General features: G+C 50.1%; 1 pseudogene; it reads right to left on the bottom strand.

The window, feature by feature from the left end:
* Positions 1-14143: 14143 nt before the first annotated feature.
* LOC147710090 (uncharacterized) lies at positions 14144-52114 on the bottom strand (annotated as a pseudogene).
* Between the last annotated feature and the right edge of the window lie 19975 nt (positions 52115-72089).

Raw genomic sequence — 72089 nt, 5'->3', positions numbered from 1 at the left:
GCAGACATTCTTTCCGCCTGCATCCGCTCTATGTTCTCCATAATCCTCCGTATGTGTCCCAACTCTCGAGTGACATCGCTGGAGCCACTCTGACTAGACAGTTGTTCTTGTCTCAGAGTCAAGACTCCAGCGATGTCAGCCATGGCTTGTTCGAGAGCATGGAGTGGACTGTGGGTGTCTGTTAGGGACTGTAAGTGGTCCCTGATGGGACTTAGACACCCACGTATGGCATCTGGTTTGGCTGCCATGAGGTCGAAGCCCACCCGCACCTTATCAGCCATGTCATTCCGGCCCTCTAACACACAGCGTTGGAATGCCATGTGTTGGCCGTGGGGGTCCTTTGAAACTGCTGTGGTGGTGGGTGCTTCCTGCTGTGTGGTCCATGCAGGGGGTGGGGTCTCCTCGATGCAGCTGGGATGCCCTGATCCTGGGGGTGGGGTGCGGAGGGTGTCCATGAGCTGTTGGAGGGCATCAGGGTCGATGGCGTGGAGGTCCTCTTCATCATCAATGAAGAGATGTACGGTGTGCTCTGCAGGAGGTGTTGATTCTCCCTCTGCAATGTAAAGGGGAGATGCAGTTTAACAGTCTGTTCCATGTATGTTCACGCATTGGACAAGTTTGCGAACAGACTGCATGACATTGTACATTGTGACTGTTTGGGAGGAGTTGTCTATTTGATGTGGGACAGTGGACATTTCTACACCATCAGGGATGTGAGGTTGTACTTGTACATTATCATCTCACAGTTTCCTGCTTTGCCAAATGTGATTGGCCAGTTTCTACACAAAAATCGGCAGCAATTGTGTTCTCTGTTCTGTTCTGAAAGTGTTGCAGTTTATACCACATTGTTGTCAGTGTTGATGTGCAGTGATTCTTATGTGAGTGCGCTGCATTGTGGGAGAATAGCCCCTGCAGCTCTGATTTTGCTGCCCCTTATCCCTCTCAGGCGGTGCGCCTTTCACTTCTGTGCTCATACAGTGCTGAGATGTTGCAGACTTGGGTAAATTGGGCTCTTGGTGGGAGGTGGGACTTTTGGGCATGGTTTTGCCGCAGATGTCTTGTTCACGTCAGGGGTTGTTTGTGCACGCGAATGTGTCAGAATGTGACCTGCACCTTTACGGATGTGGTCCACATTCGGCCACCTCAGTGTCGTGACGTGCACCATGTCATGATGATTGGATTGTAGCCATGCTAATCGTCATGCAGTGTCACTTGCATTGTCAGTGTGGGTCACGGACCCGCAGCTTTGCTGGGTTCAGCATATGTGCATGGGTTTGTTGTGAGATTAGTAATGTGTGGGGAGGGCCCCCTCTGGCCACATTGTCGACAGGGGTCTACTTGCTGTTTCTATGTGTGCTGCAGTGTGCCAAGGAAATCAGGGACATGATCCCGAATCATTGTGGGTGTGCACTGTGCTATACTTAATTGTGCATGTGTGCCATTTTGCCCATCTTCCCCCGTCCCCCCAGTCCCTGGTCGTTACTCACCCTGTTGCTGTTGGGTCAGGTCATGTTGAGCAGTGTCCGGTCCCCCATCTCCTGCCATCGTCTCCCCACTGATGACTGTGGACACCCTTTCCTCCATCTCATCCAGCTCCTGCTATGGCGCTGGACTCCCACCTCCAGTCTGCACTGCGGCTTTTCGGTTGTTAGCAAGTTTCAGCCTGGTTTTGCGCTTCACATCATTCCAGCGCTTCTTGCAGTCATCCCCTTTTCTTCTCTTCACTCCGACTGCATTCACCTTGGCCAAGATGGACTGAAATATTGCAGTTTTAGTTGCCAATGACCCAGGGGAGGTGATGAACAGTTGTTGGTGGTGTTCTATCACCACTGTAATTAGGATCTTGTTTTCCTGCGGACTGAATCGCAGGTTCCTCTTCTTCCCCGAGGTCCCTGGCTGGTCTTTCAGGGGGTTTGTGAGGTTCTGGTTGACCTCTGTAGTTGCTCCAGCTTCCTCCATGATGCTTTTCAGTTGTTTGTTTTTTTTTGCAGCTTTTATGATGAATTTTCCCATCTGACATGAGAATAGCAAGCCTGGCGTTGATTATCGCTGAACTTATTATCGCTGGTGGGCCCATCGTAACTTTTTTCACGTTTGGGTTTCCATTTTTATTGGCGTCCCGGTAATTGTAACACAGACATTTGATGTGTTATCGGGAAACTATCGCCTGTTGCTGGCGTTTTGAGAATACGCTGTTAACACAGCATTAGTTTCCCGCAATAGATAGCGTTATGTAAACTTGCATTAGCCTAGGTCATGAGTATATCTCCCTGTGTGAGGGGAAGAGACAGGTAGCAGAAAATATTGTGTGAGCAGAGGGTAGTGTGCCAGCCAAAAGACCTATGTACAAATAAAACAAACAAAAGGTTGGGGGGAAGAGGACAGTGTGTGGGCAGAAGGGGCAGGGAGCATATTGTGTAAACTAAGGGCATGTGAGATCAGAAGGGGTAAGTGTCAGAGGGGTAATATGAGATCAAAAGGAGTAAGTGTCAGAGGGGTAATATGAGATCAGAAGGAGTAAGTGTCAGAGGGGTAAGGTGAGAGCAGAAGGAGTAAGTGTCAGAGGGGTAATGTGAGAGCAGAAGGAGTGTCAAAGGGGTAATGTGAGAGCAGAAGGAGTAAGTGTCGGAGGGGTAATGTGAGATCAGAAGGAGTAAGTGTCAGAGGGGTAATGTGAGAGCAGAAGGAGTAAGTGTCGGAGGGGTAATATGAGATCAGAAGGAGTAAGTGTCAGAGGGGTAATGTGAGAGCAGAAGGGGTAAGTGTTGGAGGGGTAATGTCAGAGCAGAAGGGGTAAGTGTTGGAGGGGTAATGTGAGAGCAGAAGGGGTAAGTGTTGGAGGGGTAATGTGAGATCAGAAGGAGTAAGTGTTGGAGGGGTAATGTGAGAGCAGAAGGGGTAAGTGTCAGTGGGGTAATGTGAGAGTGGAAGGAGTAAGTGTCAGAGGGGTAATGTGAGAGCAGAAGGTGAAGGCAGCAGAAGGACTATGTGTGAACAGAAGGGGCAGGGAGTGTGATGAAAAAGGGTAGTGTGAAGACAGTGGGCAGAGGGCAGTGATGCAGTGTGTAAACAGGGGGCGGTGCGTGAACAAAGGGGGCAGTGTACAATCAGATTGTACCAGGAGCAGATTTGACAGAGTGTGAGCAGGGGGTACTGTGTGAGCAGGAGGGTCTAGGAGTAAAGTGGCAGCGTGAGAGCAAAAGGGGCTGTGTGTGCAGAAGGGGTAGTGAGTGAGCACAAAGAGCAGAGTATCGCCAGAATGTCACAGGAATAGATGGATCTGTATTTGAGGGTAAACATCGAATCACTAACAGTTCCCTACTGTTGCACAGACTGGAGTTGGAATAGTAAATTGTACTAGTCCAACATCCAGCTCACCCCCTAGAGCAAGTCGCTGTTCTGACTTGCGGAGTAATGGCATGCTTTGTTACAACGCGGTCGTTGTAACAACAGCTTTGAAATTGCATGCGGAAAAAAACAAGCGTGGTAAGGTGGCATATCCGTATGTGAGACCATGCAGGGAGTACATTGGGCAATTTCTGAGCAGCAGCTTGTGAATGAGAAGGGGCAGAGAGCAGAGGGAATATGGTGTGAGCACAGGTATTTGTTTTTGGGCAGAAAGGACAGGGAGCTGATGGAGGCAGTGTGGGAGGAGGTGGAGCATTGTATGGGCAGTGCATAGTGTGTCATTAGAGAGTGCAATGTATGAGCAGAAGCAGCTTCAGCAAAGTGTCAGCAAAGGAGGCAGTGTGTGGAGAGAACCTAGGGGCGGGGTCCAGATGAAGTGGTGTGTAAGCAGAAGAGACAGGGAGCAGAGAGCACTGAGGCCCTACCACTACTTTGGGGAATGTGGCTCATGTGGTTGTAGCTTTGCTATTTCTCACCCATTTTCTTGGGAAGGTCTTGGCTCACAAAACGAGACTGATCTATTGGGCAACATGGCGGTGCCAGAAGGGCTGGTCTGACTGGTCACGGTTTTGGCTGTGAGTGGGCCTATTACATGGACTGGTGTGTTGGTTTTACTTGAATTCCCTGAAATTACCACATCACCTACAAAACACGTCTTTACAAGTTCAAAACTGCCCAGATCTGCAGATGTGGGTCACTTCTTTAACCGTGATTCGCTAATTGGAGCCACTGTTATGTTGGTGCCTGTGTCTGTTTTCTGTCCCGCTCCGACCACGCTGGCTCATACAGTTTGAAGGGAATGCATCTAGGTTTCTGGAGGTAGGGAGCACGCGTGTATCTTCATGCACGCATTGCAAGCATTTATGCTAAAAAACTATTCTGGGAGTTGGGTGCAGAACTGTCTCGCGAGCGGGTTGCGTGCTACTGGTGGGTGAGGGGCATTACTGGTAGGGAAGGGGCATCACCGGTGGAGGGGCATCACTCGTGGGGTAGGAAAATCACTGGTGAAGGAGGGACAGCACTGGTGGACGAGGGCATGCCTGGTGGGGGAGGGGCATGCCTGGTGGGGGAGGGGCATCACTGGTGGGGGAGGGGCATCACTGGTGGAGGAGGGGCATCACTGGTGGGGAAGGGGCATCACTGGTGGGGGAGGGGCATCACTGGTGGAGGAGACACATCACTGGTGGAGCAGGGGCAACACTGGGGGGAGGGGCATCACTGGTAGAGGAGGGGCATCACTGGTGGGGGAGGGGCATCACTGGTGGGGGAGGGGCATCACTGGTGGCAGAGGGGCATCACTGGTGGGGAGGGGCATCACTGGTGGAGGAGGGGCATCACTGGTGGGGGAGGGGCATTACTGGTGGAGGAGAGGCAACACTGGGGGAGGGGCATCACTGGTGGAGGTGGGGCATCACTGGTGGGGGAGGGGCCTCACTGGTGGAGGAGAAACATCACTGGTGGAGGAGAGACATCACTGGTGGGGGATGGGCACCACTGGTGGGGGAGGGGCATTACTGGTGGAGGAGGGGCACCAATGGTGGGGGAGGGGCATCACTGGTGAATCCAATTCAATGCACCTCCACTATGTGCCGATTCCACAGTGTGGAACGGCCCATCAGGGCTTTACTATTATTTCCGCATTCGTATGGTGGGCAGTCCCCGGGTGTTTAGGTCATTGTACACCTACCTCTATTTTTAGGGAACACCGACCACCTCCTAGCAGAATAAGCATTTGCAATGCAATAGGACCCGCATTTGCCAGAGTGTTAGCTATTGCCATTGTAAATGATAATGACTTTTATTTATCTGTTTTGCTAATTAACACATAAATAAAAGGCTTTGTCATTTACAATGCCAATAGCTCAAACTCTCACAAATCTGAGACCTATTGCATTGCAAAAGCTCGTTTTTAGGAATGTTTAGGACCATAGAAAGTCCCTCAAATGTTTTTGTGTGAAAGTATGATTCAATATTGTTTGGCCTCATGTTGGCTTGAATCAGCAGAAAATAGGTAGTAAAATTCTAATTTCTTCCAAACAGTGGGGCCCCAAAATCTTCCTTTCCCAGGGCCCTGAAAATACTTAAGAGGGCCCTGCATTTAGATCTCTCCCAGCGCCACTGTTGGGCCTTTAACACATGTTTACTATGGCTTGCACTCAACTAATGCACGTTCTTACTATATCTGTACTAATTGTGCTGTCTTTGTTTAGATTGTATTTTATATCCGGTGCTCAGGGGAGTGCTCACTGTACCCCCTAATGTTTGTGGATGGCAGGACGGTTCGGGGTCTGTGCTGACCTTTCCTCTGCCTGTCCTCGGCTGCTCCCCTAACACTCACGTTTAACAAATGCAAATAGGTCGGACTTATGGTTCTCTTCTATTCCCAACATGGGGGCACACTGCCACCTAGTGGCAACGCTTCTTATCGTGGTTAAACCAACGCCACATAGGGCCAGTACCGCGCATGCGCAGACATGCAGCACACGTGTCCCTCCTCAGCTCCCTCTTCTCTGCTCCTCAGTGTGGCCTGGAGCCTGGTTCTCTTGTGCTCTCTGATTCCTCATCACTGATTCTCAGCTCCTCTTTCTCTTCCATCCTTCCGAGGGCTGCGGCTGCTGCTTACCTTCGAATTCAAGCCATGCTCTTTACTGTAGCCATGGCTGCAGTGGCGTAACGATAATTGAGGGTGCCCCCCTGCAAGGTACGTGGGGGGGCCCCCTCTGGACTCTATCAGGATCTCCTAGTGCAGTGCTGAGGGGGCCCACTGGAGCTTGGGGCCCCCCCCCCACTGCGTGGCATGTGGAGGCCTGTGTTACGCCCCTGATGGCGGGGCATGGGTGGCAATGTATGACATTGTAGCATTTATATAGCGCTTACTACCCTTGTGTGGGGCACTGAAGCGCTTAACCAGATGGATATTATGCTACGTGTAGGGTGTGTGGTTGGAATTAGTTTGTTCCTATGTGAGAAGTGTTTCCAAGTCACGCGTGATGACCACCGAGGTGCGGTTATCGTGGTTCAGGATGCAGCGCGTGGTGTTGGGTGAGGATACGCGAGAGATGGAGGCGCAAATTATAAACATAATAAGGACCAATCAGCTTAGTCACTGGGTGGCAGGGTACAGTGTCCACAACAAGGGGGGCAAATCCAAGAAGGTCCAGTCATCCATCTGCCGACATGCAGAGGTGGTGCTGATGAGTAAAGGGCACCAGAAGGGCAACAATAGAATTGGTGATGTAAGCAGGAGCCTTGCACTAGTTTATCTTCTTACATTTATTTCAAGGCAGGGATACTGCCTACAGCTGAAAACACCATGGAGGAGGGCAGAGGTGCAGGGGCACTCCAAGTGGAAACCTGAGCAGAAACAGCCCAATCTTTAAAAGGACCGGATTCCACCTACTCCTGCTAGGTGGAAGGAAGCAAAGGGATTGGAGCAGGGGTTCACGTCCATACCAGCTCTCAGGCAGCCATTGGCTCTCAAACGCAGACATGCCTAGTTGGAGTGTGGGTCAGGCCCCAGCCAGACTGGCACACTGCACATGTGGGTGAGAGATGAAGCGCTTGGAGGGGTGCTGCTCTGATAGCGCTTGAGCGAATCGGCTTACTTTGTGTTACTCTGTAGCCCTCACTCCTCTTTACATGCCCAGTACTTTTCTAAGACCTCAGACACCATTGTTCTTTTAGTGTACATGAGAAGGCTTTCTTCTGATTTTTAGAATTTCCTCCCAGAACAACTTTCACTTTCATTATAAGAAGTGGATGATATTTTAGGGTAAAAAAGAGACAATATGGTGAAAGGAGGCTTGCCCCGCTGCCATTGTTCCCATAGGAAAGCTGCCTGGCATTGATGGTGTAGTTGTCAGTTTGTCCAGCCTCTACAGGTGCTGGGACAGATGGAGACAAAGAAAGGGACACCCCGTGCAAGCGAGACACGGGCAGAGGAGGGAGACATACATGCACGCACAAGAGCTTCCAGTTCCACTGTCACACCTGTGCCCCCTCCTGCTGTGAGCACAGTGTCTCCATGACATTACCCACCACAGATACTTTCTCTAGACATAGAGGCATGCAGTGGAAGGATGGCAGCAGGCCCAAGCCAGGGACAGAGAGTCAGCCGTGGATATACTTTGCAAACCAACGAAGAACGCAACGCTGAGTGTGCAGTGAAATCCACACAGGTCCACTTACACAAAGCAGTTTACTATGGAATTTGCACCTTAGCAAGTGGTGTGACAGACGTTCCACCCTGTTGCGCGTCACTTCATTCTACATTGCACCTGCAATTGAACTGTTTTTGAGAATTTTTGCTTCTGTACACCTTAAACGCGATTATTGTACGTGCTTGTTGATGGGGCCATTATTGGGAATGTAGTGAAATATCAAACTCCCATTCAGACTTCAGGACTGCTCATTTCTTCCCTACTGGACAGACCTGTGGTAACAGGACATTGGCCCCACATGCCTCAACAACAACTCAAACTTCCAGAAACCGAACCAGACACCTCTGCTCAGCCGGACTCCTACTCGCACAACCCACCCTCGCATATGCTGAACCAGATCCGTTGGTCGTGCCTACTCCCACCTCACTCATAAAGCCTGTAATGACCTGCCCCTGCATATCTGAGCCGCCTACTCAGGTCTTGGATTTTGCAAGAAACCGAAGACCTAGCCCCTCACCTCGCCCAGCCCAGGCTCGTCCCATATAGGTCCATCCTTAGCATCATTATATCTTCCTGGGTCCCCTCGCCCATCCCAGGCTCACCCCATACAGAGGCTTCCTTAGCATCATGATAACCTCCTGGGTGAGTTGTGTGCTAGACAAATACACATAACATAATATTGTGATGCCAAGGAGTCTTATGATGTTAGACAGTGTTCCACATCCCCAGAACTGCAGTCACACTCCAAGACGATTATCACACAACACAACCTATGCAATAAGAAACGAGCTCTACATCCCAAAAAGCTAATGGCATGACTCCATGCCCACATCCCAAGATAAACATCTGTAACACATGAAAGTAATATCACGGCCACACACCAACCACCCAAGCTTCAATGTACATAGATCAAGGAATGAAGGGTGCAAGAACACCGCATCCCAAGGTTTCCCCTTATCATAATACAGAAGATAATGCCATAATATGCCCACATTCTGTGACCCCACAATATACATTATAAAGCAATTCTACAACACCCCACATGCATCAAAACACTACCCCGCCAATGATGATGCAACATAATGCACATGTCCCAAGATATCTTATCCATTTCCCAAGATGATGATGCCATAACCCACAGCCAAAATTGCATATACACATCCTAAGACGATGATGCCATAACATCACACATAGGGCCCGATGTAGGTAATCCTCATTTACCGACTCTAAAATACCGAATTTTACCGATTCGGTATTCTAGATTCGGTAAATGAGATGTAGCTAAAAAATCTGTATTTTTTACCGAATCGGTAGGATTCGGTAATTACAGAATCGGTATTTACCGATTCGGTAATTGCCATTGATTCCTATGGGCCTTGAGGCCCATAGGAATCAATGTCAATTACCTTACCGATTCGGTAAAAATACTGAATTGTCAAGGGGAACAGGGTGTCACTTTGACACCCTGTTGCACCCCTGATTTTGGGTTGTGTGCCATGTGACACACATACATGCCCTTAGGTGTACATGCACAGATGTGCATGTACACAGGAATTCGTTATTTACCATGCAATAGTATTACAGGGTAAATAACAAATCAGTAATGGCCTGTTTGAAGTGCCACCTACATCTGTATTTACCGATTCGGTAAATTTACTGGTTCGGTATTTTACAGAATCGGTAAATTTACCGAATCGGTTAATATACCGATTCTGTAACTGTAAGGCTCCCTACATGTCAAACTGCAAATACCGGTCGGTAACGGCCGAAATCGGCTGTTACTGACCGGTATTTGCCGTCCTACATCTGGCCCATAGACACCAAACCCATGGCAAAGGAAGATAACCTCACAGTACCCTGTCTACGTCTCAATACATCACATCCAGAGCCCAAGAATGTAAAGCAAAGGAGCTGCACCCATGTGCATAGGCACTACATTAATATCCAAAGGAGATAATGCCACCACGCTCTGCCAATATCCCAAACACCTCACATCTACACCGAAACATACACTACAATAATACATTCCGTCCCATGACAACCCACTTCTAACCACAGAAGATAATGTGGAACACTATGACGACATTCCAAGACACCACATCCCTATCTCAATCAGATAATACCACCACACCCTGTCAACATCCCAAAACACCATATCTATAACCAAAACAGATAATACCATAATGCAACACTCCATCCCACGACACTGCATCCTTAACCACAAAAGTGAATGTGAAACACCTTCACGACATACCACGACAGCACATCCATATCCTAAGTAGATAATCACACCACCCCCTGAAAACATTACAAAACACCACATCTATAACAAAAGCAGATAATACCGTAACACAACTCTGGATTCTATGGCACTGCATCCTTAACCACAGAAGACAATGTGAAGCACCATGATGACATTTCAGGGCACCACATCCATATCTCATGGTGATAATGCCATCACACCCTGACAACATCCCAAAACACCACATATATAACCAAAGCATACTCTATCAATACAACATTCCATCCAATGACACCACACCCTTGATCACAGAAGATAATGCAAACACCATGCTGATATTCCAAGGCACAATATCTATATCCAAAGGAAATAACATCACCACACCCTGCGACAGCCCAAAACACAACATCTATAACCAAAGCAGACACCATAATACAATACCCCTTCCCATGAAACCTCCGATGATAATGTGAAACACCATGACGACATTCCAAGAGACCACATCCATATCGCAACACCAAACCCACATCTCCATTTCCAACCCTCACCTAATGACGACACATTAAAATGTCAACTATCCAATTCCTAAGGATAAGGTTGTTACGCACATTGGTTGGTTGTGCCATTATTGCTTTAGGAGTCAACATGTCAACTTATAAATCAATAGGGCCCCTCAGCTTTCAGACCTGCAAATTTCTCCTCTAATTGTCAATAAGAAATAACACAGAAAAACATACACAACCCAAGTCACTGCATGCATAACGCATGCTCATGTGCCAAGTCACAACATTCATAACCACAGACTATGCTTCCATCGCACCACACGCCTCTCCCTTGGCATCACATCTGTAATCCAGAAGTTAATTCCTACAAGACTCAACATCCACAACTGAATAAGATAATGCTACAACACCACTCACATATCTCAAGACATCACAGCTGTAATACAGAGGGATATTTCTACAAACTAAACTCATCATCCACAACCGAAAAAGATAATGCCACACCACCACACACAGATCTCAGGACACCACATATGTAATCCAGAAGTTCATTCCTACAAACCAAGACCCAACATCCACAACCAAATAAGATAATGTCACAAGACCACACCCAACATCAACCAACCACATTCATGCATCGCACAATAAGTATTCCAAGATGAGGCTGGCACCTTTGACATCACAAATCACAACAAATTAATTCTGCCCAGCCACAGCTCAAAATGTCACATCCATGGTTGTGCACCTCCACCACCCCCATACAGTGCACCAATAACCCAAGTAGAGAACGGTGCGAATCCAAACTCACTTTCCAAGACACCATGCATACTCACCTGTCATAACAGTAATTTTTTTTTATCACAATCATACACTTTGATAGAAGGCCTCTCGCCACTATAGGAGAAAGAGTAGATTCTGAAAAAAGATAATAAAGGGCAAGATGGCAATTGAACAAAAACAGAAATGGTTATTTTTTGCAAAGTTCCTCACAACGCTACACCTAGATTACAAATTACCAGTTCTGTCCCCTAGATGATTTCTACCACAGACCCTGCACCAAGACAAAACTCATCCCCTAAAAAGAGAATACCATGTCCCATACCCACATTTGAAAATGTCACTTCAACACCTCAAAAATAGAATGCCACAGCAGTACACCCAAAGACATCACATGCAAACCTCCAACAAGACACCAGCCTTTGTACAACCCAAGATAAGAAATCCAAAATAAATTGTTGATGGCCAAAGTCAATGTCCTCACAACAGATCCCCAACGTCTTCCTCTGTAGGTACCAAATGCCCCTGATGTGCTCCAACAAGTAGGGAGAGGAGCCACTCAAAATGCCTTTCAGGAACAAGGAAAACCCCAAAAGTCACTGTTCGGACTCTGTTAGCACAATCAAGGACCACGCTTAGGGGCTTATTTACAAGCCCCTTGCGGCACCAGTGTGTCACTCTTCATATGGGAAAAGGTGATGCACCAGCGGTGCAAGGGGAGTGTAAATAAGCCCCTTAAAGTCTTGTACATAATATTCACAATCTGATCCATTATTTTCCAGACTACTTAAAAATCTCTAGCTGACACGTGTTTCGACTCACATCACAGCCTAGACTTCCTCAGGGCCCAGTACTAATCATTCTCGCAAATATCTTCTATCTCACCACAGTAACCATGCTGCTAAAATTTAACAAAATGATTAAAGTTCTCAGAGTATGGGTTGTCATGTTCAGTCAAACCGGTATATACCTCACATCGGACACATCATGTCGGGATGCGGTTACTGGCAGTGTGGTACTAAGGTACCTTGAATCCCGGCTCACACTATGGTCGATCATATACAGATTTGACTGAACATGACAGCCCTCACTTCTGGAACTTTAATCCCTTTCAGTACTTTTAGCAGTGTGGTTACTGCAGTGAAATTGAAGGTATTAACGAGAATTATTAGTACTAGGCCCTGAGGAAGTCTAGGCGATGATGCAAGATGAAACACATGTTAGGTAGGCTAGAGGTTTTGAAGACATAATGAAAATAAAGTAGCAGATAATGCTTACTACATGCAACACCCTGCTACGTGTAATATGTGTTCCTTGATTGTGCTCACAAAGACTGAACAAATGCAAACTAACCTGCCCAAAAGCCACCATAACAAGGCAACCTGACACCTCATGCAGTATTGTTAATTACAAATATGTGTAACGTTGGTCCTTTTAATACTGTGTGCGGTATTGTTGCCTGAATATATAGGGGTGCCTGCCACCTGAGAGTATCTTCTGACCCCTCTACATGAGTGTCGTTTTCTCCTATCTGCACTAGATTACGTGTCTCTATACTATCACCCTTACTCTCTACCTCTACTAACCTTTCCCCCTATTTCTAGTACATTACGTGTCTCTGTACTATCTCCCTTACTCTCTACCTCCACTGTTATTTTCCCCTATCTCTACTACATTACATATCTATCTACTATCTCCCTTACTCTCTACCTCCACTGTCCTTATCTCCTAACTCCATTACATTACGTATCTCTATACTATCATTGTTACTCTCTACCTTCACTGTCTTTATCGCCTATCTCCATTACATTACATAGTTACGTACCTCTCTACTATCACAGTTAGTCTCTACCTCCACTTCCCTTAGCGCCCATCTCCACTACATTACGTGCCTTTCTACTATCAACTTACTCTCTACCGCCACTTTCCTTATGTCCCATCTCCAGTACATTACATGCTTCTCTGCAATTATCCTTTTATACGTCGCTACCATCTCCCTTACTCTTTACTTGTGCAGTCCTTTCCCGCCTATCTCCACTTCTTTACATATCTCTCTGCCATCACTCTTACTCTACATTCCTGCTGTCCTTATCTCCACTGTTTCCTCAATGTTCTCTCACTGCCCTGCTTCTGACTCCTTCAACACTCTGGACTAGTTCACTAGTTTACTCTTGTATCCCTGCCTTTCATTTGGGATCTGGCAATATATATTTTTTATGTCTCCTAGGTAAAACAACAGTAGAATCCGCAAATGGTGCCTTGTTTCAAGATGGCTTGAGCAGAAGCCCTGATGCAGTAGCTTGACGCGTTGTGTGTATGTGTGTGAAAAGTGTGCGTTCTCCACTCCTGACACTCAGTCACTAATCATAGGATCAATAATGTGCATCCGGAAATTGATAGATGCTACAAGGCTTGCCCTCGACCTGTGAAGAGAACGGACCAGCTCCATTCCAACCACTCCAACTCCAGCATCTCCCACCCTCTGGTACTCACCAGACACATCGTGATGTTCTCAAGCTCCATCGCACCGTAGGGGAAGGAGGAAAACAAGAGGGGGAGGAAAAGAGGGATAATCAGCAGTCAGCAGCAGCACCACCACTCTCCTTGGCTTGAGTTGGATATGGTATTTTCAGATCCATTTTACATCCACCGCTGCTTGGACACATCACAGACAGGGTTAAGGATGAGTTAATCTGGACCAGTGAGTACCTAAATACCAGGACACATTTTCTATACAGAATCAGATCTTCTTTAGCCAGGTCTAGAGGTAGTGCATTATTTGATCCTCAGCACTGCACAACAGTGAGTATGCCTTCTAAAGTTGATAAACTCATCTTGCAAATTAATAAACATATACCACTGCCAAAATGTTGCTCTTTGCATGGTTTTAATTACTGGGGTAGAGAAAAAGTAGTCAGGAAAGAAAAAAAAGAGTTATCAAAATTGTGTTTTTTTAATGATTTGCTACATGCAATTTCTTTTCTAGTGAGCTTAACCTGCTCTCTTCTTGCTGGTCTGATTCCCAACTTTTTCTAGCAAATGGGTTTCTCTCTTCCGCATGCCTTCTTTGGGAAGATGGCCTTCCTCCATCATCTGTGGTGAGTCTGGAACAGATTGTGTCATTTGACTATGATGTCCTGTTGCTCAGCTCCATCCCCTCCAATGGCTTTGCGCAGTCTTGCCCAGAACAGAGGCTGCTGGCCCAAGTCCTCCTCCCACTCCAGGTAGGTTTTCTTCTTCACCAGCTTGGCCAGTTGGTGGTAGCGGGAGAGGCTCCTCGTGGACACTTTCTCCAGGAACACCACCACCAAGGAATCCTTTCGCTCTGCCAGAAGGCGGTATGTGGCCATCCGAACTTCCAAGGAGCACCAGCGGCTGCGCAGGTAATGGCGGCTGATCAGACCCAGCGGCTCCTATAAATGCTGTCCATGATGTTATCCAATATGTCTTTGCCCACTTCAAAGTCCCTGCCATGCAGGTACACTTTGAAGAACGGTGGTCCCTTCTCTTCCAAGTTAGGCAGGAACTCATGGACAACCCAAGCCTCATCACAGCTGCTGTAAGAGACAAAAGCATCAAAGTCATATCGCCTCTTCCTGCCGCGTCTCCGATGATAGTTCCACCATGTCCTGAGCATGTAGAAGAGATACAGGAGGTACCAGCGCACCCTGTGATACAGCAGGACCGTGATCAGGAGCAACATGTTGAAGGAGAACGTCCCAACGAAGAGTGGGTAACCTATCAGCAAGCTGCAGTCTTTCTCCAAGAAATTCAGGAAATTCAGCTTCTGTGGCCCAAGAGAGCATGTCTGAATTCCCAGCTGTGGCACTCTCACTTGGAGGTGGGGGGTCACCCATCTTCTGATCCAGGCTTGTTCACATAAGCAATCCAGGGATACATCCTTCAGGTAGATGTAGCGCAAGCTTTCCACGTGGTCAAGCAGACCTTCCTGCAGGGTTTTCACAGGTTGGGACCTGAAGATTAGGAGCTCCAGAGAGACAAGGTCTCGAAACATGGTGGCCGTAAAGTCCTCTATCCCAGAATCCTCCAGGATCAGGGTTCTAAGGTGTGTCAGGTTCCACAACAGCTGCTCAGGAGTCAGAAACCCATACTTTATGTCCAATTTTAGGTTTCTTAGATGGAGATGACGTAAATTGTGAAGATGCTGCAGGCTGTTATTCAAGGGGCTCAAGGATTGATAGCTAGGCATATCTGCAGATGAACTGTAGTACAAATATTCAACAATAATAAAAAATGAGAGCCCCAGGCCTTCAGGCTTTGTGGGCTCAAGTAGTGGACATTCCACCAAGTGGTTTTCCCGTAGGTAAAGTTATTTCACAAATCTGAAGGGCGAGGGATAGCACGAGTCAATATTAACCACTGGAGCACTAATGTTAAGGACTTCAAGTGAGCTGCAGTTGTTTATGCATGTCAAGGTTATTCTAGACTTTGATTCCAAGGTAAGAGAAGTGAGTTGTTTCTGTTTGATTTTTAATTCCATAGTATTCTCAAAGCTGATGGATAGTGTCTGGAGCTCGCTCATCGCCATCAGGGAGCTATAGTCATTATTGAGTAAGTTGCCCCTGAGGCCCAGCACACTGACACTACTCAAGGGATCAAAATAAAGAGTATGTTGCAGTCTAGCTGCAGAGATTGCAGCCTATCCAGTCCAACAAAGGCGTCCTTTTCCAGGGACACAATGTAATTTCTACTGAGATCCAGTGTCACCAGATTAGCCAGGCAGAGGAGGCGCCCGGAGCCGATACTGGTGATGCCGTTGAAAGACAGATCCAGGTGTGTGAGGCTGGACAGAACTTTTGGGGCCCCATGTGTGCACGGGTGTAGGCTTTTTATCTTGATTACAGAGAGAACGAGGGACCTCAGGTTCAGGAGTTTCTTTGCCATATCATTCGTGAAAGCTCTGAGGAGGTTGGCAGACATGGTGAGAGACAACAGCATGGAGCATCCTTCAAAGGTCTCAGCGGGAAGATCTGAAATAAAGGTTTGCGCGACTGTCAAGTTCCTGACCCCAAGCCGAGACACCACAGTGCAGACATCTTTCATCTTCAGATAGTCCTGATTTTTCATGGCATTTAGGGACAGCATTTCAATGCTCTTTATTCCAGACCGGAGAAGCTTGATGACCTTGAGACCAGACGCATCTACCTTGAGGACAGTAAGACGAGGGAAGTTGCAAAATGCATTTTTCTCCACATGTTTTAGAACATTGCTTGACAAATCGAGGCTGGTAATCCTTGGAGAGAGAACTGTGCTCTTCGTGAGGTTGCTTGTCTCAATGCAGTCCACCTCCCGAGCTGCAAGAATACCATTCCTCTTGATTTCCAAGATTCTTAGAGAAGCCAGGGACAGAAGCATAGTGGTCAGGCTGTACAGCCTACTCACCTCATTTCCAGGTAAGGCTATCGTCTGTATTCTATGTAAGGGTTTAAAAAGGTTTTCTTGAAAAGGTGCATCAATGTTCTAATTTCTGAGGTCTAAACGGTTTAGGTTCTCCAATCCGATGAACACCTGATCATCCATGTCTGCGGTTATAACACTAAAGGAGGAGTGCCCTCTGAGTATATCTAATACCCCTATTCAGTAGGGTATCGAGGTGCATGCCTTGTAACCCAATCTGGGACAACCTTTGTCCTTAGAAGACCCCTCACTCACCAACCTAGTTGGTGACATGCTTCATCATCGGGGTCCCACCCGGACAGCCGAATGCCATCCGAGTGTGCTTCGACACCTGACTACAGTGGAGCTGGTTTCTTTGATTTTATATGCGCTAGGAGTTTAAGAGAGTGATTTAAAAGTTGTCACAATACTACTCACTCATAGAATTTATTCTGGAGTGATTGGACAATAGATAAAATAATGTGAGACACCTTTGCCTAATTAGGTAAGCTGTGGTGTCGAAAGAAGTCGTGTAGTGATTATAAAAATATACATATAGGTCTACATGTTTCAACCTTCGTGTAGTTTATGAGGTTTTCGTCAGGACCGGTATAGTGTAGACTGGGTGGTATACACACGCTAAGGTGTACCCTGCCCTCGTCTACTCAAATATCCAAATCACAAAATTATGATTTGTTTCAAAAGTGTGTTCTTCTCCACGATATCGGAAAAAAACCTGTGGAAATAAAAGGGGGGATGGGGTTGGGACAACATACCATTGTACATACAGACATGACAAATAAGTTTCACGGTGCACCTTGTGTATGGAAATCACGTCGTGGAGGTTTTTTTCTATGAGTCATAGATAACGCAGACATACGTGCTGTTGTGTAACAGACATAGCCTGCCATCAGGATTGTTGCAACCCACTCGTGACTGTACAGCGTGTGAACTGATACACATGCGTCACCATTCAAGAATATATGCGTGGGTCACATGTGAGCTTATTCATATATATCGTCATTCGAGGTTGACCATATGTGAGTGGGTGTCGATTCTCGACAATGAATATGGCGTGACATAGCAGATATGCTGGCACGCGTCTACTAGTGAAGTTTAAAAAACAACGTTTAAAAACTCCTACGGGAATCCTCAACAAATGTCAGAAGCGCGCATGCAACCAGCCGCGTGAAGCACTGTTGGAGGATGTAAAAAAGAACAACAATGACATGCCACTGACCTGTGTGACCACTTATAGAACTGCATCTAACAGCGTTACTAAATCTATCAATAAACACTGGCAGGTTCTCAACACGGGCAATTTGAAATGGGACAAGCCCATTTTTTCCTTTAAACGGGCTAGGAGCATAAGAGACACTGTGGTCAATATGAGACCCAAGAATACAGATACACAACCTTCCACAGTCCTTAACGCCTGGGGCCTATCAAATATTACCGGCCACTACAAATGCGGCAACTACAGCGTGTGTCACTTGACTGAGAATACATACAGGTAGATTCATGAAAGAAAAATCGGCTCGCAAAGGGCCAGATTCTGCGTATCTGGCCCTTTGCAAGCGCAATTTTTGCATTAGGGATTCATCATCCCAAATGCAAAAATCGGTAATTGCGAAATCGCATATTTGCGAGGAATTGCATTTAAGGAATCTCTATTTGAGATTCCTTAAATGCAATTCATTAACCATTTTTTATTTGCGAATTCGCTATTTCTGGCGGCTATTTACCGTGAAGTGTAACTTCGTGGTAAATAGCAAAAACTTAGAAAAATGCACTTTAGTGCATTTTTCTAAGTGGTATGTTACACACACACATGTCCTTTGGACATGTGTGTGCGAAACATCAGGCTACATTTACATTTCAGGGGTGCAACAGGGTGTCCATTGGACACCCCTGCACCCTTGAAATCATTGATATGTCTTCCCATTCATTCCTAAGGGCCTTTAGGCCCATAGGAATGAACGGGGAGTTATTCCTTATTTGCGATTAGCAATTAGCTAATCACAAATAAGGAAGCTGTAGGAATCGCAATAAATATTGCGAATCCTACATGAATCCCGTTTTGCGAGTCTGTAATAGCGATTCCTTATTAATCACTATTACAGACTCGCAAAACATGCCGATGATGAATCTCGCTGTAAGAGTCTATCTTTAGAACCCGGAAAAGTATGGACGATTTGGTTCAATACTAACTGCAACAGCACAAATGTAGTGTACCTTATTACTTGCCTTGTAACCTCCGTTATATAGGAATGACTAGCAGGAAGGTAAAACAGCGAATATGCGAGCACAGAAGCACAATTAGATGCAAGAAATCAATGACAAAGTTGACAGAACATTTCCTAACACAGAATCACACTCCCAACGACATGAGATGGACTGTCATCGAACAACTGAACACAGGCGACAGGTTACCTCAACGACTGTTCGAAAAGGAACAACGTTGGATTTATAGATTGTCTACCCAAAAAAAACGGCCTGAATGATAACATTCCGTGGAACTCGGTTCTTTCAAGATAACTTCTCAGTCAGCCACGGTCTCACATAGATCACAAGCACATTCACCGTTGTCTACTTTAGCCACTACTAAGATACATTCCTTTGGGGTTCCCTTATACTACGTGCCATGTCATGTACTTTGCCACTGATCACGACGGTCTTTGAGACCTGGATTGTAAATGATGAATGGGTGAATGGATGTACATGTACTCAAGTACCACTGTCTTTGCCGTGTATCTGTTGAACAATCAGGTCACTTGCTGAGATTCTGGCACTTCGCAAATGAACCATGTCGTCCTACTTGGCGAATGTCTATTCTCAGGACTTGTTATGGTGAGTTGTGACTCACCTAATCATGCACTGTTCACTTAGTGCTCCGCACTTCAATAACTTCAAATCTATCACCACTTTGTACTTTGTTAACACATTTGTGTTTGCATTTATTAAACACTTTTCAATTACATTCTTTAACTTTTTTGGCGTTTGTTATTTACATGCTTCATAACAATTTCCATACATATATACAAATGAATCAATGTTGCATTGAAATTATGAAGGTAACATGCTTCTTTTCATTTTTCAAGCGATTGTCGGTTGGCCCAATGCATTTCGGCACGCGAATGGCTTATCTTCGTGATGACACTTCGTCTCTCTTCTTGAAAATCTCGTCCGTCACGAAAAAAGCGCTGCCCTGTGAGATAAGCTATAAAGAACACGACAAGCAGAATACACTAGTTACCCAAGCGATTATACCAGAATACCAAGAGAGAACTACAGTTGACTTCAGAGTTGCCCCTGATGAAGGCACCATTCGCGTGCCGAAATGCATTGGGCCAACCGACAAACGCTTGAAAAATGAAAAGAAGCATGTTACATTCATAATTTCAATGCAACATTGATTCATCTATACTACTATTATAAAGAGAGAACTCTCACCTTTGAGCCAGGTAAACTCGGGAACCACAGTGCCAATCTACACACCCGATACACCGTTGAAATCGGCAGGGTGTGTAGATGGTCATAGGCGTTAAAAATTACAAAAAAAACCTTATATAAAAAGTTAATTAAAAAAAAAAAAAGTAGTTCCCCAAAGTAGCGCCGGCCGCGACGTGCGTCGTCACGTCAGGAGCAGGGGAGGAGCGGCTGACATGGCGTGCGGGGGAGGAGCGGTAACGTGCAAGGTGCTTGAGATAATTAGACTGACACATTTTGCCACGATCTTGCCTCGCTAATGCGTCCTTCCATCCAGCTAATGGGCAGTGCTCCTACTCCGTAGGGTGAAAATGAAATCCATTCACCTCGAGTTCCATGAAAATCTGCCAGTTATGTGCAATGTGCCCACTAGATGGCAGTAAACGACTGGTTAAATGTGCCAGTACGAAACAAGCTACAAGAGAAGAATGTTTTTCGTGGTACATCATTAACGTGAGCTGAAACCAATTAATGACAGTGATTCCATGCATCTGCTTAAAGAAACATTAAGCAAGACCATTTTTTCTGAAACTTGCCAGCGCTATAACTCATAGCAAGAAGCCCATTTACGGTGCATTTGAAGGATTACAGCAAGAAGGGAATGCCTGTTAGAACCTCATTTTCAAGTGCGCCGTTATTTGGAATGCAATATTCCACCCGGTAAATACGATACTGTTTGGTGCAGTATTTAACAGGTGTGGAATTACCATCAAATTCTAAGTTCAGCACCTCGCAATGTGGGATAACATGAGAATGAGGCACAGCAGTGACATGCTGGCATTCTATCCCTTCATATGGGTTTAACACAATGACATATAAACATGGAGGAGTACACAAAGAAAGTGTAATCTATACTACTATTATAAAGAGAGAACTCTCACCTTTGAGCCAGGTAAACTCGGGAACCACTGCGCCAATCTACACACCCGATACACCGTTGAAATTGGCAGGGTGTGTAGATGGTCATAGGCGTTAAAATTTTTTAAAAAAAACCTTATATAAAAAGTAAATTTTTAAAAAAAATAGTTCCCCAAAGTAGCGCCGGCCGCGACGTGCGTCGTCACGTCAGGAGCAGGGGAGGAGCAGCGTCCCAGGAGCGGCGGACATGGCGCGCGGGGGAGGAGCTTTAACGTGAGGCTAGCGGCGGAGCAGAGAGGCGGACATGGCGCGGGGGAGGAGCGGCGGCGGACAGGTGGTGAGTACCAGAGCGGCGGAGCTGGACCGGCGGTGAGGAGCAGAGGCTGAGGTAAGGAGCCGGGGTCGGGGCAGGTGGGGGACGGGGCGGGCGGAGTCACGGGCTGCTGACCACTGACACAGGGCAGGCGGGGGTAGGGGAAGCCAGCATTTCAGGCTTGCGTGCACTCCCGCCCCGGCCCCCGCCCGCCACGACATTGTTCGGGACACAGACAATGTCGTGGCGGGCGGGGGCCGGGGCGGGAGAGCACGCAAGCCTGAAATGCTGCCCGCAGCCCTCTTCTGCCCCGGGCAACGCCGGGGCGGGCTGCTAGTTTGTATATATGTATGGAAATTGTTATGAAGCATGTAAATAACAAACGCCAAAAAAGTTAAAGAATATAATTGAAAAGTGTTTAATAAATGCAAACACAAATGTGTTAACAAAGTACAAAGTGGTGATAGATTTGAAGTTATTGAAGTGCGGAGCACTAAGTGAACAGTGCATGATTAGGTGAGTCACAACTCACCATAACTAGTGACTACAATCTTCAGGAGTGACTTCCCTGATTAATCATAGCACCATTTGATAAGTTTAAAACAGTTGGAGATATTGGAGTGCTCCCCACAACCCCGATTACTATTTATTCTCAGGACTTGTCATTTACCTTTCTCTTTTAGCATTCTTTTAACTTAACCTTAACCATCCAGCTTAGCGAATGGCTAATCCTAAGACTCACCGTTTCCTTTCAGCGCATCTGTTCCTTTAGCACACTTTCCACAACACTGCTGGGGGCAAGGCAGGAGCATACCTTTCGCCGAGGGGTCCACTGCTGGACGCTGGGCTTCTGACGCCGCTGTTTCCTCCCGCCGCCGGCGCCAATCTCCATCCCGGCCGCCGAGGGGAGGAACTACGGTTCCCAGCGTCCCTTGCGGCCACTTCCTGTCCCGCGCGCCCGGAGGCGCTTAAAATCACGGAGCTCCCTTGAGGGAGCGGGGCCACTTTCCACAACACTGCTGGCGGCAAGGCAAGAGCCTACCTTTCGCCGAGGGGTCCACTGCTGGACGCTGGGCTGCTGACGCCGCTGTTTCCTCCTGCCGCCGGTGCCAATCTCCATCCCGGCCGCCGACGGGAAGAACTACGGTTCCCAGCGTCCCTTGCGGCCACTTCCTGTCCCGTGTGCCCGGAGGTGCTTAAAATCACGGAGCTCCATTGAGGGAGCGGGTCCACTTTCCACAACACTGCTTGGGGCAAGGCAGGAGCCTACCTTTCGCCGAGGGGTCCACTGCTGGACGCTGGGCTGCTGACGCCGCTGTTTCCTCCCGCCGCCGGCGCCAATCTCCATCCCGGCCGCCGAGGGGAGGAACTACCGTTCCCAGCATCCCTTGCGGCCACTTCCTGTCCCGCGCGCCCGGAGGCACTTAAAATCACAGAGCTTCCTCCGCGTCGCGGACGCGCACGGACGGCGCCAGGCAGAGCCCGGGATGAGGGCGGGCCGTCTGTGGCCGTCAGGGGCCGAAGGAGGCCGGGCTGGGCCACCTCACTAACATCCGTCGTCGATAATGGGTAAGCGCAAGAAGGCCACAGCCATGGAGGAGGGTGGGAAGAAAGCTAAGGTCCCAAGACATTCCAACTCTATAATGACGTACCTAACCTCAGTGGAGGGAGAACTAACAAAGGAAATCGCCAATGCTGAGCTTGAATTGGGCTTGACTGCTACTCCCCCACCAATCACCGTCCCCACCTACCCCCCCCAGTTCTGTGTAATTCACCCTCGACATGCACCCCCCCAGCACCACTCTACCCGGTTGTTACTGTTGCCAATTCCCCGCTCACATGCCCTACAGCTGAGGAACCTACCCCAACCTTCCCAGCTAGTCAGCTTGAATCGAGGAAGCAGACAACTACACATCCAACTGGGGGACTATTGGATAACAACGTTGCCAGTGCATGCCCACTAAACACACCAAACGACTTTTTGGGGGATAAACTAGAGGATCTTTTTGTTTCCAGGATCGAACCACTACTTGGGATAGCAAAAGACATTGTGGGCACATTGAACACTTGCCTAGAAGGTCTGCTCAGGAAATGCGCACTAATTGACAGACTCATTAATAATCCCCCCAATATGGCCCCCCATGAAAATGCAAAGTGTACCGAGGATGAGGTCCAGAGGAAGGTGGTCGGGAGGGTGGATTTGGTACAGGCACCATGCGCTGCTTTACAACCTAAGAATAGCGGAGGGGTTATCAATACACTACCCCCAGCCTTGGAAGCTTCACCTCCAATTATGGAGGGGCATCCACGTACGCAGAATCTGCCCAGCACCCTCGCCCCCGTGAGAGCATCTCATAGTAAATACAAACTTAACTTACCACCGGAAGCATCCCCCTTGGTAGCTGTCTTCATTGGGGTGCCCCCTCTAAGGGAAGGGGAGGTCGAATCCTCTATGGACCTCATGGCCAAATCTAAAAAGTGGTGCGCAGACAAATGTTGTGGCAAGAACATTGCAGATGAGATCATTTTCACAAGGAGGGTGGGTTGGATTGGTAAACATCGGAAATCTACCCAAGGAGATTGTGTGGTTGTTAATTTTAGCAGGGCTAACCTAGCGGATAGACTTTTTTGGGATGGCTCTGACATATCCCTATGGGACCGAGTAAGACCTGTCCCGCTGGGTTTCTTCTACCCTCCTCCTGGGCGTATGTTGCAACCTAGAGGCCCTGGGACCAGTAGTGGGGAAGGGCGCGTATCCCCAGGCAAGGGCAGGATTAACTACCACACACTCCCACAACCCCCAAGGTGCACAAATACTTCATTGACTAGCCAACCCCGCGTTCACCAGAACGCCCAGGAGGGCCCTGTGTTGGCTACTGCAAACCGTTTTGCTCTCCTGTCAGGTTTGGAGGACATAGACTGACTATCTGGTGACCCCACTGGCGCCACAGAGGAGGTAGGGAGCAGAACGATTGGTGCATGTAAGTTACTAAGCTGGAACGTGGCTGGACTTAACTCCAAACGTAATGATAAGGGGTGGATTAGTTTTGTGTCGGAGCACAAGGTTATCGCCCTTCAGGAAACTTGGGATACGTCTGCTAATTTTTGGTTGGATGGGTTTACCAGTTTTGCCAAAGCGGCTACCCCTAGCTGTGCTGGCAGAGCCAAGGGGGGTCTTTTAATTTTATTTTCACTAGAATTGAAGGGTTCCCTAAGACAGATTAGCACGGCCTCACCAAACATCCTTATTGTGGAAAGGGAAATTAGCCCCACCAGGAGGACCTTTTATATCAACTTTTATAACTCTGGGAACAGGGACAATTGCGATAGCAACCTTGCTAGCCTAGACGTTGTTTTAACGTTAGTCAGTCAGAATACATATCTCGATGCAGAGTACATACTGTTGGGTGATTTTAAAATCCACCCCTGTAAGTTAGCGTGCGGTACAAGTAATAAGGAAGGGGGTGAAGGTCCCGAAGGCCCGCACTTCGAGCACACCACTGGAGGGGAGGAGTTAGAAGACTTTTTGGCCAATTTTAATCTATATGAACCGGAGGGGGGTCCTAGAATAGCTACCTTCACAGGTACCAACCCCGGATCCATAATTGACTATATTTTTGTCACACCAGGTATCCTAAACAGGGTCACTACCTACCGTACAGTGCCCTCTCATCACAGCGACCATAACCCGGTCTTACTCGAGGTAGCCTGGGGAGATTATATGGGGCCAATACTGGGGCCAGTCAGATCGGAGCCGCACTTCTGACCAGGGCAGAAGAGTTAAATGTGCTAAGGTGGTTCCGGATAACTTTTATGCGGAAGTTTTCCCGAAAATTGAGGAACAGGTGGCAGTGTGCCAAAATCCACACGCTCAGGACTGCGAAATCATAGGGGCCTTTGAGAAGATTTGTGGGCAGGTCTCGCAGGATCTTAAGGCAAAACCCAGGAAGGGAGTGCCAAACAAGCAGCGCTGGTTTGACGCCTCCTGCTCAAATGCACCTAGGTCCCTAATGTCAGTCTTGAAAAAAACACCTAGGATAAGGGATGACATTGTCAGATTGAGGAAAAATTACAAGCTAGCTATAAAAACCAGACAAGATAACATCAAACAGGAAGCCCGGGAGAGCCTCCTTTCCGTGGCCGTCCTGAAGGATAGCCGGCGATTCTGGGAAATAATCAAACAGCCATTCTTCTCTGACCAAAATAATGAGGCCATGGATTGTGTCATCCCGGACGACAAATGGCTGGACCATTTTAAAAAGGTGTATGGGGATAGTGATTTGGCAGGCCAACTTGGGCCCTCGGTGGCCTTGGACGCCACTCCCATCTATTTTCTTAGCTCAGAGGTGGAGAAAGCTATTCTGGCCACAAGCAAGCATAAGGCTCCTGGCCCAGACGAGGTCCCGGCAGATTCATGGCGTCTCTACACCAAGAGCTTTTTGCTGCGGTGCGGGTCACCAATGAAGGAAGGTGTATGTCCCGGTTTAAGTCCATGCGGGAGGTTAGGCAGGGATGCATATTGGCCCCCCCTGCTTTTTACCATTTATATTAACGGACTGGGCGCCTACCTGGAGGAGGTTGAGGGTGACGTTCTGCGTGCAGGAGCAGTTAAGATCCCCGCGCTCCTGTATGCGGACGACGCCGTGCTGATTGCTCGCACTGGCGTCTGCCTCCAACTCTTATTTGATGCCTTTGGTACATTCATGGACCAGCTGGACCTAAAAATAAATGCAAATAAGTCCCATACTATGGTTGTGGGGCGACAAAGTTGCAAGAGGAAAACTAAAATTTTTGAGTGTAAGGGGGAGGTCGTTTCCAGAGTCTCCTCTTTCCCATACCTGGGGGTTCTCTTCGATCAGAGAGGATCCTGGGGACCTCAAGTGAGGGCAAAGAGGCTGGCGGTGATTAGATCATCGGCAGCTCTCATGGGTTTTGCGGGCTGGCTAGAAGCTAGGCCCATGGAAGCGCTTCTGAAAATCTATAAAAGTAAATCAGTCGCCCTGGCCTCATATGGTTCACCTCTTTGGGGTTATGTAAACCTGGAACCAATCCAGAAAGCGGAGAATAGATTTATCGGACCCTCCTGTCTGTTCCGCAGTCTACACGGACTTATTCCATACATATGGAGGTGGGCTTAGACTTCCTCACTGATGGGCTGAACATGGCACCCCTGATCTTTTGGCTGAAGACCTGGCTTAATGAAGATCTGCCACTCAACCATAAGATCATGGCTGATGTCTTGTCCTTAGACCATTTCAAAAGGGTCCCATGGTTGGCCTATCTGATGAAGGCGTTCTCAGACTTGGGACGACCAGAGCTCTTTACTTCCACGCGGGACATCAAGACCCAGGATATTGATATTGTTAAAAAGCAATTTATGGGGAGGGCAAGAGCGTGTCGTGAGGAAAAGGAATTAGCTAAACCAGCAGTGAGGAGACACTATTTGCTTGTAAACTCATTTGCATTAGCACCTTATCTTGGTTTCGTCACAATCCCATTCCATAGGTTCCTTTTAATTAAGTTCAGGTTTAATTTGTTACATTTTTATTTGGGCAATTTCAAAACATGGGAAAAACCTGAACTAGCCCCCCCCCTGTTGTTGTGATCATTTTTCCACCCAAGATACCATGCACTTTGTTATGTTTTGTGAGTTTTATTTAGAGCCAAGGAAAAAACACCTGTTACCGGTTTTAAAGGAGGCTGGCTTCACGCAAGTGAGACCAGCTCTGCTCTACCTACAATCATTAAACAACATACGTACCACATTCTGTATGGCTAACTTCTTGGTGGCTGCAGCTAGAATTAAAAAACATATTTATCAGACCAATGACCCACCCTAAAACTGTGTTAATTAAGATACTTGAGCCTGGTGTAATATTATATGAACTAAAATTGGCCTTTCTTCTTTTTTATTAATCCTATGTATGCACTGATTTGTCTGAATTGTATGATTTGTTTGTCACTGTAAATGATTTGTAAATAGCTTATATTGTACATATTTTAAAGTGTATGAAATGTTTTTAACTCTTTGTATGATTTTTAACTAAATCGAATAAAGATATTTTGACTGACTGACTGACACTGCTTTAACTTAACTTTACACTTGTTCTCAGGCGCTCACGAGCATATCCAGCCATCAGCGGCTGTGCAGGGAATCGCGTCCCACGTGATCCTGGTTGCTTCGGCAACCCTTTCCCACGTGACTAAGCGCCGCCCCTACCCGGAAATGCGGAAATCCCTTAACCCAACCATCGGAGCCCATGAATCAAATCTAAAGGGCTCCGGACAGGTTTACTGCTAGGCAACTTGCCGCTTTCCTCACTCCACAAGTAAGTCTTCCTCCCCCCCCCCCGGCTCCCCGCAGATAGGGCTCGATAGAGCCGCATCGCACTTAACCAACGCCCCCTGCTTCCTTTCAGATGGTGGCAGTGATTGACCGCAGAAACGGGTACGCCCATGTAGCCCATAATTTGAGCGCTTCTAGTAAGAGGTGTTCCTTTCACTCCACTATAGTCTCACCTTTTCTCGCATGCTATAATATGTATTTTTTGTCTATCGGGGATCGCAGATCCTGTGTGTGTCTTGAGAGTGTTTTTAAACTACGTTGTTTTTTAAACACTAGTAGACGCGTGCCAGCATTTCTGCTATGTCAAGCTATGTTAATTGTCGAGAATCGACACACACTCACATATCGTCAACCTCGAATGACAATATATATGAATAAGCTCACATGTGACCCACGCATACATTCTTGAATGGTGACGCATGTGTATCAGTTCACACGCTGTACAGTCACGAGTGGGTTGCAACAATCCTGATGGCAGGCTATGTCTGTTACACAACAGCACGTATGTCTGCGTTATCTATGACTCGTAGAAAAAAACCTCCACAACGTGGTTTCCATACACCAGGTGCACCGTGAAACTTATTTGGAATGTCTGTATCTACAATGGTATGTTGTCCCAAACCCATCCCCCCTTTTATTTTTACAGGTTTTTTTCCGATATCGTGGAGAAGAACACACTTTTGAAACAAATCATAATCTTGTGATTTGGATATTTAAGTAGACGAGGGCAGGGTACACCTTAGCGTGTGTATACCACCCAGTCTACACTACACCGGTCCTGGCGAAAACCTCATAAACTACACGAAGGTTGAAACATGTAGACCTATATGTATATTTTTATAATCACTATACGACTTCTTCCGACACCACAGCTTACCTAATTAGGCAAAGGTGTCTCACATTATTTTATCTGTTGTCCAATCACTCCAGAATAAATTCTATGAGTGAGTAGTATTGTGACAACTTTTAAATCACTCTCTTAAACTCCTAGCACATATAAAATCAAAGAAACCAGCTCCACTGTAGTCAGGTGTCGAAGCACACCCGGATGGCATTCCGCTGTCCGGGTGGGACCCCAATGATGAAGCATGTCACCAACTAGGTTGGTGAGTGAGGGGTCTTCCAAGGACAAAGGTTGTCCCAGATTGGGTCGCAAGGTATGCACTTCGATACCCTACTGAATAGGGGTATTAGATACACTCAGGGGGCACTCCTCCTTTTGTTTGGAACATTGGAAGTAGGGGATCAGGAGTTCCCTCCCGACCTTCACGGTCTGCTACCCTTTCCCTCTCCTATTGGTTTACTAATACGGTTATAACACGCCAAATATATTCTCCTTCGATTCCCAGATGTCTCAGGTTGACAGCACCATTGAAGGCTCTTGCAGAAACATGAAATGATCCAAACAAATAGAGCCGGGTCAGGTTCTGATACCTGGAGAAGGAGTTTGTAGGGACGGTTGATACGTGTAACACCAGGCAGAGGGTGTCCACGTCCACTGGAACCTCTCTTAGATCCACCTCCATGTTCCTCACTGTGCTGTATCTGCTGAAGACCCTGAACCCCTCCAAGGGGAAGTGATAGCAAGTCAGGGTCAGCACTCACAGGGATGACAGCAGGTCCCACTGGTAGATCTCACACTTGGCAGTGGCCATGCCTGACACGATGGTCCAGCAAGAGATGACCAATGGGCAAACCACGGCACGTAGAACATTCTCAGCGCCATTTCATACAGCTGCTTTCTAATGGGTGGTTTGAAGTGCAGGCCTCTGTGCAGTGGTTTGCTGCATCCCCTTAAAAGTAAGTGAAACATCTCCTTTCTCTGTGCTTGTCTGAGTGAGAAGGGAGGGCCCTATGCAAAAAGGAACTGAGAGATATAGAGATTTATAATTAGAATAAAGAAGAACGCAGAGTCTGACTGTGTGAAAGAAGAGCCAAGAGCAGTAATGTCCACTGCAACATGTTCAGTCATGGGAATGTGAGACTGCCTTCCTATCCGTCATCGAACCCTGACCCTAATTAGAATTGTGAGAAAGGCCCCATACAGACCAAGAATCTTTATGCATTAGTTCCAAGCATTGGCTACTCCAGGAGGTGAGAATGAAATTCATGTTTACAGCGCTAGCCTCAAAATCCTTAGACATCAACAACCGGCACAAGTCCACTCCACCCTAAATATGCCCAGAAATCCCAGAGGACAAGCACTTCTGCGGCTGTTATCAAGAAGATTTAAGGCTGACTGAGTCCTTTTCCAGGGGCTGCTCCGGCTTTATGAAACCCAGTACTTGAGGGCCCGAGAAGCCAGTAAAACAGTGTTACTTTCAGGAAAACAAAGCAAAAAAATATTTTTGGCGTATCAATATTTATCTCTATTCTTATCAAGGTTTTGTGTTGCCTTTTTGCAGTGCAAGGAGACGCAAGGGCGACTCAAAACCTGAATGAGATTTATTAAGCCCTGCATGGCGTGATAATTCTAGATTAGCGCAGGGCAGAGCCAATCCGTGCCATGTGTTACTCTGCTGCAGGGAGGCAATGCCATGGGTGGAGCGTGGGTGTTGCCGTGCATCCACCCCTGCATTCTAATACATTCCCAGATTTAGCAACACGGGTAGGCCTGGGAATGTGTCAGAATTGTTCGCCTCCCCACCAGAGGCGCAACGAGGAGAAATATCCGTATTTTTCCTCACTGTTTCCTCTTTGTAAGTGAGCTGCATTGAGCAGCACACGTAGAAGGAGGAAAATACCTCTGAGGATTGTTTTGTGTAGCAAGGTGTCCCTTCCTGGACAAAAACAATCCTGCCTGTAACACACCCACCCTTGCACCATGGGGCATAAATGCCTGCGTTGGTGCCAGGCAGGAGTTCTGTGCACCAGGGCAGGCAGCAGGAATGCACCGTATAATGTTAAATACAGCGCATTGCAGCCCTCTCCCTTTCATGCAGCGCAGCTCAGCAATGTGGATTGTTGCGTTGCAAGAAACATTGATAAATATGGGCCTAAATCTCCTCATCTTCCTCAGTAACAGACGAAGGACAGATTGGTGCAGACTCATCGATCTTCCAATCTACCCAGCCCCTCCCCAATCCCCGCCTGATTTATTAACTGTGCTGCATATGGCTTCAGAATATTGGCGGCCCGGCCATAGGTGCTGGAAGTAGGGTACGGGGGTGCTGCAGCACCCCCAAGAATAACCATGCTGGAGTTCAGAAGGTGAAGGAGCAATAAAGCGGACTTTAAAATTCGTATTCATCTTGTCACTTTTGCTGCAACATTGGTCAAAGGCCCGGCTGTGTCTTCTGCTGATTCTGAAACTTGTGTTTCCTGATGTTTCTGTGGCTGCAAAGTGAGAGGATTTTGTAAAGTGAACTCTCTGACAATCTTGATGGGAAGAGGAAGTGAAAGGGGAGGCCAAAGGATGTCCCTTCTAACACACAACAACTTTCAAATACCTGGAAATGAACTGTGCACATATTTCACCTGAAGCATCTGTAATTCTGGAGTGTGATGGAAAAAAAGATTTTAATAGGCTCAAAATAATCCAGACCCTATACTGAATGATGCGCAAATGATAAATGTCGCTGAAATCTGTTTTCCACAAATTATCATTTGTGCGCTGTATACTTTTACCAGTAAAACCATGCGCCGATGCACATTTAGTGGCCATTTCAATGAAGAATGCGCACTCTATAACGGATTGGTTCAGATGCTCCGTCCATTACCACCCCCTTTTGTACCGCTTTTGGCCGCCATAAGTGTGGCAGGGTATGCTCAGACGTGAGTCCCTTGCTCACTTTGCCACTGGATTCAAGCAAGCCGGGCTGAAAATGGCTGGAATGCCAGAAACCGGTCCTCGGAAGCTTGTTTCCGGTCCAGGGAAGGCATGGCTTGGCAGTTTGGGCTGGACTGTTCCCATAAGGCACAGGGTCAGACTGATTTGCATATAGCCATGTCTAAACTGGGGTGGCAGAGTGGGCTAAAGAACGGTGATGGATTAAACCCAGATCTTTTGACTGGGTGTGAGTATTTGATTGGTTCTGATGCTCCGTCCATTACCTCCCCCTTTTGTACCGCTTTTGGCCGCCATAAGTGTGGCAGGGTATGCTCAGACGTGAGTCCCTTGCTCACTTTGCCACTGGATTCAAGCAAGCCGGGCTGAAGACGGCTGGAATGCCAGAAACCGGTCCTCGGAAGCTTGTTTCCGGTCCAGGAAAGGCATGGCTTGGCAGTTCGGGCTGGACTGTTCCCATGAGGCACTGGGTCAGACTGATTTGCATATAGCCATGTCTGAAGTTGCGTGGCAGAGTGGGCTAAAGAACGGTGATGGATTAAACCTAGATCTTTTGACTGGGTGCGAGTGTTTGATTGGTTCAGATGCTCCGTCCATTACCACCCCCTTTTGTACCGCTTTTGGCCGCCATAAGTGTGGCAGGGTATGCTCAGACGTGAGTCCCTTGCTCACTTTGCCACTGGATTCAAGCAAGCCGGGCTGAAGACGGCTGGAAAGCCAGAAACCGGTCCTCGGAAGCTTGTTTCCGGTCCAGGGAAGGCATGGCTTGGCAGTTTGGGCTGGACTGTTCCCATGAGGCACAGGGTCAGACTGATTTGCATATAGCCATGTCTGAACTGGGGTGGCAGAGTGGGCTAAAGAACGGTGATGGATTAAACCCAGATCTTTTGACTGGGTGTGAGTGTTTGATTGGTTCAGATGCTCCGTCCATTACCACCCCCTTTTGTACCACTCAGTTCAGTAAAAAACATTTCGATGATTAAAAACCATCATAAAAATACATAATACAGATCAACAGTTATATTACATTTCCGAACCATAGAGTACTAAAAACACAATTGATGTAGTTATAAAAGCTTATAAAATGAAATTGTATACATCCAAGATCAATCTCTGGTGTTTCTTAGTTAGACAGCAATTTTTAAAAATCTCGTAATAGAGCATAAGGTGCGCATGTCAGTAGCTCTTTGCAGAAATAATAGAGCAGTTTTAGCATGACGAAGTTTTGACTCTTTTAAAATATCTACCAGAAATCTACGGCAAGGGGTTCGATAAAATGGACATTATAATACAAAATGAAGGGTGTCCTGCGGAGACCTATTGTCGTAGCCTCCAGCAAGGAGGCAAACGTAATCTCTCCATCGAACAAAAGACCCAGATATGAAAATGTATTAACAGTTTCTAGCACATGAGTTCCTATTTTGAATACATATTTCTTAGCGGGTTTTTTCCCTGCCACCATTACAAAGGATTTGGTCAAGTTCACGAAGAGATCTAGATTCTCCATGAACTTTACAAATCCGTTGACCAAGTGTTGCAGGCTCAGTGCTGTTAGTGCAAGCAAGACCGCGTCATCAGTGTACAGCATTACTGTTATATGACGCAATCCTGCTTTGGGACAGACAGTCTCCAGAGCCAACAATGTGCTTTCTAGGTCGTTTATGTGAAGAGAGAATAGAAAAGGGGCCAGGATACACCCCTGCCTCACTCCGCCAGTGCACGGGAAGGGATCGGTACTCACCCCCCGCGCTATAGCGAACTTTGGCAGTGGTGTTCCAGTGTAGTTCTTTTAAGATGTTTATAAGTTCTGGATCAATTCCCAAATTAAACATCAGGGCCCAAAGTTTGTTTCTATTTACGTTGTCAAAGGCCGCCGCCAGGTCCATAAACCCCATATACACCGTTCCATTACTGGCTTTTGTATATTTGGCAACTAGGAGGTAAAGATTGAGACATTGGTCACCAGTTGATTTGCCCGTTCTGAATCCATATTGGGTGTCTGCTAGGGTGTGGTGCTCTTCTGTCCACTCAGTAAGGCGATTTAAGACTGCTCTTCCTAATAGTTTGGCTGACACATCTATCAGCGAAATTGGTCTGTAGCATTGCAGATTGTCTCTACTTCCTTTCTTATAGATAGGGACAATCAATGCCGTAGACCAAGATCGCGGGAGTCCAAATTTTAGCGCTGCATTTAATACTCTGGTCATGATGGGCGCCCATAATTCAATATTACTTAGATAGAGATCCTGTAGAGAGAATTCTAATTCTGTGGGTCTCGCCCCCTCCCAGGATTCAGCCCTAGCTATCTTACCCTGATGGTAATATAGACTCTCAAAGTGGGTAACCCATTGTTCGGGGAGTATGTTAGTGCTAATAACAGGGGAACTAGAATCTTGAAAACAGGGGCTATTGATGATTCTCCAAAATTGGGTATAGTCCCTATTTTCCCCTGCTTCCCTCAGGTCTGCCCAAACTTCCTTTTGGAGCGTGATCTTTCTCTGTTTGACCTTCATTCTGTAATTGCGCCTACACAAAGCGACTTTATTCTAATCTCTTGGGCGCGTCTTAAGGCACAATTTTAGCTCCCTCAAAGCCCGCGAGCAGTTAGAGTCGAACCATTGTGGGGTTACTGATTCCTTTACAGGGCGTTTGGTTTTTAGCAGTCCATCAACCACCTTAGTTAAGGACTCAAATGCCAGAACCACATCTCTGCCCTCTATTGTGAGATCTAGGCAGGCCTCTATTTGTGCTTTCCCTCTTTCTATTAAGGTGCTATAAAATTCTTGAGCGTTGATCTTTGCCCATCTTAAGCGCCTCCCCTGATCCGTTGGACGGATTTCAGTATCTATAAAGGCGTTCCTTACCGTCAACCCATTATATGGGATTTCGAGGGTTAGGGGATTATGGTCACTCAAGGGGCTCCAGTCCGTTCTTACCTCTTTAACCTGTTTTTTAGCAAAGGTGGATATTATAATGAAATCTATAATGGATGAGCAATCTCTTCCCTTGAATGTTGGTGTGAGAGTGTCTCCTGCTCTCAGAACCAACAGGCCAATAGTGTGGGTGAGAGCAAACCTATCAAGTAGCTTCAAAAGCAGTGTCCCCTCTTTATTATGTTCAAAATGTGGTCCAGTTTCTAGAGAGCAAGAGGACCAATCAGGGCTCACGGGGAAACGTTTTTGGCACAGGTGGCAATTAAAATCGCCCATGATCAAAATAATTGGTTCCGGGCCCCCCGCCTTCGATCAATTTCTTCACTTAGTCTGCTCTCTAGTTCTTGTATCGGTGGGTAATTCCCATCAATCGGCCCTGAGTTATAGAAGTTAAGTATTAGGAACCTCTGGCCGTGTCCCTGGAATGCCACTGCTTGTAAAGTGTCTGGTACCCAGGGGGGTTGCGTCCATGTGCCTTTTAAGTCTAAATCGACATATAAGGCTAGCCCTCCCTTCGCCCTGCCTGATCTACCTTCCTGCGCAGGCGCAGAGAAGCATTTATAGCCATCCAACTGATAGGGAGAGAGATCACGTGCCCAGGTCTCCTGGAAAGCTATAATATGGAAGCCCGTGATGTACTCCCTCCAGTCCTTGCTATCAAATTTCTCCCCCAGGCCCGCAATATTCCAAGAGAAAAGTGCTAGCCCTGTTTGGAATCTTTCCCTCCCTCTGAGGCCTGGACATTGGGTCTACACTCCGTGCTCTTGTAAAAGTTTAGCTCACTGGCCACCCCACCCCTCTGTGTTGGGTGTTCTTCAATCCTCAGGTCTTCCCAGCTTTCCCCCACACCCTTCATTATACATATAGATCCATCCCCTGTAGTCGTCTTTTCTTGCCCATTCTCTTCAGGGGGTAGTCAGTCATTTTCATCGATCGACTGTAGGCGGGCAAATCTTGTTTTTATAATACTTTATTCGATACATGTATTATAAAAGTACAAACGTAAAAAATACATACAAAAGTTTCGTGTATTACAATTCCTCCTAGAAATATTGCATCATTACAAACAATTAAAACTAAGGGGGAAATATCATAATTAAAATTCATACTGAGTCATGATCTGTGCAAAAATGGGACAACAACCTTGACCGAATGATCCAGGCGCTAGCCAAGAACTCAGCAACCCTGCAAACAGTAAACATACAAGTAGTGTTGGTTAGAATAATGCGAAGGGCTGATCTATGGTCCCTAACTCCTAGCGTTCTACAGACTGGCTTCAACCATTTATCTCTGGCCTGCTTATATGCTTTGCATGCAAAAAAGAAATGGCCTAGAGAGGTGTGGAGAGGTGTGGCTCACTTGTTGGAGGCGGCAGACCTGTAAGCAGAGAACGGCCTGGGACCAGGGTTCAATTCCCTACGCGGCAGGGTCTTGGACCAGGGTCAACGGACTCGATAATTCTCGCCTCAGTGCCTACTCTAACCAGGGAACACACTCGGTAACTCTGGGCATTAAGCTTGCCTCATCTCTACAACGGCCCCCCACAGACGCCGGGGATGCCTGGTTTCACCCTGGAGATACCCAGAAAGGGACCATCTCACAGGGAAAACCAGGACGGGTTCCCCAGCGGTCTACAGCACCAGGACACTCGGGTAGAGTAACAGTGCGCTTTACAAGTATCCCACATTCTTCCGGGCATGGGCAACCTGGGCATTTCAAATCCTCTTCCCTCCTGTCTTTCCACCCCGCTGTAAAAATTTTAAGAGGGAGAATGCCGTATCTTAGTTTCAAAAATAAGGTTCTTTCTCGAGGAGTCTGTATAAAGTCTAGGAATGGCTCTAACTTGACAAGGAGCTTGTGTTAAAAAAATGTGTCCGTTAAGGGACCCCAATTTGGGTTGAGCAAAACCTTGGCCTCTACCCACTCCCAATATAGTTTTTTTACTGTTTGTTTTGGTGGGGGGGATTGGGAGGCCCATGAGTCGCTCAAGCCTAAGGATACCCAAAGCTTCTTTAGATTATTTAGCCACTTTATTTTGTTTGAGGCATTCAGGCTAATTAGCTCATCCAGCACTAAAGCATATTTTGCTAATTCCGGGTTCCTTCTAAGGCGCACCCAGAATAGCAGTGGTCGGAGTTGAACTATTTCAGAGATCGATCTTTTGCCCATATCATAAAATAGTGGTTTCAAAGGGGTCGAGAGAGGGAGCGAGACTAAGTCTCTCATAAACTTGTTCTCTGCCACTACCAGTGCTTTGGTGTTCTCAGCGCCCCATAGTTCTGATCCATAGACCGCAGAGGCTAACGCCTTCCCCTCATAGACTGCTAGGTCCGATCATTTCCTTATTTCATTTTCCCTTTCCTTCTTTTCTGTCCCCAAGCCCCCTCCAGTCAAAAATACTTGGGCGCGTTCCTGGAATCGTGTAGACGTAGTTTCCTTGTCTGCCTCGCTCTCCGCGTCCAGCCCGGTTCTCGCAGGACTGTCATCCCTTGATCAAGCGGCAACCATCAATGAATGGTTGCGAGCCGGCTGTGACCAAGTCGCCCCGCTAAAGCGCATATCATCTAAGCGCGCAAAGGATGCAAACCGCTGGTTTAATGGCGACTTGAAGACGCAAAAACTTAATCTTCGTCGAGCGGAGCGCATCTGGCGGAGGGACTACTGCCCAAATTCGAGAACTCACTATATCACTCTTGCGGCCCGTTATAAGAATTCCATTTTGGAAACTAAGAAGGTCTATTTCTCTTCAAAAATTCAGTCTGCTGAAAATCAGCCCAGAGAATTTTTTTCCATAGTTCAGGAGCTTGCATACTCGGACAGGTCCACGCTCAAACCCTCTCCCTCACAGCTTCTCTGTGACTCCCTCAATTCTTTTTTTCTGGATAAAATTAGAATTATCAGAGCTAACATTCCCAGCCCGTCCCCCTCTTTTATCAATCCTCACTGCCCTCCAGCAACATCGCGCTTGGATGTTATTCCGCCTCTTACCAGGGACACTTTTCTTTCCCTCCTTCCCTTGGTTAAGTCTGGCTCCCCCTTGGATCCCTGTCCCGCTCACATCCTCAAACAGATCTACTCTTCCTGTCCCTTACCCCCCCTCACGTTTCTAAATAGTTCACTGTCCCAGGGTATTGTCACCCCCTCACTTAAATCAGCGGTGATCCTACCCATTTTAAAAAAATCCGGCGCTGATCCTTCCGTTTCAGCTAACTATCGCCCCATCTCACTCCTCCCTTTTTTGGCCAAGATACTGGAACGTCACGTAGTAAAAACTTTGAGCTCCTTTGTGGAAACGAACTGTGTCTTGGCCCCCAGGCAGGCCGGCTTCCGACCCGCCCACTCCACGGAGTCCGTGGTTCTATCAGTCTTGGATAACCTCAGGGAGGGAATGGACACTAGTCAGCCCCAGGCCCTGGTCCTCCTCGATCTCTCCGCCGCCTTCGACACGGTGGATCATACTATCTTACTTTCCCGTGTCGGAGCGGCGGGCATCGGGGGTGCGGCCTTGGTCTGGCTGTCCTCCTTCCTGAGCGGTCGCTCCCAAGCAGTTCGATTGGGGGATTATTCTGCTGACTTTCGGCCAGTACAGTATGGGGTCCCTCAAGGATCCTCCCTTTCTCCATTGTTATTTAATTTATACATTGCCCCTCTTATTTTTGCTTTACAGCAGCGTGAGGTCTCCGTGTTCAACTATGCGGATGACCTCCAGCTAATTTTTTCATTATCCTCTTCCCCTGCCTCAATATCTAATTTTCATTCAGTTATGACCTTCATTCAGGACTGGATGAACCACAACCACCTGAAACTCAATCCCGATAAAACGGAACTGGTGTTGACAGGTGGTTGCTCCAGTCCTTGGTCTCCTCTCTTTTGGCCCCCCTCTTTAGGTTCCCCGCCTACTCCCTCTCCCTCCGTTAAAACTCTTGGCTTCAAAATCAACGATCAACTTTCCCTCCATTCCCAAGTCAGCACGGTGGTATCCTCAGCCTTTCTTTCCCTCCGAACCATTCGGAAAGTTTCCCGGTTCTTTTCCCCTTCCGCCCTCAAACTCATCCTCCTGGCGATGGTGACGTCCCGCTTGGACTACGGTAATGCCATTTATTGTGGCATGCCACAGTACCTCGTGAGGCGCCTCCAGATGGTTCAGAACCAGGCAGCCCGGCTAGTCTTTAACCTTCCCAAATTCCACCACGTCACTCCCCTTCCTAAATCTCTACACTGGCTCCCTGTACAGCAACGTGCACTGTTCAAATTGGGCTGTATCATGTTCAAAGTTCGGTCTGGGCTGGCCCCGGCCTTCATCAGCTCAGCCATCCATGATTACACCCCATCCAGAGAACTGCGCTCATCTACTCACCAACTTCTTGTGATCCCCCGTTATAAACGCAAAAAATGGGGTGGCTCCAAGTTCTCGACCTTGGGTCCTGCCTTTTGGAACTCTCTCCCGATTCACTTGCGATCCTGCCCCCAGTATTCCCTCTTCCGCAAAGCCCTTAATACCCTTCTATTCACTCAGGCCTTCCCATCTTAATGCTCCCCATCTCCCGCACCATTTCGTCCTCTGGGTATGTAGCACTGCTTAGCGCCATGAAACCGCTTGGTGTACGCGCGCTGTATAAATATTTTTAAATTCAAATTTTTAAATTCTAGGGCAGGGGCTATTGGTCTACTGATTGAAAGACGTTGATTTTTAAGTATTGCACCAGAGACCCTTTTAAGATTTAGAACCATTTTGCACAAATGGGATTCCCAGCTCATGTTATTGCCAAGTCTAACCCCAAGGTAATCAAATTCATTCACTACCTCTAGAGGGGACCCATTCAAGGAGAGATAGACCTTCCTATGATTTATTTTTGCACACATGACCACCAGCTTCGTTTCTGCGGTGTTTACTGTCAACCCACGATTTTTACAGAAAATATTAAAACGATCAAGGAGTTTTTGCAGACCCTTGGGGGTTTTGGACAACAGGAGGGTGTCGTCAGCAAAGAGGAGTGTGGGTGTTTTCTCCCCGGCAAGGACAGGGGCATCCGCTGGGTCTTCTCTCAAGTGGTCCACCACCCCATTTATAAAGAGGGAGAACAAGGTCGGGGCCATCACACATCCTTGCCGCACCCCTCTGCTGACTGGGATCCTCCTGGTTAATTGCCCCTGGTTCCCCCATCGAATCCTTGCATAATTCCCTTCATGGAGTTTAATAATAAACTGTAACAGATAACTAGGGAACCCCATATCCAAGAGGACCTCCCAGAGTTTAGCACGTGGGATAACATCGAAAGCTGTTTTCAAGTCTATGAAAGCCAGATATAAGCTACCCCTGGTAATAGACACTGACTTCCAATAGACTGCACAGAACCGAAAAACCTGGTCCATGGCGCCTACATTGCGCCTAAACCCCGCCTGGAAGTGGGTCAAGATGTCGTCTTCCATTAACCACAACTCTGTCCGGTTTATGATGACCCTGCCAACTACTTTTTGGATGGTGTCAATTAGACTTATTGGTCTGTAGTTGGCAGGGTCCTCTCTGTCACCTTTCTTAAATATGGTAATGACCTCTGCACCTTTCCAGGATTCAGGTACTGGATGACCGGACTGGATTAGATTCATTAACATGGCTATAAAGTATGCCCATAGTTTGGGTTCATGCAACAGTAGGTCCCCCGGCAGGCCATCAGGGCCAGCTGCCTTTCCCGGGATTATTTTAAGGATGGCGTCCTTGACTTCTCGAGGAGAGAAAGACTCTCCATTAGTACCAAGCTCTATGCTAGTCTCACTCTCAATAACCATGGCTGGGGATATTGGCTTGCCCTCAACACTAACCTCGCAATACAGATTTAAAAAGTGGGAATACCATTGGTGTGCAGTTATGTGATTTAAAATCTGTCCTGCCCCTCTTCCATCAATAGTATTGATCAATTTCCAAAAAAGAATAGAATTTTTCCCAAATGCAGCAACATTAAGCTCCTGCCAATGCTCCTCCTCCCAATCCTTCTTAGCTACTGTTATGCTTTTACGATAGTCTTGTCTAGCTATTCTCACTGCTGAGGGGTCCTTACTTTTTATGGCCAGCGTTATGGCTTCCCTCTTGTTCCTGCAGTTGGCCGTGTACCAGGGGTTGCTCTTGTTGGGTTTTTGATGTATCAATGACAACCCCAAGGGTTTTTTTTAGTAAAGAACTTTCCTATTTTATCTGTTAAGTTCTTATACACAGCTGGTAAATTTAATCCAAAAGGATGAAGGGCTGCTATAGCAACAGATGCCAAGCCACAAGTTTCAGCCATAACTAGCTCTTTAATACTATTAAGTTTCCCATTTCACATCTAACTGCATTCCACTTAAGCTTACGATTGCAGTTTGAGGGAAAAACCTCTTTAGTGATCATCTCTGGAATTCACCTTTTGCTGGTCCCGTTTTCCCAATGGATTTCCATGCAGGGTTGTGGTCACTATCTGTTGATTGTCTGACCTTCATATCCACTAGATTGACCCAAGACTGAATATCCAGAAGGATGTAATCAATACGCGATGGGCAACCTAACCTATTAAAGGTCATTGCTCCATCGCGGTCAGAAGCAGTTCGCCCATTCAAAGCCCACAGGTTGTGTTCCAAAACCAGGGCATTTAGCTGGATTGCTCCGGCAGTCCATTTCTTAATAGGGGTAAGGGCTAATGGTGGTATAATATGTCTCCAATCCTCGGAATTAAAACCACATAAATCTTCATCATCCAGGGGCTCAATGGTACAGTTAAAGTCCCCCCCCCCCACTAATATTTTAGATCTCGAAGGCAGCTCTAGTGTAGGTGAAGTTTGGCCACCCGGTGAACCTCTTGCGTATACACAGAAGAGTTCTAGTATGGTGCTACCGGAAGGACTTTTTATAGAGATATGCAGAATGTCATTTGAGTTTGTATTGTGGGTAATGGCAACACAATTCAAATTTATCTTTACCCAAATATGTAGACCACCAGAGGGATGTCCTTTCCCTGTCGTAACTGTGGGAATAAAGAAAGTTGAGTACCCATTTTTATATTGTGGCAGGGGACACCAGGTTTCTTGGAACATGCATATGTGGAAAGTATTTATAAAATCATTCCAATTGGGATTATCAAGTTTTTTTTTTTAAACCTGCTATGTTCCAAGACAGGATATTAATAGATGGTTCAGTATACTAGTTTCCCTTTCTACTCTACCTGGCTGGTGGTAGCCATACTAGTTGAACCATCCCTACTACTATTAACACGTACCCCCGGAGAAACGGGTACCACTCTCTTTCCAGATTGTACATGGTGCTGTGTTGGAAGTCAGTCCACCCCTTCCAAACCACTGAAACGATTGTAACAGGGACATAAAGGATAGTTAAGCTGTGGGCCCGACCAGTCCCCATTAAACTGTCGATCACCCAAAATGGGTCTCCCTGCTCTTCTTTGTACTAAGTTCCAACCTTCCTCGTCGTACCCACCCCATTTGGAGGATGTCTGATGGTTTGGATGCTCCCGCCTGTTCCTCCCTCTCCCCATATTGGACGACCTCAGCCAGCTCCACCTATTGTCATGGTGTTCCATATGCATGTAAAAATATAAAAGGGATTTAACCATAATCGTGGTGTTGTTGTCACATGGGGGAACAGAACAAATGTATTCCACCAATCGTGGGTCCTCAAATGATGTGACAACAACACAATCTCCCTTTAGGTTTTTCTTTTTCTCACCTACCCAGGGGGCTCTCTCCACTATGAGCATTTTGTTATTTATTCCAGGAGGTGGAGGATAGTTTCTATCTAACCAATGACAAATTTTATTTTTGAGTACCCAAAATGGTTCAGAGATAGCAGGGGCAAGTTCAGGGATGCCTGTCAAGACTATCACATATGGACAGGCGTCTGGAGGTAGACTGATGTTCCGGCGTGGGTTTAGCTTCTCATGGTGGGATAGGGGAGATTTGGGGGCTGGAGTAATAGGGTCAGTTCTACTCTGAGAGTTAATGAGGGCAACAGTGGTTAGCTGGTTAGTACAAACTTTGTTACCCATAGGGATTGGTATTTTGGGCGGGCGGGTCTTAGGGGTGGGATTGTCTCCTGCGGGATGCTTCTTGGGGATAGATGGAAGGCTACGAGCAGAAGGTGGTGCGATAGAGGCCTTAGGGGCATGATTGACTTCCTTGGGTTTTTGTACCAGGAGAAGGGCCTCGAGCTGGTGTTCAATGCTCTGTAATCTGGATTCCAGGGGCAAAATTAGGAACTTAATAAGGTCAGATAAAGAGTTCAAAAGAGAGGCATTCCTATCCTCTGAATCGACTGAGGATTCATCACAACTGCTATAGGCATGGGCGGAAAATCCGTTCCGCTCGCGGATTTTGCGGATTTTCGGGAAATCCGCAATCCGCGAGATTTGCGAATTTCCTGCAAAATCCGCAAATCCGCGAGCAGCGGATTTTGCTCGCACTGCTCGCACTGTTCGCGTGAGTTCGCGCCCCGCGAATAAGTGCGAAATTGCAGAAATACGATCTAAGCAAAACTGAAAGTAACTACTTACCAGGTTCAAAAGTTCAGGCACATCATTAGTAGCCATTTCCTGTAGTGCTTCCTGAGGGGCCCCTCCAGAGTTCAGTTGCCAGTTGAAACTATTATGTGACCCTGCTCTGAACCTCAGAATAGTTACACATATGCCACAAAGGTCATGAATTACAGCTAAGGGAGACAAGCAGGAGCCAGGCTGGAAGTTAAAATCCATTAATCAGCCCCTAATTCATTATTGTCAGTTGGGGCAGGGCAGGTGTTGTAACTAATTTTGCAACAATGAAAGCACTTAGCAAGTGCAAAAGATCACTAATCAGGGCGCACTAAGGAAGCAGGTGCCAGCTAAAAAAATATTCTGTGACACATTAATCAGCCCCAAATTAATTCAGGTCACTTGAGGCAGGGAAGGTGTGCTTTGCTTTGCCGAAAATAATGTACACTGGACAACCAGAGGGTGTGGTGATGAAACAGAGGGTGGCATGGGTGGGCCAGAGGGTGGCATGAGTAGTCAGAGAGTGGCAGTGGTGACAGAGAGTGGCAGTGATGAAGAAGAGTGTCCCAAACAGGTTGGACACGTAGAAACAACAAGTTCGCAAAACTTGCGACCCGACAGGTAAGTTCGCAAATTGCGAAATTGTAAAAACCCTCGCGAACTGGCAGAAACACGGGCGAACACAAAAAAAAAAAAATCCGCAAATTCGCGGGAATTCGCGGATTTTGCGGATTGCGAGTTCGCAAATCCGCAAATTCGCGGATTGCCAATCCGCAAAATCCGCTCATGCTTAAACTGCTATCATCTAGGATGCTAACCAGACTACTATTAGAGATTGTATCATCTGGGATACCCATTGGTAGAGGATGAGATACACGTTTGGCCTTATCACTCCCTGCGTCGTCGTTGTTACCCGATTGGTCCCTCCCTTCTTCGACAGAGGCACTTGCACCTATCTTACCGTCGACAGGTCCCAACGTCTCTTTAGAGACTGGGTTGATAGTATTAACCTTGTGAGTTGTTTGGTTTGTTTTTGGGACTGCACCTTCCATGCCTCCCCCTTGGAATCGATTGGTCTCATGATGGACTACAACTGGTATCGATAATAGGTTGTTAACCAAGGGGGCAGTTGGGATTGGTGCAGTCACAGGTGGAGGGTCGAGGGGTAATGTTAGGGAACTAGTTGGAATGTGAGATCTAGCATCTAACTGTTTAGGATGGGGGTCAGAGTTATTTAGAGCTCTGGTCGGGGAGCGTACTAGGGCTATATTGCCTAATGAGGACCTTTTGGCTTGGGCAAGGTCCATCGAAACCCTCCTTTCCATGAGTATTATTCCCTGATCAATTAAAGAATTGGTGCGAAGAATGAATTTATCCAAAGTGCCAGTTAATTTTTTAGTTTTTGCACTTGCCGCAGTCTGAATTCGGGTTTCACGAGCAGACATGATTTTTAACAACTATAATAGAAGATGGAAAGAATTGTGAAGGAATTGGTATCAAGTACAGTTACAATTAACAGTGCCTAACAATAGTAGGTAACACGAATTGGACAGAATTAAATACGCAAAAGGGATAATAATAGAATAATGGTACCAGTGGAAATCAATAGTATTAAACTAGAACCACAGCGGGAAGAGGGGGCAGATACGAAGGAGCAGGGGGCCGGGCCCAGTCCAGTCTCTGCAGGCCTCGGAGGGCCTCAGAGGGCCCGCCCTTTGTCCGGGCTTCGTCCCGGGCTGCGTCCCGCACACGCGTCCCGCTAACGCACAATGGGTCAGCTGAAATACAGAAAACGACTAAAGGGGAGGAGACACGGGAAGAGGCGGCAGGTGTGCGAGTTGTGAGGAGCGCACTGCCTGGTGGGCCTCGCAGTCCCGGTCTCCTGCTGGTCACCAAGGGTCCACTCTCAGACACAGTCCCAGTAGAGGGAAAGGAGGGTTTCCTCCGATTCCTGAAGTAATGACAGCCAACAGAGTCCAAATTCGACTGCGAGCGGCAGTCGTCTTTTCTTGCCCATTCTCTGCAGGGGGTAGTCAGTCATTTTCATCGATCAACTGTAGGGGGGCAAATCTATTTCTCCACTGTGGGTAATCACAGGGTAGTAAGAACTGGCCTGGGTGGTTAGGCATTCTGTCCCTTTGTCTAAAAGGTGCTCTTTCTGTGTTCCACAATGGATAGGTGGGTAAAAATATCCCAAAGGGAGGGTGCAAATAGTACTGGTATGGTTTCTGTTTGTGTTTCCCAGAATATATTCCACCAGGTTGACATCTCTAAAATTTGCCACAATGCAGTCCCCTATTATATCTTTCTTTCTGCTTCCTAGCCAGTTCACTCGTCTTACCTGTAAGATCTCCCCAATTTTCCCAGTATTCAGTGGTCTATGAATGTTCAACCATTTTGTTATTTTGGATTTAAGTTCTAGGTGTGATTCTTTTTCTGCAGCCCTGAGTACAGGCACCCCTGCGAATACAATAACATAGGGGCAAGCTTCCGGGGGTAGATTTATATGTGATGGGGCGCTTTGGAAAACTTTCTGGGCCCCTTACCGTGTGAGGACGCAGTTGCCCTGTGTTGCGCTGTGGAAAACCTTCTTGTGGCTGGGTCTGCTGTTTGTCCCCCTCGCTCCGCCGCCGCCTTTGACATTCACGCGGCCGCCGAGCAGAGGGGGGCATTGGACGGGCGACTACATTTCCCGCCTGCCCTAGCGGCGGGAATCCCGGCACCAGAGCGCGCCAGGCGGCGCTGAAAAGACGTGTCACCCCCGCGTCGCGGGAGCGCCCGGGGCTAAGCCCGGGCAAAGGGCGGGCCCTCTGTGGCCCTCGGTGACTGAGGTAGGCTGGGCTGGGCCCGGTTATTTCCATTTCTCGCCTACAATTATACGTGTTGTCCTGATAACGGAGTGTTACATCGAGAAGGTAAAGAAAACCTTTTGTCTCCATTGACATTGACCGGAGGACAATTGATCACTCCTCTCCATTTTGTATACTATTTTATGGTTCATTTATCATTTTTTTTTGTTTTTTTTATTACAACTCCAGTGGATATACTCTCCTCCATCCACGATACCCTTTTGGAAAATTAACTTAGAGGATGACAAAGAAACTCCGCTCTGGGAGATTAGTGGGGGGAAGGACCTGCGCAAAAACAAAATCTAACCCCCTAAGAAATTTATCAGTGAATAATTACTCTCTAAAGGGACAATGTCAGCTTTTCGACCTGTGGGAAAAAGCAGTGGATAAGAAAGTATCTGTTGCTGCAAATGATGGCTCACTTTCTATCGCACAGGTTGGCCCATCTCAAGTGGTTGATAATATGGTCTCTCTACCAATAATGACAGACCCATTTCAAATAGAAACCACTGCGGGGACCAGCCCTGTACATTCCGAAGCCGACGGTGCCACTGGGCCTCATGTTCATTCTATGGAAGGAAAACAAGTTAAAAACTCTCCTGCGCCACAGGCTTCTACTTCGCATGTTAGGTCAGGTGGAGATCCTTCTTTGTCATCCATTGACCTCGAACTTTGTGGCCGTTATGTGAGTGCAGGAAGTCTGAAATCTTCAGAAGTCATCAAGCCATCAGTGGGTCCCACCCCATCTGGCTTATTGTTATATAGTAGCACTCCTTCCATAAATGTGCAGGATATGTCCGCGTTGTTAAACGTTTCTATGACCCCTGAGTTCAATCTATCCGGAATTTGTCCTCCTGCTGCTACTGGTGAAAAACCAATATCGGAATCTTTGATTGCCCTCGAACATTTGTTATCCTCTATATTATGTCTTTTGGGCAAATTTGTGGGCAGTTCGGACTGTATCTTGGATTCTGTTACTAAAATATTGAATGCAATGCTGCAAAAGGCTCCTGAAATGAGGAGTGCCTCTTCGACCTCGACCGATACGAGCCTGGTAACGGGGAATGCAAATGTGCCTTCAGAGAAGCTTGGTACAAAGCCGTTAGTAATAGCTCAAGAAAATAATATTACGGCCCCGCCAGTTTCTGCGGCAACTAACTGTGTAAAAAACTCTCATCTTGAAATAGAGGAAGAAAACCTGTCTGGTTCAGTATGTACAGCAGCACAGGAATTATTCCCAATTTTCAACCCTGGCAAAAAAGGGCAAGAAGATGATGATCAAGAAATAACAAAAAAAAGCTGCAAACATAGAAATGACAAAGGGAAAAAAAGGAAACCTGTGCGCAAACACAGGAAGAAAAGACAAAGGCGGATAATCTTTCAAAATTCTATCGTTCTAAGTGATAATGAGGAGAATGCCATTGTCTCTAACTTGGTGACCACTAAAATGGCAAGTGAATCCTGCCATTCAAATTATGGTCCAGAGACCAACTGTAATACACTGCCTTTGACTTTGGAAGATTTGCCTCAGAGGGGTGGACATGGCCTGACTGCCCCGCCTATGGTAGAGACAGGGAGCATTACTCCGGTTGAACTGGGGGATCTCAACCCTTTGGCTCCTTCATTTGCTCCTATGGATGGGGTAGGTATAGGCCCACTCCGCTCTCCCCAGGCAAAAATATCAATGACTTATGTGGACACCTTTGTTTTGGACTTTGTCCCTTTATTTGATGTAAATTTGCCCTTAAATAGATCATGGTTGCTTAAATGTTTCAGTGACCTGGAAAGTCTTCACCTTATTCAATCAAGTGATATTGAGTTAGTTTCCCTGTTAGGTGGAGATAGTGTAACTAGTATAAGAGTCAAATTTGATTCTAAATTCATTGTAAATTTTATATTACAGCAAGCCGAGAATTTCCAATGTAGAGGTATCGATGTTTTGCCTATTTTTTGTTCTGGTAAGTTCTCTTCTCCCCAGGGGATGACGCTAAAGGGTGATAAGTTAGAAGGGGCATCTTCTCCGTTTGAGGATCTAAAGATTTGGGTCTCTAAGGGGAAACGATCGGTCTCTCAGGCACTGCTTCTTCCTCTAATTCAGAACTCTGCACCATTAGAGGATAATCACCGGTGGAATTGGCTGCATAGTGCCCTTGCAACTAAGAGCACAGATAATTCCAAATTGTTCCATCATCTTTGATAGTCAATTAAAAATTATTTCCTGGAATGCAGCCGGGGTACATAGTAATCCAGAGAAGCTTGATGTTTTATTCTCGCTGGGAGCAAATGTGATCTGCATCCAAGAAACATGGTGCACTGATAATATCTATGTAGGGAAGGATTACTATGTGTTGGAAGCACCTGCTGCCCCATCTAGGAAAGGTCGTACTAAAGGGGGAATAGCTTGCTTGTTAACCAATAAACTGTGTTGGAGATTCTCGCATTACATTGATCCTAGTAATCTTTTTCAAGCTATAACAATAGCAAATCTCCCCAGCTTTCCAAATAAATCGGGTATCGTAATTATTAATGCGTATATCCCTCCTGAAGTGTGTTATAATATTATATTGAAGCATGTATTTCGGTATATTGGACAGATTAAGAATGCTTCTTCTCCACCTGATGTCATCCTAGTTGGAGATTTGAATTGTAAAATCTCTAACGCTAGTTTAAATTTATTTAGAAATAAACCCAAAGAAGAGGCCCATTTCATCCCACAATAGCTCTTCCCAGACAAAATAATAACTAATAAAAGAGGGAAGATTCTGCTGGAGGAACTATCGGCAGTTGAGGGGCTCATTTTAAATGGGAGGTTTCCCTCTGATGTCCCCGCGAAATTCACTCATAAGTCTCCTTTTAGTGCCTCTATTCTTGACTATGTGATCTCTGACTATGACATTTTCCCATATGTCCAGGATCTCATGATAGCCCCTACATCCTTAAGTGATCATAGCATAATTACTATAACCCTCTCTTTCAAACCTCCACCCACTGAGGCTTGGTCTCTTAGTAACAATGACGTCACCTTTCATGGATCTTCGGGTAGATGTTGTTGGAACTGCCATCAGAGTTGTGCATGATATTTTATGCAAAACTATACTAGAACTAAATGATTGGTATGGCTCCGAAATTGCTAACTTTGAAAAATTTATGAGGAAGATCACTTTAGATGTAAAAAAGGTTAGTGGTTCTGGGATAAAGGTATTTGTTCCTAGTGCATTGCGCATCCTGAATAAGGAAATAAATAAATTAGTGCGAGTGCAATATTTAGGCAGATCAGGTGAACTAGCTAATCTCGAGATTAAAAAGAAGGAGAACCAGATTAAAAGCGAGACTAAAAAAGGAGAAGGAAGACTTAGTATGGATAAACTTGCGGGAGGCAGTTGTGCATGGCAAAGCTAGAGAATTTTGGTCAATAATTGGGAAGGGATGCGGCACTAGAAGCAGCCCTCTTCCCATTCCTATCTCTGAAGAGGTATGGTCCTCTTATATCAGGAAGTTGTATGCAGGGAACGTAACATCGGCTGTAGATAGTGTCCCTGATCTAATATCTGAGGATCCGATTAATTATCCTACAGAGAAAACTATAGAAATGGCCATAAAGAACATGCGTTTGTCCGGCGCAATGGGACCTGACGAACTCCCTATGACGGTTTTAAAGCAGGAACCATTACTCTGGAGTAAGATTCTCTACCCATTGTTTAAATCCTGCTTTGATACCAAAATGGTCCCGGCCTCTTGGAGGGGAAGTATATTGGTCCCTATTTTTAAGAAGGGAGTTAGGGATAGCCCCATGAACTACTGTTTGATCGCTCTCCTCGACTCAGTTGGAAAGGTTTTTGCCAAATGTATTTTAATTTTGCTTGAAAATTGGATCGAGGAGAATAATATTCTACCATTTGAACAAACGGGTTTCCGTAGGGGACACGGTACATTAGACAATCTCACCACCCTACATGTGATCTCTGATAAATATACACGTGTGAGAGGGGGGGTGGTGTTCGCTGCGTTTATCGATTTCTCCACGGCGTTTGATAAAGTTGATCTTCGAACGCTGTGGAGAAAGTTAGCAGCCCTTGGTTTACCACTATATCTATTGGATCTATTGCGAGCTCTCCATACAGAAACGTGGTGCAGTGTTCTCCAAGGGGGCGAGAGGGGACTTTCGCATAGAATTCCTTCTTTGAACGGCCTTAAACAAGGCTGTCTTCTGGCCCCACTACTGTTCTCATTATACACTGCAGACCTTCCTGCTTCCTTGACAGCTTGTGTGGGTATAGCTCCGGTGGTAGGGGGGACCCCTATTTCTTGTCTTATGTATGCCGATGATATTCTTGTTTTAGATTTAACCCCCAAAGGTCTCGCTGATCGGTTGCAAGCTTTACACGTCTTTGCTGATGCCCATTTTATGAAGATTAATACATCTAAAAGCAAAATTATGTGTATTGCCGGGAAAAAGAAATGCCGTTCTGAAAATTTTGGATGGTTTATTGGTGGCCCGAAATTAGAGGTTGTTAAAACCTATACCTTCTTGGGTAAAATCATCGCGGCCAATTTGAGTGAGAGGCCCCATATCGAGCACAGTTTACGCAAAGCACTTGCGCATGGCAAAGGTTTAAATTCCCTCTATTTTGCCACTGGAAAGAGACACTTTGCTTGTCTACTTGAAGTGTATAGGGCAAAGATTCCTCCTACGATATTATATGGCATAGAACTTATAGAGCTGAAGCACTGGGATTTTTGTAATAAATTTGAAGGGAAACTTTTAAGATCCCTATCTACCCTTAACACCTCGTGCTCTTTGGCCGCATGTAGGCTTGATTTCGGTCTCAGGAGCAGCTGGGTTCAGGGACTATGTGCCCTGGTAAGATGGGTGGCTTGCTTGGCTAGAGCCGAATCAGGGTCGATGAGAGCCCTCCTTAAAAAGGAATTGCTGGGCAACTTTAAAGAGTTCTCACGATTAGTAAGGAATTTTAGAAGAGCTGTGTCACTTTTAAAGTTAGATGAAAGTGTCTTATTCCTCCATTCATCGACACAGCGAAAATTCCTGCTAAAACAGGCATCGTCGGAACTATGCTTTCAAACAGATAAGAACACAATACAAGAAAAAGGGGGTTGTGATCTTCTCCTTAATTCTTACTCTATGAAGTTGGCCCAACCCTATGCCACATGGAATATGCCTCATGGTGTTCGTAGATTATGCTTTCTTTTACGATATGATTTATTGCCCTTAAATTCACTTCTATCTAAATGGTATAGAACCTCTTCTATGTGCAATTTCTGTAACTTGAGTATTCAGGATCGTATGCATGTCATGCTGATTTGTCCTGCACTTCGCCCATTGCGGCTTAAATGGTTAAAACCGATGTGAATACTTTTTTACAATTCTTACACTGTCCTCCAAATGAAATGTTTTGCTTCCATATTTTTAACTTTTTTAAAGGCTTTTTAGCTATTTATTAAGGAGTTTGAAGAGGTCTGACATTGTTTTCTCTTGTCTATTTTTCAATGGATGCAATTAGTTCTGTATGTATGATTGAATTTTCTTTTCCTCTGTCTGTAATTTGTACTGTGAATTTTATGTGGCCCTTATCGAGAGCCAAAACATAATAAAATAAATTGAATTGAAAAAATTGATGGTGGACTTTCTGGTCTATCGTGTGAAGCATAGTCATTTTGAGGTAAACTTGTTGGGCCTTGTCTTGTGTGATGGCCTACTTACCCCGTTTGTATGACAGTTTGCTGTTGAGCTTGATCTGTATGTTTAGTTCCCTCCTTTGGGGATTTTCCCTCTCTTGGTGTACCGGGGCCTTAGGTGGATCATGTACCTGAGCGATCGTGTGTTGTGTGTTACTAACACAGTTGTTGTTGACCGCTATTTGGCCAGTGACCATGTTTGTGGATTGGTTGGAGTCTGTGGTGGGATTATTGCATATCGGGCCCTTTGCCTTGCTGTGTTTAATCAATTCATTGGCTATTTTGTCTATTCTACTTACTAACGGTTTTATCTGACCAATGATGAAGACTTCCAGATGTTTTTTTAGGTTTCTGATTACCTCATCTATCCACCCTGGGGGGTTTACATGAAATGGTGCTACTTCTTCAGGAATGACCTCTTGTCTATTTTTGGATCGACAAGCTCCTATGTTTGATTTATTTTTCCTGAGCTGTCCCTTACCTCGCCCCCGTTGTTTGAGTCTGTTATGTGTGATAGGATTACTGTCCCTTGAGTCGTCTGCCCCAGACTGTGCTACCTGTTGTGCGCAGGGAATGCCCTCGATCGAATTGCTCTCTGTCACTATGTTGGGACTTACAGATGGGCTTAAAACCCTAGGTTGTGTGGGGGTAACTAATAATGAAATTGGTGAAGAGGACAAACTCCTTTCCATGCGCTCAATCTCCCCAGAGACTTTCCTCAGCATCAGGTCTATTGCAGTAGGTTTTTTGGTTTTGTTGGGTGGAGCATCATTTATTTCTATGACCTTATTTGAAGTACCATCTAAGTGAGCTTTGCTCGTAGCCAAGCAAGTTTTTGGGGGCTTGGTCATGATTAAATTTCAGTCGAATATCTCTCAACCCTGACCCTTCTGTCTTCCTGCTGATAAGTATCACAACAGTGCTAAGCTGGTCAGTGCCTGCCCTTCACCCAGTCCACAGTCTTTTATTATTTGAGGCATTTTAGTTAGGCAGTTCAATAGTGGTGGGCTCGTCGAGGTGATATCCTAACAGTTAATAGACAGATAATCAGGAACAAAGATAGAGTACCTTTTTAACGTCTTGAAATCAAGGGGGTTGGCCCTGCCCGGCCTTGATCAGCCTCGGACGGCCACAGACGGCCCCGCCTTTGTCCCGGGCTTCTCCCAGCGCGCTCCCGCGCACGCTCTGCGGGGCGGAGGTAGTGCTCCTCCTTTCAAGCGCCTCCGGGCGCTTCCTCGTGACGCTGCTGGTGTGTGCCGCCTGGGGAGTGTTGGAACTTGGAGTCCTACCCCTGGCGGCAGTGATGGCGATGGCGGGAGCGGGAGCCGTGCAGCAAAGTCCCCGGTGCACCCTCTGCGGATGATGGGCTGGTGGTGTGAAAGCAGGTAACCCTCCTGCCGTTGGTTAGACCCCCAGGAGCTACGGCAGCGCTCCTCCTTTCAAGCGCCTCCGGGGACTTCCTCATGATGCTGCTGGTGTGCGCGGCCTGGGGAGTGCTGGGACTTGGAGTCCTACCCCTGGCGGCAGTGATGGCGATGGCAGGAGCGGGAGCCGTGCAGCAAAGTCCCCGGTGCAGCCTCTGCAGATGATGGGCTGGTGGCGTGAAAACAGGTACCCTCCTGTCGTTGGTTAGAGCCCCAGGAGCTACTGCAGCGATCCTCCTTTCAAGCGCCTCCGGGCGCTTCCTCGAGACGCTGCTGGTGTGCGCCGCCTGGGGAGTGCTGGGACTTGGAGTCCTACCCCTGGCGGCAGTGATGGCGATGGCGGGAGCGGGAGCCGTGCAGCAAAGACGCCGGTGCAGCCTCTGCAGATGATGGCCTGGTGGCCTGAAAGCAGGTAACCCTTCTGCCGTTGGTTAGACCCCCTATACCACTCTATAACGGCAGCGGCGGCTGCCTCACGGCGCTTTAGAAATATGTTTGCGACAGTGTGACCCAAAATGCACCACCAGCTCCATACTCAACCCTCACCACCAATCCATACTCCACCCTCACCACCGGGCCCATACTCCACCCTCACCACCGGGCCCATACTCCACCCTCACCACCGGTCCATACTCCACCCTCACCACCGGCTCCATACTCCACCCTCACCATCAATCCATACTCCACCCTCACCATCTGCTCCATACTCCACCCTCACCACTGGCTCCATACTCCACCCTAACCACCGGCTCCATACTCCAACCTCACCACCGGCTCCATATTCCACCCTCACCACCGGCTCCATACTCCACTCTCACCACCGGCTCCATACTCCACTCTCACCACCAGCTCCATACTCCACCCTCACTACCGCCTCCATACTCCACCCTCACCACCGGCTCCATACTCCACTCTGACCACCGGCTCCATACTCCACCCTCACCACCTCCTCCATACTCCACCCTCACCACTGGCTCAATACTCCACCCTCACCACCAGCTCCATACTGCACCCTCAGCACCAGCTCCATACTCCACCCTCACCACGGGCTCCATACTCCACCCTCACCACTGGTTCCATACTCCACCCTCAGCACCAGCTCCATACTTCACCCTCACCAGCGGTTCCATACTCCACCCTCACCACTGGTTCCATACTCCACCCTCAGCACCAGCTCCATACTCCACCCTCACCACGGGCTCCATTCTCCACCCTCACCACTGGTTCCATACTCCACCCTCACCAGCAGCTCCATACTCCACCCTCACTACCTGCTCCATACTCCACCCTCACTAACGACTCCATACTCCACCCTCACCATTGCTCCATACTCCACCCTCACCACCGGCTCCATACTCCACCCTCACTACTGCCCCATACTCCATTCTCACCAAAGCCTCCATACTTTACCCTCACCACTGACTCTATACTCCACCCTCACCACCACTCCATACTCCACCCTTACCACCGGCTCCATACTTCACCCTCACCACCAGCTCCATACTCCACCCTCACCACCAGCTCCATACTCCACCCTCAGCACCAGCTCCATACTCTACTCTGACCACGGGCTCCATTCTCCACCCTCACCATCTGCTCCATACTCCACCCTCACCACCAGCTCCATACTCCACCCTCACCACCAGCTCCATACTCCACCTTTACCACCAGCTCCACACTCCACCCTCACCACCTGCTCCATACTCCACCCTCACCACCGACTCCATACTCCACCCTCATCACCGCTCCATACTCCACCCTCACCACTGGATCCATACTCCATCCTCACCACCTGCTCCATACTCCACCCTCACCATGGGCTCCATACTCCACCCTCACCACCTGCTTCATACTCCACCCTCACCACCGACTCCATACTCCACCCTCACCACCGCTCCATACTCCACCCTCACCACCGGCTCCATACTCCACTCACACCACCGGCTCCATGCTCCACCCTCACCAGCGGCTCCAGACTCTGCCCTCACTGCTGGCTCCATACTCCACCCTCACCACAGGCTCCATACTCCACCCTTACCACCGGCTCCATACTCCACCCTCACCAGCGGTTCCATACTCCACCCTCACCACTGGTTCCATACTCCACCCTCAGCACCAGCTGCATACTCCACCCTCACCACGGGCTCCATACTCCACCCTCACCAGCGGCTCCATACTCCTCCCTCACCACTGGTTCCATACTCCACCCTCAGCACCAGCTCCATACTCTACCCTCACCACGGGCTCCATACTCCACCCTCACCAGCGGCTCCATACTCCTCCCTCACCACTGGTTCCATACTCCACCCTCACCAGCAGCTCCATACTCCACCCTCACCACCTGCTCCATACTTTACCCTCACCAATGACTCCATACTCCACCCTTACCACTGCTCCATACTCCACCCTCACCACCGGCTCCATTCTCCACCCTCACCACCGGCTCCATACTCCACCCTCACCACTGGCTCCATACTCCACCCTCACCTGCGGCGCCATACTCTACCCTCACCGCTGGCTCCATATTCCACCCTCACCACCAGCTCCATACTCCACCCTCACCACTGCTCCATACTCCATTCTCACCACTGCCTCCATACTCCACCCTCACCACCTGCTCCATACTCCACCCTCACCATGGGCTCCATACTCCACCCTCACCACCTGCTTCATACTCCACCCTCACCACCGACTCCATACTCCACCCTCACCACCGCTTCATACTCCACCCTCACCACCGGCTCCATACTCCACTCACACCACCGGCTCCATGCTCCACCCTCTCCAGCGGCTCCAGACTCTGCCCTCACTGCTGGCTCCATACTCCACCCTCACCACCGGCTCCAAACTCCACCCTTACCACCGGCTCCATACTCCACCCTCACCACCAGCTCCATACTCCACCGTCACCACCGGCTCCATACTCCACTCTGACCACCGGCTCCATACTCCACGCTCACCACCTCCTCCATACTCCACCCTCACCACTGGCTCAATACTCTACCCTCACCACCAGCTCCATACTCCACCCTCATCACCAGCTCCATACTCCACCCTCAGCACCAGCTCCATACTCCACCCTCGCCACGGGCTCCATACTCCACCCTCACCACCGGCTCCATACTCGACCCTCACCACTGGTTCCATACTCCACCCTCAGGAGCAGCTCCATACTTTACCCTCACCACGGGCTCCATACTCCACCCTCACCAGCGGTTCCATACTCCACCCTCACAACCGGCTCCATACTCCACCCTCACCACCGGCTCCATACTCCACCCTCACCACTGGCTCCATACTCCACCCTCACCAGCGGCTCCATACTCTACCCTCACCGCTGGCTCCATATTCCACCCTCACCACCAGCTCCATACTTCACCCTCACCACTGCTCCATACTCCATTCTCACCACTGCCTCCATACTTCACCCTCACCACCGACTCCATACTCCACCCTCACCACTGCTCCATACTCCACCCTTACCACCGGCTACATACTCCACCCTCACCACCAGCTCCATACTCCACCCTCACCACCAGCTTTCAACTCCACCCTCAGCACCTGCGCCATACTCCACCCTCACCACGGGCTCCATTCTCCACCCTCACCACCTGTTCCATACTCCACCCTCACCACCTGCTCTATACTCCACCCTCACCACCGACTCCATACTCCACCCTCACCACCGCTCCGTACGCCACCCTCAGCACCGGCTCCATACTCCACTCATACCACCGGCTCCATACTCCACCCTCACCAGCGGCTCCAGACTCCACCCTCACCACCGGCTCCATACTCCACCCTTACCACCGGCTCCGTACTCCACCCTCAGCACTGGCTCCATACTCCACCCTCACCACCGGCTCCATACTCCACCCTCGCCACCAGCTCCATACTCCACCCTCACCATCGATCCATACTCCACCCTCAGCACTGGCTCCATACTCCACCCTCACCACTGGCTCCATACTCCACCCTCACCACCTGCTCCATACTCCAACCTCACCACGGGCTCCATACTCCACCCTCACCACCTGCTCCATACTCCACCCTCACCACCAGCTCCATACTCCACCCTCACCACCGGCTCCATACTCCACTCTGACCACCGGCTCCATACTCCACCCTCACCACCTCCTCCATACTCCACCCTCAGCACTGGCTCAATACTCTACCCTCACCACCAGCTCCATACTCCACCCTCATCACCAGCTCCATACTCCACCCTCAGCACCAGCTCCATACTCCACCCTCACCACGGGCTCCATACTCCACCCTCACCACCGGCTCCATACTCGACCCTCACCACTGGTTCCATACTCCACCCTCAGCACCAGCTCAATACTTTACCCTCACCACAGACTCCATACTCCACCCTCACCAGCGGTTCCATACTCCACCCTCACCACTGGTTCTATACTCTACCCTCAGCACCAGCTCCATACTCCACCCTCACCACCTGATCCATACTCCACCCTGACCACTGGCTCCATACTCCACCATCACCACCTGCTCCATACTCCAACCTCACCACGGGCTCCATACTCCACCCTCACCACCTGCTCCATACTCCACCCTTACCACGGGCTCCATACTCCACCCTCACCACCTGCTTCATACTCCACCCTCACCACCGACTCCATACTCCACCCTCACCACCAGCTCCATACTCCACCCTCACCACCAGCTCCATACTCCACCCTCACCACCTGCTCCATACTCCACCCTCACCACCTGCTTCATACTCCACCCTCACCACCGACTCCATACTCCACCCTCACCACCAGCTCCATACTCCACCCTCACCACCAGCTCCATACTCCACCCTCACCACCTGCTCCATACTCCACCCTCACCACCTGCTCCATACTCCACACTCACCACCAGCTCCATACTCCACCCTCACCACCAGCTCCATACTCCACCCTCACCACTGGCTCCATACTCCACCCTCACCACCTGCTCCATACTCCACCCTCACCACGGGCTCTATACTCCACCCTCACCACCTGCTCCATACTCCACCCTCACCACGGGCTCCATACTCCACCCTCACCACCAGCTCCATACTCCACCCTCACCACCAGCTCCATACTCCACCCTCACCACTGGCTCCATACTCCACCCTCACCACCTGCTCCATACTCCACCCTCACCACCGGCTCCATACTCCACCCTCACCACTGGCTCCATACTCCACTCTCACCACCTGCTTCATACTCTACCCTCACTACCGACTCCATACTCCACCCTCACCACCGTTCCATACTCCACCCTCACCACCCGCTCCCTACTCCAACCTCAGCACTGGCTCCATACTCCACTCACACCACCGGCTCCATACTGCACCCTCACCAGTGGCACCAGAATCTGCCCTCACTGCTGGCTCCATGCTCCACCCTCACCACCGGCTCCATACTCCACCCTTACCACCGGCTCCATACTCCACCCTCACCACCGGCTCCATACTCCAACCTCACCACCGGCTCCATATTCCACCCTCACCACCGGCTCCATACTCCACTCTCACCACCGGCTCCATACTCCACTCTCACCACCAGCTCCATACTCCACCCTCACTACCGCCTCCATACTCCACCCTCACCACCGGCTCCATACTCCACTCTGACCACCGGCTCCATACTCCACCCTCACCACCTCCTCCATACTCCACCCTCACCACTGGCTCAATACTCCACCCTCACCACCAGCTCCATACTGCACCCTCAGCACCAGCTCCATACTCCACCCTCACCACGGGCTCCATACTCCACCAACACCACTGGTTCCATACTCCACCCTCAGCACCAGCTCCATACTTTACCCTCACCAGGGGCTCCATACTCCACCCTCACCAGCGGTTCCATACTCCACCCTCACCACTGGTTCCATACTCCACCCTCAGCACCAGCTCCATACTCCACCCTCACCACGGGCTCCATACTCCACCCTCACCACTGGTTCCATACTCCACCCTCACCAACAGCTCCATACTCCACTCTCACTACCTGCTCCATACTCCACCCTCACTAACGACTCCATACTCCACCCTCACCAATGCTCCATACTCCACCCTCACCACCGGCTCCATACTCCACCCTCACTACTGCCCCATACTCCATTCTCACCAAAGCCTCCATACTTTACCCTCACCACTGACTCCATACTCCACCCTCACCACCACTCCATACTCCACCCTTACCACCGGCTCCATACTCCACCCTCACCACCAGCTCCATACTCCACCCTCACCACCAGCTCCATACTCCACCCTCAGCACCAGCTCCATACTCTACCCTCACCACGGGCTCCATTCTCCACCCTCACCATCTGCTCCATACTACACCCTCACCACCAGCTCCATACTCCACCCTCACCACTAGCTCCATACTCCACCCTTACCACCAGCTCCACACTCCACCCTCACCACCTGCTCCATACTCCACCCTCACCACCGACTCCATACTCCACCCTCACCACCGCTCCATACTCCACCCTCACCACTGGATCCATACTCCACCCTCACCACCTGCTCCATACTCCACCCTCACCATGGGCTCCATACTCCACCCTCACCACCTGCTTCATACTCCACCCTCACCACCGACTCCATACTCCACCCTCACCACCGCTCCATACTCCACCCTCACCACCGGCTCCATACTCCACTCACACCACCGGCTCCATGCTCCACCCTCACCAGCGGCTCCAGACTCTGCCCTCACTGCTGGCTCCATACTCCACCCTCACCACCGGCTCCATACTCCACCCTTACCACCGGCTCCATACTCCACCCTCACCACCAGCTCCATACTCCACCCTCACCACCGGCTCCATACTCCACTCTGACCACCGGCTCCATACTCCACCCTCACCACCTCCTCCATACTCCACCCTCACCACTGGCTCAATACTCCACTCTCACCACCTGCTCCATACTCCACCCTCACCACTGGCTCCATACTCCACCCTCACCACCTGCTCCATACTCCACCCTCACCACCTCCTCCATACTCCACCCTCACCACCGGCTCCATACTCCACCCTTACCACCGGCTCCATACTACACCCTCAGCACCAGCTCCATACTTTACCCTCACCACGGGCTCCATACTCCACCCTCACCAGCGGTTCCATACTCCACCCTCACCACTGGTTCCATACTCCACCCTCAGCACCAGCTCCATACTCCACCCTCACCACCTGCTCCATTCTCCACCCTCACCACCGGCTCCATACTCCACCCTCACCACTGGCTCCATACTCCACCCTCACCTGCGGCGCCATACTCTACCCTCACCGCTGGCTCCATATTCCACCCTCACCACCAGCTCCATACTCCACCCTCACCACTGCTCCATACTCCATTCTCACCACTGCCTCCATACTCCACCCTCACCACCTGCTCCATACTCCACCCTCACCATGGGCTCCATACTCCACCCTCACCACCTGCTTCATACTCCACCCTCACCACCGACTCCATACTCCACCCTCACCACCGCTTCATACTCCACCCTCACCACCGGCTCCATACTCCACTCACACCACCGGCTCCATGCTCCACCCTCTCCAGCGGCTCCAGACTCTGCCCTCACTGCTGGCTCCATACTCCACCCTCACCACCGGCTCCATATTCCACCCTTACCACCGGCTCCATACTCCACCCTCACCACCAGCTCCATACTCCACCGTCACCACCGGCTCCATACTCCACTCTGACCACCGGCTCCATACTCCACCCTCACCACCTCCTCCATACTCCACCCTCACCACTGGCTCAATACTCTACCCTCACCACCAGCTCCATACTCCACCCTCATCACCAGCTCCATACTCCACCCTCAGCACCAGCTCCATACTCCACCCTCGCCACGGGCTCCATACTCCACCCTCACCACCGGCTCCATACTCGACCCTCACCACTGGTTCCATACTCCACCCTCAGGAGCAGCTCCATACTTTACCCTCACCACGGGCTCCATACTCCACCCTCACCAGCGGTTCCATACTCCACCCTCACAACCGGCTCCATACTCCACCCTCACCACCGGCTCCATACTCCACCCTCACCACTGGCTCCATACTCCACCCTCACCAGCGGCTCCATACTCTACCCTCACCGCTGGCTCCATATTCCACCCTCACCACCAGCTCCATACTTCACCCTCACCACTGCTCCATACTCCATTCTCACCACTGCCTCCATACTTCACCCTCACCACCGACTCCATACTCCACCCTCACCACTGCTCCATACTCCACCCTTACCACCGGCTACATACTCCACCCTCACCACCAGCTCCATACTCCACCCTCACCACCAGCTTTCAACTCCACCCTCAGCACCTGCGCCATACTCCACCCTCACCACGGGCTCCATTCTCCACCCTCACCACCTGTTCCATACTCCACCCTCACCACCTGCTCTATACTCCACCCTCACCACCGACTCCATACTCCACCCTCACCACCGCTCCGTACGCCACCCTCAGCACCGGCTCCATACTCCACTCATACCACCGGCTCCATACTCCACCCTCACCAGCGGCTCCAGACTCCACCCTCACCACCGGCTCCATACTCCACCCTTACCACCGGCTCCGTACTCCACCCTCAGCACTGGCTCCATACTCCACCCTCACCACCGGCTCCATACTCCACCCTCGCCACCAGCTCCATACTCCACCCTCACCATCGATCCATACTCCACCCTCAGCACTGGCTCCATACTCCACCCTCACCACTGGCTCCATACTCCACCCTCACCACCTGCTCCATACTCCAACCTCACCACGGGCTCCATACTCCACCCTCACCACCTGCTCCATACTCCACCCTCACCACCAGCTCCATACTCCACCCTCACCACCGGCTCCATACTCCACTCTGACCACCGGCTCCATACTCCACCCTCACCACCTCCTCCATACTCCACCCTCAGCACTGGCTCAATACTCTACCCTCACCACCAGCTCCATACTCCACCCTCATCACCAGCTCCATACTCCACCCTCAGCACCAGCTCCATACTCCACCCTCACCACGGGCTCCATACTCCACCCTCACCACCGGCTCCATACTCGACCCTCACCACTGGTTCCATACTCCACCCTCAGCACCAGCTCAATACTTTACCCTCACCACAGACTCCATACTCCACCCTCACCAGCGGTTCCATACTCCACCCTCACCACTGGTTCTATACTCTACCCTCAGCACCAGCTCCATACTCCACCCTCACCACCTGATCCATACTCCACCCTGACCACTGGCTCCATACTCCACCATCACCACCTGCTCCATACTCCAACCTCACCACGGGCTCCATACTCCACCCTCACCACCTGCTCCATACTCCACCCTTACCACGGGCTCCATACTCCACCCTCACCACCTGCTTCATACTCCACCCTCACCACCGACTCCATACTCCACCCTCACCACCAGCTCCATACTCCACCCTCACCACCAGCTCCATACTCCACCCTCACCACCTGCTCCATACTCCACCCTCACCACCTGCTTCATACTCCACCCTCACCACCGACTCCATACTCCACCCTCACCACCAGCTCCATACTCCACCCTCACCACCAGCTCCATACTCCACCCTCACCACCTGCTCCATACTCCACCCTCACCACCTGCTCCATACTCCACACTCACCACCAGCTCCATACTCCACCCTCACCACCAGCTCCATACTCCACCCTCACCACTGGCTCCATACTCCACCCTCACCACCTGCTCCATACTCCACCCTCACCACGGGCTCTATACTCCACCCTCACCACCTGCTCCATACTCCACCCTCACCACGGGCTCCATACTCCACCCTCACCACCAGCTCCATACTCCACCCTCACCACCAGCTCCATACTCCACCCTCACCACTGGCTCCATACTCCACCCTCACCACCTGCTCCATACTCCACCCTCACCACCGGCTCCATACTCCACCCTCACCACTGGCTCCATACTCCACTCTCACCACCTGCTTCATACTCTACCCTCACTACCGACTCCATACTCCACCCTCACCACCGTTCCATACTCCACCCTCACCACCCGCTCCCTACTCCAACCTCAGCACTGGCTCCATACTCCACTCACACCACCGGCTCCATACTGCACCCTCACCAGTGGCACCAGAATCTGCCCTCACTGCTGGCTCCATGCTCCACCCTCACCACCGGCTCCATACTCCACCCTTACCACCGGCTCCATACTCCACCCTCACCACCGGCTCCATACTCCAACCTCACCACCGGCTCCATATTCCACCCTCACCACCGGCTCCATACTCCACTCTCACCACCGGCTCCATACTCCACTCTCACCACCAGCTCCATACTCCACCCTCACTACCGCCTCCATACTCCACCCTCACCACCGGCTCCATACTCCACTCTGACCACCGGCTCCATACTCCACCCTCACCACCTCCTCCATACTCCACCCTCACCACTGGCTCAATACTCCACCCTCACCACCAGCTCCATACTGCACCCTCAGCACCAGCTCCATACTCCACCCTCACCACGGGCTCCATACTCCACCAACACCACTGGTTCCATACTCCACCCTCAGCACCAGCTCCATACTTTACCCTCACCAGGGGCTCCATACTCCACCCTCACCAGCGGTTCCATACTCCACCCTCACCACTGGTTCCATACTCCACCCTCAGCACCAGCTCCATACTCCACCCTCACCACGGGCTCCATACTCCACCCTCACCACTGGTTCCATACTCCACCCTCACCAACAGCTCCATACTCCACTCTCACTACCTGCTCCATACTCCACCCTCACTAACGACTCCATACTCCACCCTCACCAATGCTCCATACTCCACCCTCACCACCGGCTCCATACTCCACCCTCACTACTGCCCCATACTCCATTCTCACCAAAGCCTCCATACTTTACCCTCACCACTGACTCCATACTCCACCCTCACCACCACTCCATACTCCACCCTTACCACCGGCTCCATACTCCACCCTCACCACCAGCTCCATACTCCACCCTCACCACCAGCTCCATACTCCACCCTCAGCACCAGCTCCATACTCTACCCTCAACACGGGCTCCATTCTCCACCCTCACCATCTGCTCCATACTACACCCTCACCACCAGCTCCATACTCCACCCTCACCACTAGCTCCATACTCCACCCTTACCACCAGCTCCACACTCCACCCTCACCACCTGCTCCATACTCCACCCTCACCACCGACTCCATACTCCACCCTCACCACCGCTCCATACTCCACCCTCACCACTGGATCCATACTCCACCCTCACCACCTGCTCCATACTCCACCCTCACCATGGGCTCCATACTCCACCCTCACCACCTGCTTCATACTCCACCCTCACCACCGACTCCATACTCCACCCTCACCACCGCTCCATACTCCACCCTCACCACCGGCTCCATACTCCACTCACACCACCGGCTCCATGCTCCACCCTCACCAGCGGCTCCAGACTCTGCCCTCACTGCTGGCTCCATACTCCACCCTCACCACCGGCTCCATACTCCACCCTTACCACCGGCTCCATACTCCACCCTCACCACCAGCTCCATACTCCACCCTCACCACCGGCTCCATACTCCACTCTGACCACCGGCTCCATACTCCACCCTCACCACCTCCTCCATACTCCACCCTCACCACTGGCTCAATACTCTACCCTCACCACCAGCTCCATACTCCACCCTCATCACCAGCTCCATACTCCACCCTCAGCACCAGCTCCATACTCCACCCTCGCCACGGGCTCCATACTCCACCCTCACCACCGGCTCCATACTCGACCCTCACCACTGGTTCCATACTCCACCCTCAGCACCAGCTCCATACTTTACCCTCACCACGGGCTCCATACTCCACCCTCACCAGCGGTTCCATACTCCACCCTCACCACTGGTTCCATACTCCACCCTCAGCACCAGCTCCATACTCCACCCTCACCACGGGCTCCATACTCCACCCTCACCAGCGGCTCCATACTCCACCCTCACCACCTGCTTCATACTCCACCCTCACCACCGACTCCATACTCCACCCTCACCACCGCTCCATTCTCCACCCTCACCACCGGCTCCATACTCCACTCACACCACCGGCTCCATGCTCCACCCTCACCAGCGGCTCCAGACTCTGCCCTCACTGCTGGCTCCATACTCCACCCTCACCACCGGCTCCATACTCCACCCTTACCACCGGCTCCATACTCCACCCTCACCACCAGCTCCATACTCCACCCTCACCACCGGCTCCATACTCCACTCTGACCACCGGCTCCATACTCCACCCTCACCACCTCCTCCATACTCCACCCTCACCACTGGCTCAATACTCTACCCTCACCACCAGCTCCATACTCCACCCTCATCACCAGCTCCATACTCCACCCTCAGCACCAGCTCCATACTCCACCCTCGCCACGGGCTCCATACTCCACCCTCACCACCGGCTCCATACTCGACCCTCACCACTGGTTCCATACTCCACCCTCAGCACCAGCTCCATACTTTACCCTCACCACGGGCTCCATACTCCACCCTCACCAGCGGTTCCATACTCCACCCTCACCACTGGTTCCATACTCCACCCTCAGCACCAGCTCCATACTCCACCCTCGGTGTGGCGCCGCGGCCAGGGCGACTGACGCTGGAATCTGGGGACCATGGTTCGATCCCCGGCTCCGGCGGCAGGTTAGCCCAGCACCATGTGACTCTGGGCAATAGCTCGCTTAATCTTCCCGACGGCCCCCAGCACCTAGAGACCCTTACGGGTGATTGTGCGCTTTACAAATGTGGACTTTACCACGGGCTCCATACTCAACCCTCACCAGCGGCTCCATACTCCACCCTCACCACTGGTTTCATACTCCACCCTCACCAGCAGCTCCATACTCCACCCTCACCACCTGCTCCATACTCTACCCTCACCAATGACTCCATACTCCACCCTCACCACCGCTCCATACTCCACCCTCACCACCGGCTCCATACTCCACCCTCACCACCGGCTCCATACTCCACCCTCACCACTGGCTCCATACTCCACCCTCACCAGCGGCTCCATACTCTACCCTCACCACTGGCTCCATATTCCACCCTCACCACCAGCTCCATACTCGACCCTCACCACTGCTCCATACTCCATTCTCACCACTGCCTCCATACTTCACCCTCACCACCGACTCCATACTCCACCCTCACCACCAGCTTTCAACCCCACCCTCAGCACCTGCGCCATACTCCACCCTCACCACGGGCTCCATTCTCCACCCTCACCACCTGTTCCATACTCCACCCTCACCACCTGCTCTATACTCCACCCTCACCACCGACTCCATACTCCACCCTCACCACCGCTCCGTACGCCACCCTCAGCACCGGCTCCATACTCCACTCATACCACCGGCTCCATACTCCACCCTCACCAGCGGCTCCAGACTCCACCCTCACCACCGGCTCCATACTCCACCCTTACCACCGGCTCCGTACTCCACCCTCAGCACTGGCTCCATACTCCACCCTCACCACCGGCTCCATACTCCACCCTCGCCACCAGCTCCATACCCCACCCTCACCATCGATCCATACTCCACCCTCAGCACTGGCTCCATACTCCACCCTCACCACTGGCTCCATACTCCACCCTCACCACCTGCTCCATACTCCAACCTCACCACGGGCTCCATACTCCACCCTCACCACCTGCTCCATACTCCACCCTCACCACCAGCTCCATACTCCACCCTCACCACCGGCTCCATACTCCACTCTGACCACCGGCTCCATACTCCACCCTCACCACCTCCTCCATACTCCACCCTCAGCACTGGCTCAATACTCTACCCTCACCACCAGCTCCATACTCCACCCTCATCACCAGCTCCATACTCCACCCTCAGCACCAGCTCCATACTCCACCCTCACCACGGGCTCCATACTCCACCCTCACCACCGGCTCCATACTCGACCCTCACCACTGGTTCCATACTCCACCCTCAGCACCAGCTCAATACTTTACCCTCACCACGGACTCCATACTCCACCCTCACCAGTGGTTCCATACTCCACCCTCACCACTGGTTCTATACTCTACCCTCAGCACCAGCTCCATACTCCACCCTCACCACCTGATCCATACTCCACCCTGACCACTGGCTCCATACTCCACCATCACCACCTGCTCCATACTCCAACCTCACCACGGGCTCCATACTCCACCCTCACCACCTGCTCCATACTCCACCCTTACCACGGGCTCCATACTCCACCCTCACCACCTGCTTCATACTCCACCCTCACCACCGACTCCATACTCCACCCTCACCACCAGCTCCATACTCCACCCTCACCACCAGCTCCATACTCCACCCTCACCACCTGCTCCATACTCCACCCTCACCACCTGCTTCATACTCCACCCTCACCACCGACTCCATACTCCACCCTCACCACCAGCTCCATACTCCACCCTCACCACCAGCTCCATACTCCACCCTCACCACCTGCTCCATACTCCACCCTCACCACCTGCTCCATACTCCACCCTCACCACCAGCTCCATACTCCACCCTCACCACCAGCTCCATACTCCACCCTCACCACCTGCTCCATACTCCACCCTCACCACTGGCTCCATACTCCACCCTCACCACCTGCTCCATACTCCACCCTCACCACGGGCTCTATACTCCACCCTCACCACCTGCTCCATACTCCACCCTCACCACGGGCTCCATACTCCACCCTCACCACCAGCTCCATACTCCACCCTCACCACCAGCTCCATACTCCACCCTCACCACTGGCTCCATACTCCACCCTCACCACCTGCTCCATACTCCACCCTCACCACCGGCTCCATACTCCACCCTCACCACTGGCTCCATACTCCACCCTCACGACCTGCTTCATACTCTACCCTCACTACCGACTCCATACTCCACCCTCACCACCGCTCCATACTCCACCCTCACCACCCGCTCCCTACTCCAACCTCAGCACCGGCACCATACTCCACTCACACCACCGGCTCCATACTGCACCCTCACCAGTGGCACCAGAATCTGCCCTCACTGCTGGCTCCATGCTCCACCCTCACCACCGGCTCCATACTCCACCCTTACCACCGGCTCCATACTCCACCCTCACCACCGGCTCCATACTCCAACCTCACCACCGGCTCCATATTCCACCCTCACCACCGGCTCCATACTCCACTCTCACCACCGGCTCCATACTCCACTCTCACCACCAGCTCCATACTCCACCCTCACTACCGCCTCCATACTCCACCCTCACCACCGGCTCCATACTCCACTCTGACCACCGGCTCCATACTCCACCCTCACCACCTCCTCCATACTCCACCCTCACCACTGGCTCAATACTCCACCCTCACCACCAGCTCCATACTGCACCCTCAGCACCAGCTCCATACTCCACCCTCACCACGGGCTCCATACTCCACCAACACCACTGGTTCCATACTCCACCCTCAGCACCAGCTCCATACTTTACCCTCACCAGGGGCTCCATACTCCACCCTCACCAGCGGTTCCATACTCCACCCTCACCACTGGTTCAATACTCCACCCTCAGCACCAGCTCCATACTCCACCCTCACCACGGGCTCCATACTCCACCCTCACCACTGGTTCCATACTCCACCCTCACCAACAGCTCCATACTCCACTCTCACTACCTGCTCCATACTCCACCCTCACTAACGACTCCATACTCCACCCTCACCAATGCTCCATACTCCACCCTCACCACCGGCTCCATACTCCACCCTCACTACTGCCCCATACTCCATTCTCACCAAAGCCTCCATACTTTACCCTCACCACTGACTCCATACTCCACCCTCACCACCACTCCAAACTCCACCCTTACCACCGGCTCCATACTCCACCCTCACCACCAGCTCCATACTCCACCCTCACCACCAGCTCCATACTCCACCCTCAGCACCAGCTCCATACTCTACCCTCACCACGGGCTCCATTCTCCACCCTCACCATCTGCTCCATACTACACCCTCACCACCAGCTCCATACTCCACCCTCACCACTAGCTCCATACTCCACCCTTACCACCAGCTCCACACTCCACCCTCACCACCTGCTCCATACTCCACCCTCACCACCGACTCCATACTCCACCCTCACCACCGCTCCATACTCCACCCTCACCACTGGATCCATACTCCACCCTCACCACCTGCTCCATACTCCACCCTCACCATGGGCTCCATACTCCACCCTCACCACCTGCTTCATACTCCACCCTCACCACCGACTCCATACTCCACCCTCACCACCGCTCCATACTCCACCCTCACCACCGGCTCCATACTCCACTCACACCACCGGCTCCATGCTCCACCCTCACCAGCGGCTCCAGACTCTGCCCTCACTGCTGGCTCCATACTCCACCCTCACCACCGGCTCCATACTCCACCCTTACCACCGGCTCCATACTCCACCCTCACCACCAGCTCCATACTCCACCCTCACCACCGGCTCCATACTCCACTCTGACCACCGGCTCCATACTCCACCCTCACCACCTCCTCCATACTCCACCCTCACCACTGGCTCAATACTCTACCCTCACCACCAGCTCCATACTCCACCCTCATCACCAGCTCCATACTCCACCCTCAGCACCAGCTCCATACTCCACCCTCGCCACAGGCTTCATACTCCACCCTCACCACCGGCTCCATACTCGACCCTCACCACTGGTTCCATACTCCACCCTCAGCACCAGCTCCATACTTTACCCTCACCACGGGCTCCATACTCCACCCTCACCAGCGGTTCCATACTCCACCCTCACCACTGGTTCCATACTCCACCCTCAGCACCAGCTCCATACTCCACCCTCACCACGGGCTCCATACTCCACCCTCACCAGCGGCTCCATACTCCACCCTCACCACCTGCTTCATACTCCACCCTCACCACCGACTCCATACTCCACCCTCACCACCGCTCCATTCTCCACCCTCACCACCGGCTCCATACTCCACTCACACCACCGGCTCCATGCTCCACCCTCACCAGCGGCTCCAGACTCTGCCCTCACTGCTGGCTCCATACTCCACCCTCACCACCGGCTCCATACTCCACCCTTACCACCGGCTCCATACTCCACCCTCACCACCAGCTCCATACTCCACCCTCACCACCGGCTCCATACTCCACTCTGACCACCGGCTCCATACTCCACCCTCACCACCTCCTCCATACTCCACCCTCACCACTGGCTCAATACTCTACCCTCACCACCAGCTCCATATTCCACCCTCATCACCAGCTCCATACTCCACCCTCAGCACCAGCTCCATACTCCACCCTCGCCACGGGCTCCATACTCCACCCTCACCACCGGCTCCATACTCTACCCTCACCAATGACTCCATACTCCACCCTCACCACCGCTCCATACTCCACCCTCACCACCGGCTCCATACTCCACCCTCACCACCGGCTCCATACTCCACCCTCACCACTGGCTCCATACTCCACCCTCACCAGCGGCTCCATACTCTACCCTCACCGCTGGCTCCATATTCCACCCTCACCACCAGCTCCATACTCGACCCTCACCACTGCTCCATACTCCATTCTCACCACTGCCTCCATACTTCACCCTCACCACCGACTCCATACTCCACCCTCACCACCAGCTTTCAACTCCACCCTCAGCACCTGCGCCATACTCCACCCTCACCACGGGCTCCATTCTCCACCCTCACCACCTGTTCCATACTCCACCCTCACCACCTGCTCTATACTCCACCCTCACCACCGACTCCATACTCCACCCTCACCACCGCTCCGTACGCCACCCTCAGCACCGGCTCCATATTCCACTCATACCACCGGCTCCATACTCCACCCTCACCAGCGGCTCCAGACTCCACCCTCACCACCGGCTCCATACTCCACCCTTACCACCGGCTCCATACTCCACCCTCAGCACTGGCTCCATACTCCACCCTCACCACTGGCTCCATACTCCACCCTCACCACCAGCTCCATACTCCACCCTCACCATCGATCCATACTCCACCCTCAGCACTGGCTCCATACTCCACCCTCACCACTGGCTCCATACTCCACCCTCACCACCTGCTCCATACTCCAACCTCACCACGGGCTCCATACTCCACCCTCACAACCTGCTCCATACTCCACCCTCACCCTCACCACCAGCTCCATACTCCACCCTCACCACCGGCTCCATACTCCACTCTGACCACCGGCTCCATACTCCACCCTCACCACCTCCTCCATACTCCACCCTCAGCACTGGCTCAATACTCTACCCTAACCACCAGCTCCATACTCCACCCTCATCACCAACTCCATACTCCACCCTCAGCACCAGCTCCATACTCCACCCTCACCACGGGCTCCATACTCCACCCTCACCACCGGCTCCATACTCGACCCTCACCACTGGTTCCATACTCCATCCTCAGCACCAGCTCCATACTTTACCCTCACCACGGGCTCCATACTCCACCCTCACCAGCGGTTCCATACTCCACCCTCACCACTGGTTCCATACTCCACCCTCAGCACCAGCTCCATACTCCACCCTCACCACCTGATCCATACTCCACCCTGACCACTGGCTCCATACTCCACCATCACCACCTGCTCCATACTCCAACCTCACCATGGGCTCCATACTCCACCCTCACCACCTGCTCCATACTCCACCCTCAACCGCGGTTCCATACTCCACCCTCACCACTGGTTCCATACTCCACCCTCAGCACCAGCTCCATACTCCACCCTCACCACCGACTCCATACTCCACCCTCACCACCAGCTCCATACTCCACCCTCACCACCAGCTCCATACTCCACCCTCACCACCTGCTCCATACTCCACCCTCACCACTGGCTCCATACTCCACCCTCATCACCTGCTCCATACTCCACCTTCACCACCAGCTCCATACTCCACCCTCACCCTCACCACCAGCTCCATACTCCACCCTCCCCACCTGCTCCATACTCCACCCTCACCACTGGCTCCATACTCCACCCTCACCACCTGCTCCATACTCCACCCTCACCACGGGCTCTATACTCCACCCTCACCACCTGCTCCATACTCCACCCTCACCACGGGCTCCATACTCCACCCTCACCTCCAGCTCCATACTCCACCCTCACCACCAGCTCCATACTCCACCCTCACCACCTGCTCCATACTCCACCCTCACCACTGGCTCCATACTCCACCCTCACCAGCGGTTCCATACTCCACCCTCACCACTGGTTCCATACTCCACCCTCAGCACCAGCTCCATACTCCACCCTCACCACGGGCTC

This window comes from Lissotriton vulgaris, chromosome 5 (genome assembly GCF_964263255.1).
Source record: "Lissotriton vulgaris chromosome 5, aLisVul1.2, whole genome shotgun sequence".
NCBI lineage: Eukaryota > Metazoa > Chordata > Amphibia > Caudata > Salamandridae > Lissotriton > Lissotriton vulgaris.
Note: the sequence above shows the minus strand (reverse complement) of the source record. Positions and strands in the feature narration are given on the sequence as shown.